The 72,089-nt window shown below is 36.5% G+C and overlaps 1 protein-coding gene across 3 annotated transcripts; it reads left to right on the top strand.

Moving 5' to 3' along the window:
* The first annotated feature begins 23,326 nt into the window (after window positions 1–23,326).
* RNPC3 (RNA binding region (RNP1, RRM) containing 3) lies at window positions 23,327–51,389 on the top strand. Of its 3 annotated transcripts, XR_003510283.1 has the most exons (16): window positions 23,327–23,852; window positions 25,002–25,049; window positions 30,169–30,287; window positions 31,170–31,253; window positions 31,677–31,788; window positions 32,848–32,916; window positions 34,992–35,134; window positions 37,968–38,093; window positions 40,748–40,899; window positions 42,823–42,984; window positions 44,034–44,128; window positions 44,216–44,274; window positions 47,463–47,595; window positions 48,235–48,307; window positions 49,310–50,012; window positions 50,801–51,389. XR_003510283.1 is itself a non-coding variant. In XM_027536363.1 (15 exons), the coding sequence occupies exons 1-14, from the start codon at window positions 23,661–23,663 to the stop codon at window positions 48,292–48,294; spliced, it is 1,554 nt and encodes a 517-aa protein (XP_027392164.1). In that variant the 5' UTR covers window positions 23,327–23,660; the 3' UTR covers window positions 48,295–48,307; window positions 50,801–51,389. The 3 variants fall into 3 exon arrangements, 2 of the variants coding, with proteins under 2 accessions (XP_027392164.1, XP_027392163.1); XM_027536363.1 differs by lacking the exon at window positions 49,310–50,012; XM_027536362.1 differs by having other exon boundaries at window positions 49,310–51,389.
* Window positions 51,390–72,089: the final 20,700 nt, after the last annotated feature.

Here is a 72,089-nt window from a genome sequence, read left to right as displayed (position 1 = left end):
CATGGGTTGCTATTTTCTTCTCTAGGGACTTTTCCCCACCCAGGGATCGAATCTGTGTCTCCTACATTGGCAGGTGGATTCTTTACCAATGAGGCACCAGGGAAGCCCCAACAGAACATTACTCAGCCATAAAAGAGAATGAAATAATGCCATTTGCAGCTACTTTGGATGGACCTAGAGACTGTCATACTGAGTGAAGTCAAACACAGAAACACAAAAATCATATGACGTCAATTATACGTGAAATATTAAAATGGGTACAAATGAACTGATCTACAAAACAGAAATAGAGTTACAGATGTAGAAAGAAATCTTATGGTTATAAGGGTCAGGGAAAAATTAGGAGGTTGGGATTAACATATACATATACTATATATAAAACAGATAACTAATAAGGACCTACTGTATAGCAAAGGAAACTCTACTCAGTACTCTGTAATGACCTATATGAGAAAATAATCTAAAAATGTATATGCTTAACTGATTCACTTTGCTGTATATCTGAAACTAACACAACATTATAAATCAACTATACTCCAATAGAAATTTAAAAATAAAAAATAAGTTACTTAGGAAGTAAAAAACATTTTTAATTAAAAATGATTTCATATGAATTTGGAAGATGAATGGAGGTTGAGGAATGAATGGGAGCATCCACTTCACAGAGCTGTGGTAAGTAACAAACATGAAAAAGTGGGTAAAGAGCTTGGCCAGTGCCTTAAACATATTAATAGAGGAAGCACTCCAACAGTGAACACCAGTTAAGAATTTTAGGAAAGGATGACAATATCTATATTATGGTGAACACTTTTTGGATATAGGTTACCTTCAGCAAATCCTTTTGTTTGAATCTGTCTCCTTACCTGTAAATTGTGACTAGGAATATCTACATATGTTTGGTCACAAGGTTAATAATTTGATATTATGTGCAAAGCCCAAGCTCTAAGCTTTGGTTTTGAAATATTTCTGAATTACTGAAATAAAGAGGTGGAGAGAGCAAGCCTATAAAATCCCTTACAAAAAGTTTGGCAGTGAAATAAAGGAGTGAGTGTGATCAAGATACACAGAGCTAAGGGAGAGTGTTTCAAGACAGGAGAAATCAAGTATATATGTTTATTTTCAGAAGAGAAAGAAATAATGAAGAGTGATAAGATAAAGCTATGAAAAAAGAACTGATGATTAACTTATGAAACAATATTATTGAGGGAATGGGAGTAGATGGGCTCTAAAGCATGGGAAAGGCTTTATCTCAGTGATCTTTCCTGTGAGAGCTGAAATCTGGGAAAGTATTTTCATGGTGTGTCCCAGCTTGAGTATGTTTCCACCTTAAGCTTGAAGAATATTCACTGACCCTTACAAGTTTGAAAGTGAAGAACTAAAGAGCCTCTTGATGAAAGTGAAAGAGGAGAGTGAAAAAGCTGGCTTAAAGCTCAACATTCAGAAAACTAAAATCATGGCATCCAGTCCCATCACTTCATGGGAAATAGATGGGGAAACAGTGGCTGATTTTATTTTTGGGGGCTCCAAAATCACTGCAGATGGTGACAGCAGCCATGAAATTAAAAGATGCTTACTCCTTGGAAGGAGAGTTATGACCAACCTAGACAGCATATTCAAAAGCAGAGATATTACTTTGTCAACAAAGGTCCATCTAGTCAAGGCTCTAGTTTTCCAGTAGTCATGTATGGATGTGAGAGTTGGGCTATAAAAAAAGGAATTGATGCTTTTGAACTGTGGTGTTGGAGAAGACTCTTGAGAGTCCCTTGGACTGCAAGGAAATCCAACCAGCCCATCCTAAAGGAGATCAATCCTGGGCGTTCATTGGAAGGACTGATGTTGAAGTTGAAACTCCAATACTTTGGCCACCTGATGTGAAGAGCTGACTCATTTCAGAAGACCCTGATGCTGGGAAAGATTGAGGGCAGGAGGAGAAGGGGACAGCAGAAGATGAGATGGTTGGATGGCATCACTGACTCAGTGGATATAGGTTTGGGTAGACTCTGGCAGTTGGTGATGGATAGGGAGGCCTGGAGTGCTGTGGTTCATGGGGTCACAAAGAGTCAGACATGACTGAGCGACTGAAATGACTGAACCGACAGAACTGACAAGTTTGAATGTGATCATCATCATAATAATCACTTCCTTGCTTTTCTTGTTGTATAATAAAAATCATCCGTCCCCCCCCAAAATAAAAGAAATTTAGAAAGATATTTGACTGAATAAAAAAATGAGAGAAATATATTTACTTGAGTAATGCCTTATACAAACACCTTACCCCCAAATTATTGCTAGATTCCAGATATCCTTACACAATTAAGCCTCAGTAATTTGAATTCCCACTTCATATAAACACTGATTAGCACAAGGTATGTGCTTGTTCCTTTAGTACCCTGAATTAACATTTGAGCACTTTTAATTTTGGAAGTTGTGTAAAAGGAACATTTTTAAGGTATTTTTGGCAGGTGCTTTGCTAGCTTAACTGAATCTATTCATTAGTACAAGGGCACATTTTCCACTAGTTGAAGACCAACCATAAGGTAAAGCTTACTGAGTAAACATTTCTGTTTACTTGTCATGGCAAATTATTTGATTTACATTTGAACTAGTTTGCTATAGACAATAGATTTCCTTGATAAATTAATAAATAACACATAGAGGCCAAGGTACATGGCTGGTAATATGTTAAGGACAACATAACATTGAAAGGTTTTAAATAAAGTGAATAATAATATAATTCAGTTCAGTTCAGTCACTCAGTCGTGTCCAACTCTTTGGGACCCCAGAATTGCAGAATGCCAGGATCTCTGTCCATCACCAACTTCTGGAGTTCACTCAAACTCATGTTTATCGAGTCTGTGATGCCGTCCAGCCATCTCGTCCTCTATCGTCCCCTTTTCCTCCTGCCCCTAATCCCTCCCAGCATCAGTGTTTTTTCTAATGAGTCAACTCTTCGTATGAGGTGGCCAAAGCACTGAAGTTTCAGCTTTAGCATCAGTTCTTACAAGGAACACCCAGGACTGATCTCCTTTAGGATGGACTGGTTGGATCTCCTTGCAGTCCAAGGGACTCTGAAGAGTCTTCTCTAACATCACAGTTCAAAAGCATCAATTCTTCGATGCTCAGCTTTCTTCACAGTCCAACTCTCACATCCATACATGACCACAGGAAAAACCATAGCCTTAATTAGATGGACCTTTGTTGGCAAAGTAATGTCTCTGCTTTTTAAAATGCTATCTAGGTTGGTCATAACTTTCCTTCCAAGGAGTAAGCGCCTTTTAATTTCATGGCTGCAGTCACCATCTGCAGTGATTTTGGAGCCCAGAAAAATAGTCTGACAGTGTTTCCACTGTTTCCCCATCTATTTCCCATGAAGTGATGGGGCCACATGCCATGATCTCAGTTTTCTGAATATTGAGCTTTAAGCCAAATTTTTCACTCTCCTCTTTCACTTTCATCAAGAGGTTTTTTAGTTCCTCCTCATTTTCAGCCATAAGGGTGGTGTCATCTGCATATCTGAGGTTACTGATATTTCTCCCAGCAATCTTGATTCCAGCTTGTGCTTCTTCCAGCCCAGCGTTTCTCATAATGTACTCTGCATAAGTTAAATAAGCAGGGTCACAATATACAGCCTTGACATATTCCTTTTCCTATTTGGAACCAGTCCGTTGTATCATGTCCAGTTCTAACTGTTGCTTCCTGACCTGCATACAGGTTTCTCAAGAGGCAGGTCAGGTGGTCTGGTGTTTCCATCTCTTTCAGAATTTTCCACAGTTTATTGTGATCCACACAGTTAAAGGCTTTGCCATAGTCAATAAAGCAGAAATAGATGTTTTTCTGGAACTCTCTTGCTTTATTGATGATCCAGCAGATGTTGGCAATTCTGGTTTCTCTGCCTTTTCTAAATCCAGCTTGAACATCTGGAAGTTCACGGTTCGCGTATTGCTGAAGCTGGCTTGGAGAATTTTGAGCATTACTTTACTAGCATGTCAGATGATCATACTTACCTTATCACTTTTGCTATTCTGGATAAGTAAGTTGTCTGCAAAACACTTCACTCTGACTTTTTTGATCTCCACTCCCACTCTCTAACCCTTATACCTACTTTGAAGACATTAATCCTATTGTTGCTGTTGTTTTAGTCACATTAATCCTATTGTTGCTGTTGTTTTAGTCACTAAGTCATCCTACTCTTTGGGACTTCATGGACTGTAGCCCACCAGGCTTGTCTGTCCATGGTATGACCCAGGCAAGAATACTGGAGCAGGTTGCCATTTCCTTCTCCAGGGGATCTTCCTGTCCAAGAATCAAACTCGCATCTCCAGCATTGGCAGGTGATTCTTTACCACTGAGACACTAGGGAAGCCTCAAAATTAATCTTATGTCAGCCTTATTAAAAAATGCAAGCAGGCAATAAGTGGCATGTCATATGTTTCTCCCCTGCTGCCACTCCCCTTCTCTTCTCCTCTGCTTCTGTCTTCTCCCCTCTTCTCTTTGGTAGCCTCTAAGCCCAGGGACTTGTGAACACTACTCTGGAGAGGTATGTTTGACATTAATACCTTACACAGGAGGGAATGAACACATGACAACTGGCCTAGTCAGGCAAGTGCAATAACAGCACCAAACTCTTAAGACCCGTCCTAGACAAGAGAGTGCAGAGGGTAAGATTTCTAATTTCTTACTCAATGCATAAGCACACTAACACGTATATTTTGTAATTTTTAAAAATACGTAAAACATTAAGCCATCTAATTGGAATAACTCAGATGACTATGATATGCATTTTTATGATACACATTTCAAATATAGCATTACCAATGGCACAAATAAAACAGAAATTTATTCTCACACAAGTTAAGGGCCCATGCTGGTGTGGCAGTTGTGCTACACAAATTAATCACAGAGTCAGCTTCCTTCTATCCTGTGTCCACCTATGTGTTCATAGAAGATTCACTACCATCTATACAAAAGTAAAAAGGAAAGAGGGAAGGAAAGATATTTCCTTTTTCTTTAAGGGTATTATTTACAGGAGGTGGAGAGTAGGTCTGTTTATATGCCACTGTCCAGTACATAAATATATCTAGCTTTGAGGGAGACTGGAAAACTTCTTTTCCAGTCTAACTGATGTATCATTATTATAAGGGGAAAGAAAATGGATGAGGGGCATTAATAAATAGCAGTGTTGACCACAAATCTAAATTTTAGCTTAATAATTATTATATACATATATAATTTTATATATGTGATTTATATTATTTATATATAATTATTCTATTACATATATGTAAAAAATTAGGAACTGTAGCCTAATTTTCATTTTCACAGTGGTCAAAGTTTAAGTAATCCAAGTCTATGCCCCAAACACTAATGCCGAAAAGCTGAAGTTGAACGGTTCTATGATGACATACAAGACCCTCCAGAATTAACACCAAAAAAAGACATCCTTGTCATCATAGGGGACTGGAATGCAAGTGTTGGAAGTCAAGAGATACCTGGAATAAGCAGGCAAGTTTGGCCTTGGAGTACAAAATGAAGCAGGGCAAAGGCTAACAGTTTTGCCAAGAGAACGCAATGGTCATAGCAAACACCCTCTTCTAACAACACAAGAGATGACTCTACACAGGGACATCACCAGATGGTCAATGCCAAAATCAGATTGATTATATTCTTTGCAGCTGAAGTTGGAGAAACACTATGCAGTCAGCAAAATAAAGCCTGGGACCTGACTGTGGCTCAGATCATGAATTTCTTACTGCAAAATTCAGACTTAACCTGAAGAAAGTAGGGAAAACCACTAGACTATTCAACTATGACCTAAATCAAATCCCTTAAGATTATACACTGGAAGTGACAAATAGATTAAAAGGATTAAATATCATAGACAGAGTCACTGAAGAATTATGAATGAAGGTCGGTAACATTGTACAGGAGGTAGTGATCAAGACCATCCTCCCCTCCAAAAAATAAAAAAGGCAAAATGGTTGTCTGAGGAGGCCTTACAAACAGCTAAGAAAAGAAGAGAGGCTTAAGGCAAAGGAAAAAAGGAAAGATTTATCCATCTGAATGCAGAGTTCCAGAGAACAGCAAGGAGAGATAAGAAAGCCTTCCTCAGTGATCAGTGCAAAGGAACAGAGGAAAACAATAGAATGGGAAAGAAAACTAGAGATAACCAGGGAAATTTTCATGCAAAGATGGGCACAATAAAGGACAGAAATGATATGGACCTAACAGAAGCAGAAGATATTAGGAAAAGGTGGCAAGGATACATAGAAGAACTATACAAAAAAGATTGTAATGACTCAGATAACCATGATGATGTGATCACTCATCTAAAGCCAGACATCCTTGAATGGGAACTCAAGTGTGCCTTAGGAAGCACCACTACAAACAAAACTATTGGAGGTGATGGAATTCCAGTTGAGCTATTTCAAATCCTAAAAGATGAAGCTGTGAAAGTGCTGCACTCAATATGTCAGCAAATTTGAAAAAACACAGCAGTGGCTACAGGACTGGAGAAGGTCAGTTTTCATTCCAGTCCCAAAGAAAGACAATGCCAAAGAATGTTCAAACTATCAGACAATTGCACTCATCTCACTCTAGCCAAGTAAGGCTCAAAATTCTCCAAGCAACGCTTCAACAGTACATGAACCAAGAACTTCCAGATGTGGTGTTGAAGAAAGGACATCTATTTTAGGTGTTAGTTCTAAAAGGTCTATAGGTCTTCATAGAATCATTCAACTTCAGCTTCTTCAGCATTACTGTTTTGGGCATAGACTTGGATTACCATGATATTGAATGGTTTGCCTTGGAAATGAACAGAGATCATTCTATCGTTTTTCAGATTGCATCCAAGTACTGCATTTTGGACTCTTTTGTTGACTATGATGGCTACTCCATTTCTTCTAAGGGATTCCTGCCCACAGTAGTAGATATAATGGCCATCTGAGTTAAATTCACCCATTCCAGTCCATTTTAGTTTGCTGACTTCTAAAATGTTGACGTTCACTCTTGCCATCTCCTGTTTGACCACTTGCAATTTGCCTTGATTCATGGATCTAACATTCCAGGTTCCTAGTTAATATTGCTCTTTATAACATCAGACCTTGCTTCTATCACCAGTCACATCCACATCTGGGTGTTGTTTTGCTTTGGCTCCATTCCTTCATTCTTTCTGGAGTTATTTCTCCACTGATCTCCAGTAGCATAGGTGAAAAGGAAAGATACACCCATTTGAATGCAGAGTTCCAAAGAATAGAAAGGAGAGATAAGAAAGCCTTCCTCAATGATCAATGCAAAGAAATAGAGGAAAACAATAGAATGGGAAATACTAGAGACCTCTTCAAAAAATTAGAGATACCAACAGAATATTTCATGCAAAGGTGTGCTCAATAAAGGATAGAAATGGTATGGACCTAACAGAAGTAGAAGATTATAAGAAGAGGTGGCAAGAATACACAGAAGAACTGTACAAAAAAGATCTTCACAACCAAGATAATGATGATTTTGTGATCACTCACCTAGAGCCAGACATCCTGGAATGTGAAGTCAAGTAGGCCTTAGAAAGCATCTCTACGAACAAAGCTAGTGGAGGTGATGGAATTCCAGTTGAGCTATTTCAAATCCTGAAAGATGATGCTGTGAAAGTGCTGCATTCAATATGCCAGCAAATTGGGAAAACTCAGCAGTGGCCGCAGGACTGGATAAGGTCATTTTCATTCCAATCCCAAAGAAAGGCAATGCCAAAGAATGCTCAAACTACTGCACAATTGCACTCATCTCACACGCTAGTAAAGTAATGTTCAAAATTCTTCAAGCCAGGCTTCAGCAATATGTGAACTGTGAACTTCCAGATGTTCAAGCTGTATTTAGAAAAGGCAAGGAACCAGAGATCAAATTGCCAACATCCGCTGGATCATCGAAAAAGCAAGAGAGTTCCAGAAAAACATCTATTTCTGCTTTATTGACTATGCCAAAGCCTTTGACTGTGTGGATCACAATAAACCGTGGAAAATTCTGAAAGAGATAGGAATACTAGACCACCTGACCTGCCTCTTGAGAAACCTGTATGCAGGTCAGGAAGCAACAGTTAGAACTGAACATGGAACAATAGACTGGTTCCAAATAGGAAAAGGAGTATATCATGGCTGTATACTGTCACCCTGCTTATTAAACTTCTATGCAGAGTACATCATGAGAATGTTGGGCTGGAAGAAGCACAAGTTGGAATCAAGATTTCCAGGAGAAATATCAATAACCTCAGATATACAGATGAGACCACCCTTATGGCAGAAAGCGAAGAAAAACTAAAAAGCCTCTTGATGAAAGTGAAAGAGGAAAGTGAAAAAGCTGGCTTAAAGCTCAACATTCAGAAAACTAATATCATGGTATCTAGTCCCACCACTTCATGGCAAATAGATGTGGAAACAGTGGCTGACTTTATTTTTGGGGGCTCCAAAATCACTGCAGATGGTGACTGCAGCAATGAAATTAAAAGATGCTTAATCTTTGAAAGGAGAGTTATGACCAATCTAGATAGCATATTAAAAAGCAGAGACATTACTTGTCAACAAAGGTATGTCTAGTCAAGGCTATGGTTTTTCCAGTAGTCATGTATGGATGTGAGAGTTGGACTATAAAGAAAGCTGAGCGCTGAAGAATTGATGCTTTTGAACTGTGGTGTTGGAGAAGACTCTTGAGAGTCTCTTGGACAGCAAGGAGATCAAACTAGTCCATCCTAAAGGAGATTAGTCCTGGGTGTCCATTAGAAGGGCTGATTTTGAAGCTGAAACTCCAGTACTTTGGCCACCTGATGTGAAGAGCTAATTCATTTCAAAATACCCTAATGCTGGGATAGATAGAGGGCAGGAGAAGAATGGGACGACAGAGGATGAGATGGTTGGATGGCATCCCCTCCCGACTCAATGGACCTGAGTTTGGGTAAAGTCCGGGAGATGATGATGGACAGGGAGGCCTGGCGTGCTGCGGTTCATGGGGTTGCAACGAGTCAGACATGACTGAGCGAATGAACTGAACTGAGATGAACTAAGAGACCTTTTTAAACATTGTTTTTTAACAAACAATTTTAACAAAAATTTTAAGAAAAAATTATAAATATAGTAATAAGAGGTTGGTGGAATGATAGAAATGCTAAAATGAATTACTATATAAAAAGATGAGCTAGTCAGAGGGTAAAGTACACAATGAAATGAAGCAGAATAAAATATATGCAATTCTTCTTTTATGCTTAAACTTTCAGATTCCTTTCATCTCACCAACCTTACAAACACATATATGACATTTGCCCCAATTTTGTGCCCTCATTCTTCAGTCTGAGGTCTCAATACCAGCAACATTTGCCTTGTCTATGACAAGCTTGCCATCTAGTGACAATGACTTGTAACTACAGAATATGGGAATGTCGTTAGTGCATACAAACATGGATGTGCTTGTGTTTGTGCTTAGTCACTAGGCCCTGTCCAACTCTTTGTAGCCTGCCAGGATACTCTGCCTTTGGGGATTCTTCAGGAAGGAATATTCGAGTGGGTTGCCATGCCCTCCTCCAGGGCATCTTCCCAACCCAGGGATCAAACCCAGGTCTGACCCACATTACAGGCAGATTCTTTACCAACTGAGCCACTAGGGAAGCCCACAAACATGCATGCTTTACCTGAAAACAAACCATTCTTTTTTTTTTCCCCCAACGAATATTTATAGAGTTCATGTTATGAGTTGGAATGTGGAGAGACAATGGTTGGAAACAATTAATATGGCTCCTAAAAGTTTAGTGGGAAACAGATATCCAAATAATCACCAGTTAAATGCAAAAATAGCAAATATAATTACATCTCTAGCACCAAAACTCTGCCAGAATAATTCACTTAATACTTACAGCAATTCTAAGATAAAGACATTGTCTTCTTACAGATCAGAAAACTGAAGAAGAGAAGTAACTTTCCCTATGTCACAAAGCAGAGCAAGATTAGAAGACACAGACTGTTTCACTCTCAAATCTATGTTTTTAAATTGACTGTGAATGTAAAACTGAAACTGTGATATATGAAAGCAAGATAAAAATATGACTTGACAACATTCATTAATTCAATAAATATTTACCAACCTCCTACAATGTATCAGATACTATGTTTGGCCTGTAGATAAAGAAGCAAATAAAGACAAACATTCTAACCTCATGGAGCTTATATCATAAGCACATATATGCATGCACACACAAATACACATATAAGAATTAATATATAACTTTTAGGTTGTTATATGCCAAGAAATGAATAAGGCAAGTAAGTGATTACTACTACTACTACTACTAAGTCGCTTCAGTCATGTCCGACTCTGTGTGACCCCATACACAGCAGCCCACCAGGCTCCCCTGTCCCTGGGATTCTCCAGGCAAGAACACTGGAATGGGTTGCCATTTCCTTCTCCAATGCGTGAAAGTGAAAAGTGAAAGTGAAGTCGCTCAGTTGTGTCCAACTCTAGCGACACCATGGACTGCAGCCTACCAGGCTCCTCCGTCCATGGGATTTTCTGGGCAAAAGTACTGGAGTGGGGTGCCATTGCCTTCTCCGAAGTAAGTGATTAGTGATGTTTAAATGAAGTGGCATGCTACTTCCAGAGAGCACTGGCAAAGTCCTCTCTGAGGACAGGACATCTGAAAAGAGACTGAATAAATGTGAAGGATGTGTACATCTAAACCAAGAATGCTAGAAAGAGTGACAGCAAACACAAAGGCATTAGAAGGGAGCCCGTTTTTCCTTCGGTGCCTTCACCCCAATATCCCCAACCCCCACTGAAGCAAGAATGACTAAAGGCAAGTATTCAAGAAGAATAGTAGTGGGATATCAAATTACAGCAGTACCCAGAAAACCTTAAAGGGCGTAAGAACTTTATATTTTATTCCAAGTGTGATGGGAAATCAAACTTTTAAGGAGGGAAGTAACATGATCAAATTAATTTTTTTTTAAATTTCACATTAGTTAGTGTGAGGAAAGTAGACTTTAGAGTATATAAGGTAGAGGATAGTGCAAAATTCCAGGTAAGGGATATTGATGAAGAATCAAATCAAACTCACAAATAACCATAATTCAAAAAACTATAAATGTCATAACAGAAGGTACAAAGTACATAGGGAATAAAAGAAAAGGTCACATTTGAATGAGGATCAAGAAAACATGAATCAGAGTCAAGTAATGGAGGGACTCAAAGAATTAGGGCAAAAAAAGATTAATCTCTATTTTTTTTTTTCTCCATGCTTTCTTAACACAGCTTCCAGGTAGTCCTACAACAATTCTATTATTGCTGGTTTCTGACAATGTGATTAGTATATGTATTTTTAAGTTCTTGGAGTGTTGAGCACAGAAAATGTTGTTTGGAAATGATTAATAAATCTGCTCAAAGACCATTAAACTGTGGCACATCCATAGTCTGACAAAGTTATGTTTATTAATTTTCTGCAGTAAGAGATTGCACATCAGCAGAACTGGTGGAGAATTTCATCAGAATTAAGGAAGGAAAAACCAATATGCTCACTGGTATGGGGGCAAGGTGAAGTTTAAGTAAAATTTAAGTGAATAGTTCTTTGATAAGCTGAAAGCAAAGGATCAGGACTGGATTGAGAAATGGGCTTAAGGTCCTGTTTCCTTGGAAACTATGAAGTAAAAATGAATGCGGAATCATATCTGAGAACACATTATCTGACGCTTTACACTTGGGTAGGAAATTGAGGCTACTTCTCTGTATCAAAATAGCCACACAGTTCATTCCTCAGGAAGTATGGGGGTGTTCCCATCTCACTAAGGTGATTGCAAAAAAGCAAAGTTTCTTGTTGTCTATTATTTAAAGGAACAAAGTTTTTTCAGTGGTACATCACTGGAGTTAATTAACAAAGAGGTTTTTATCTATTTATTTTACAGTTTTTCACCCTCGTGCATAGCTTTTAACATTATTATCTCATTTATTAGAGAAAAAATTTTAAATGCGAATTTTGCCTAAAATGTTGAAGTTCAATTTAACAAAGCTCTTGAGAGTCCCTTGGACTGCAAGGAGATCCAACTAGTCCATTCTAAAGGAGATCAGTCCTGGGTGTTCATTGGAAGGACTGATGCTAAAGCTTAAACTCCAGTGCTTTGGCCACCTCATGCGAAGAGTTGACTCATTGGAAAAGACTCTGATGCTGGGAGGGATTGGGGGCAGGAGGAGAAGGGGACAACAGAGGATGAGATGGCTGGATGGCATCACTGACTCGATGGACATGAGTTTGAGTGAACTCTAGGAGTTGGTGATGGACAGGGAGGCCTAGCATGCTTCGATTCATGGAGTTGCAAAGAGTCGGACATGACTGAGTGACTGAACTGAACTGAACTGATGAAGCAGGCACATGCCTGTTTTGGGAATGAATGAATGAGAAGAGCACAGCAGTTTAGAGGTGAGTGGAGACATCTGCCATTTTCTCAGCCCACTTGTGAGCTAGTCATAAGAATGCTGAAACTTCCTAGAAAGTAACCGACATTTAAGCTAGCAAATCACTGTAAGAAATAGCTGGATTACTTGTGCATAGGGTCTATCCAACAGGGTCATTTGCTTGAATGAATGGCTCCAAGTGATTAGAAGCAGTAACTGAAGGGGACTCATAAGTAGTCAGCTAGAAGTGGAGTGGAGTGTTAGTTGCTCTTTGTGACCCAATGGACTGTAGCCCATCAGGCTCATCTATCCATGGAATTCTCCATACAAGAATACTAGAGTGGGTTACCATTCTCTTCTCAAGGGGATCTTCACAACCCAGGGATCAAATCCAGGTCTCTAGCATTGCAGGCAGATTCTTTACCTTCTGAGTCATCAGGGAACCATCAATATCATGAAGTTGTATGGCAGAGATCTTGCCCTTTAAAGGTCCACCAAAATGACCCATATAGTTAGAGGAAACCAAGAGCCAAGAAAGAACTACATCTTTTTCCAGGGGCTCTTAAAGCAGAAAGAGGTGAAGGAACGCTGAAAGAAAAGATTACCCTAGCTTCTTCACTACAGATTTCCACAGAGAAGGGTATATATAAACTTAGAACTGAGATTACTATTTTAACTAGACTGAATGATAAATAATAGTGTTTTTTTAAAATCAAAATGTAAAAAAAATAAATAAATAAAAAATAAAATAAAAATGTAGGAAACCTAAGGGACATGTCAGGGAATGCAGATCCAATAAAACATGTTTGAAGCTGTAAAATACATATATATTTGTTACCATGATTTACATCTTGAAGAAACTGCAGATAAAGTTTATTTAGAACTTACTTATGTCACTAAACTGGAATTATGGGAAATGTACATGTTGTGAACAGAGGTCAGTACCCACATATTCATAATACAAAGATAGATGATTATACAAGACAAAGGTTTTCCAAAAACAGATCACAAAATTATTTTTAAGTAATATTTTTATTCCACAGTACTTCCAGAGACTTGAACTCATTTATCTCAAAAGAGAAAAATTAAATCCATAAAGAGACTAGTAGAATTATATATGTGTAAGCAGATGACAAAGGAAGAGATGGTTGGATGGCATCACCAACTCGATGGACATGAGTTTGAGCAACCTCTGGGATTTGGTGATGGACAGGGAAGCCTGGTGTGCTGCAGTCTATGGGGTCCCAAAGAGTCGGACATGACTGAGCAACTGAACTGAACTGAAGGTTCATGTGCAGAAAGCTAGTTTACTTACTACTCAGCAAACTAAGCTGTAAAGTGACAGGTGTAAGTTGTTAGGTCACAAAGAAAAGCTTGATTTGGGTCTCAGAAACATATATAATTAATTAAAAAATATATATATGTAATTAGGTTAAGATGAACTCATGATGGTGGGGCCCTCATAATGGGATTATGCCCTTTTAAGAGTTATACCAGAACATTCACTCTATCTATCTCCCTCTCCCTCTCTCTTCTACCATGTGAGAACACAGCTAGAAGGCCAGCCAGGAAAAGAGTTGTCACAAAAACTTGACAATGCTGACACTGATTCTGGACTTTCAGCTTCCAAAACTGTAAGAAAGTAAATTTCTTTAGGTAACCCACTCAGTTTATGGTATCTTTTTTATGGCAGCCCAAGCTGCTGCTGCCAAGTCACTTCAGTTGTGTTTAACTCTGTGCGACCCCATAGACCGCAGCCCACCAGGCTCCCCCATCCCCGGGATTCTCCAGGCAAGAACACTGGAGTGGGTCTAATGTAAATTCTGAAAACAGAATTGCTAGATGAAAAGGTGTATTTATATTTTATTTAAGCAAAGGTTAAGGATTTACTCTTCTGAAAGCTATGACAAAATCTACCATCATATGCATGCCAACATAAGATTTCACAGCTGGTTAAAAGGCTTATTTTACCCAGAAGTAAATCTACACAGGCTATCCATGAGATCCACACATCATCATCTCTCAATAAGTAACACAGTATAACACTGACATTTTGTCTTGACCAGCATGATAATTTTGCAATGAATTCTTTAGCCTAGTTTCTTAAAGTCAGCATGCAAATCAATGAATATGTAACCCCTAGTTGCCAGCAGGATATATTTTAGTTTCTTGTGAGCAATATTAATTTACATATTACATTCAGTGACCACTAATCTACTTATAAAGCATACGTTGGACCATTCAACTTCAGCTTCTTCAGCATTATTGGTGGGGGCATAGACTGGGATTACTGTGATATTAATGTCCTTTTCATTATAGGGGACCAGAAAGCAAAAGTATGAAGTCAAGAAACACCTGGCTGCTGCTGCTAAGTCACTTCAGTCATGTCCGACTCTGCGCAACCCCATAGACGGCAGCCCACCAGGCTCCCCCGTCCCTGGGACTCTCCAGGCAAGAACACTGGAGTGGGTTGCCATTTCCTTCTCCAATGCATGAAAGTGACAAGTGAAAATGAAGTTGCTCAGTCGTGTCTGACCCTCAGAGACCCCATGGACTGCAGTCTTCCAGGCTTCTCCATCCATGGGATTTTCCAGGCTAGAGTATTGGAGTGGGGTGCCATTGCCTTCTCCAGAAACACCTGGAGTAACAGGCAAATTTGGCTTTTGAGAACAGAATGAAGCAGGGCAAAGGCTAATAGACTTTGCCAAGAGAACGCACTGGTCATAGCAAACACCTTTCCAAAAACACAAGAGAAGACTCTACACATAGACATTACCAGATGCTCAATACCGAAATCAGACTGATTATATTTTTTGCAGCCAAAGATGGAGAAGTTCTAAACAAGACTGGCAGCTGGCTGTGGCTCAGATCATGAACTCCTTAATGCCAAATTCGAACTTAATTGAAGAAAGTAGGGAAAACCACTAGACCATTCAGGTATGACCTAAATCAAATCCCTTATGATTATACAGTGGAAGAGAGAAATAGATTCAAGGGATTAGATATGATAGACAAAGTGCCTGAAGAACCATGCATGGAAGTTCATGACATTGTAAGGAGGCAGGGATCAAGACCATCCCCAAGAAAAAGAAATGCAAAAAGGCAAAATGGTCATCTGAGGAGGCCTTACAAATAGCTGAGAAAAGAAGAGAAGTGAAAGGCAAAGGAGAAAAGGAAAGATACACCCATTTGAATGCAGAGTTCCAAAGAATAGCAAGGAGAGATAAGAAAGCCTTCCTCAGTGATCAGTGCAAAGAAATAGAGGAAAACAACAGAAAAGAAAGACTAGGGATCTCTTCAAGAAAATTAGAGATACCAAGGGAACTTGTCATGCAAAGATGGGCACAATAAAGGACAGAAATGGTATGGACCTAACAGAAGCAGATTTTAAGAAGAGGTGGCAAGAATACACAGAAGAACTATAAACAAGATCTTCATGATCCAGATAATCACAATGGTATGATCACTGACCTAGAGCCAGACATCCTGGAATGTGAAGTTAAGTGGGCCTTAGGAAGCATCAGTGAGAACAAAGCTAGTGGAGGTGATAGAATTCCAGCTGAGCTATTTCAAATCTTAAAAGATGAAGTTGTGAAAGTGCTACACTCAATATGCCACCAAATTTGGAAAACTCAGCAGTAGCTATAGGAGTAGAAAAGGTCAGTTTTCATTCCAATCTCAAAGAAAGGCAATGCCAAACAATGTTCAAACTACTGCACAATTGCACTCATCTCACAGGCTAGTAAAGTAATGCTCAAAATTCTCCAAGCCAGGTTTCAACAGTACATGAACTTCAAACTTCCAGATGTTCAAGCTGGTTTAGAAAAGGCAGAGGAACCATATATCAAATTGGCAACATCTGTTGGATCATCAAAAAAGTAATAGAGTTCCAGAAAAACATCTACTTCTTTTATTGACTACACCAAAGTCTTTGACTGTGCGGATCACAACAGTGGAAAATTCTGAAAGGGATGGGAATACCAGACCACCTGACAGATTTCTTGAGAAATCTGTATGCAGGTCAGGAAGCAACAGTTAAAACTGGACATGGAACAACAGACTGGTTCTAAATCAGGAAAAGTGTACTTCAAGGCTGTATATTGTCACCCTACTTACTTAACTTACATGCAGAGTACATCATGATAAATGCTGGGCTGGAAGAAGCACAAGCTGGAATCAAGATTGCCAGGAGAAATATCAATAACCTCAGATATGCAGATAACACCACCCTTATGGCAGAAAGAGAAGAGAAACTGAAGAGCCTCTTGATGAAAGTGAAAAAGGAGAATGAAAAAGCTGGCTTAAAACTCAACATTCAGAAAACTAAGATCATGGCATCCGGTCCCATCACTTCATTGCAAATAGATGGGGAAACAGTGCAAACAGTGGCAGACTTTATTTTCTTGGGCTCCAAAATCACTGCAGATGGTGACTACAGCCATGAAATTAAAAGATGATTGCTCCTTGAAGAAAAGTTATGACCAACCTAGACAGCATATTAAAAAGCAGAGATGTTACTTTGCCAAAAAAGTCCATCCAGTCAAAGCTATGGTTTTTCCAGTAGTCATATATAGATGTGAAAGTTGGACTATAAAGAAAGCTGAGTACCAAAGAATTGATGCTTTTGAACTCTGGTGTTGGAGAAGACTCTTGAGAGTCCCTTGGACAACAAGGAGATCAAACCAGTCCATCCTAAAAGAAATCAGTTCTGGATATTCATTGGAAAGACTGATGTTGCAGCTGAAACTCCAATACTTTGGCTACTTGATGCGAAGAACTGACTCACTGGAAAAGACCCTGATGCTGGGAAAGATTGAAGGTGGAAGGAGAAGGGGATGACAGAGGATAAGATGGTTGGATGGCATCACCAACTTAATGGACATGAGTTTGAGTAAGCTCCAGGAGTTGGTGAGGGACAGTGAGGCCTGGCTACTGCAGTCCATAGGATCACAAAGAGTCGGACACAACTCAGAGACTGAACTGAAGGCATACATTAATGCTTAGGGGATACAGAGAACAATACAGCAATTACTATTTTCAAGCTTACTAGCAAGAGGGAAACCATACACACATTCAGTTAACTATAATAAAATGTATATATGATGATTTGAACCATAAAAATAAATTCTGCCTTAGGAAAAGGAGTCTTTGGTGGTGGTTGCATTAAACTACAGAGTTTTGGCATGGTTTATTACACAGCAGTAAACAACAAAACCATTGAAAAATCTGCTGCTGCTGCTGCTGCTGCTAAGTCGCTTCAGTTGTGTCCGACTCTGTGCGACCCCATAGATGGCAGCCCACCAGGCTCCCCCATCCCTGGGACTCTCCAGGCAAGAACACTGGAGTGGGTTGCTATTTCCTTCTCCAGTGCATGAAAGTGAAAGTGAAAATGAAGTCGATCAGTCGTGTCCGACTCTTAGAGACCCCATGGACTACAGCCTACCAGGCTCTTCCGTCCATGGGATTTTCCAGGCAAGAGTACTGGAGTGGAGTGCCATTGCCTTCTCCGTTGAAAAATCTAGTTTTCTGTATTTCAGCTGCTGCAACACAAAGGAGAACAGAAAGTGCAGAGATAGTGTTGATGGACAAGGAACAATATAGTGAAAATGTAACATGTGAACACATGAACAAAATTAGGAGCCAAAATGCAGATGTCTGTGGGAAAAATATTTTTGAAAGTTTTAGCTAGTATAAAGATCTTAGTCACGGGTCTGAAGAACTCAAGAACAGAGAGAAGGTTCATATGTCTATAGTACTGTGTGAAGGAGGGGGAAAAGAATAGATGAAGTTCGAAAAGTATTAAATACTACCCTGAAGAAGCCAGATCACATAAGCTCTTACAAATCAAAGGAAGAACTTTACCTTTTAGTCTAAGTGAGAGGAAAGGCCACTGGAGAGTTCCAAGGGCATAACAGAATCACTGTGGCTTTTGTAACAAAAACATATTGAGGAATGTATTATACATAATATTACACATGTACAATAAATTCTAAAATATAAAAATACATAAAATTGGGCATATGATTTATGAATGTATTTTCATACTTGAATAAATAAAAATAAAATTATATATTTATTATTGGGTTGGTCATAAAGTTTGGGTTTTTCTGTAACATCTTATGGAACATTTGAACAAACATTTTGTTCAACCCACTATATATTTATATTTTATAAAAATATATAATATCATTTATTTATAAATTAAAATATGTATTTATTTATATATTTTTAAAATATAAATATATATATTTATTACGAAGAATTCCAAGAAGGCAATGGCAACCCACTCTAATACTCTTGCCTGGAAACTCCCATGGACAGAGGAGCCTGGTAGGCTGCAGTCCATGGGGTGGCTAAGAGCAGGACACGACTGAGTGACTTCACTTTCACTTTTCACTTTCATGCATTGGAGAAGGAAATGGCAACCCACTCCAGTGTTCTTGCCTGGAGAATCGCAGGGTCGGGGGAGCTTGGTGGGCTGCTGTCTATGGGGTCACACAGAGTTGGACACGACTGAATCGACTTAGCAGCAGCAGCAGCAGCAGCAGTATGAAGAATTGGCTCATGTGACTATGGAGGCTGAAAAGTCCCATGATGTGTCATCTGCAAGCTGGAGATCCAGAAAAGCTGGTGGTGTAATTCAGCCTAGGTTTGAAAGCCAAAGAACCAAGGGGAATTGATGCTGCAGAACTCAGTCTGATTGTTGAAGATGAGATGTCTCATTATAATCAGTGAGGCATGATAAAGGGGATGATTCTTCTTTTCTCCACCTTCTGTAGTATTCTGGCCCTCAGTGGATTATATGATGCCCATTCATATTAGGGAAAGCAATCTACTTTACTGAGTTCACCAAGGCAAATGTTAATCTCATCTAGAAACACCCTCAGCTACATACCCATAAATAATGTTTCATCTGGGTACTTATGGTCAGTCAAACTGACACATAAAATGAGCTGTCACAGAGTATATTTTTAATGGTGAAAGAATAGGCTTTACTATGGAAAAAAAATTAGCCCTAAACTAACAGTGTATTTATTTAATAAAAATGAATAAAAGCTATGTCTTACTTATGCAAAATTTGGAGAGAGTCAAGCATCTTTGATATGGTGACCAGGTAGGTATTCTATGTAGTGTTTATCTCACAGCTCTTTGACCTTAATATGTAGCCCCCACAATCACTGCTTTCACATCTCTTCTTCTATAATATAGTTTGAAATTGACACATGTTGCTTTCATTAGCAGCCCACTGACCAGACTGAATTGTACAGTCCCACCTAACAAGGGAGTTGGAAAATGTAGAGAAATAATATGGAATAATTGCTGAGCCTTACTGAGTCTGCCCAGGTGGCAGTGCCTCTTAAAAATCAAAAGGTAGGACTTCCCAGGTGGCCCAGTGGCTAAGACTCTGCTCTCTCAATCCAGGGGGCATTTCCAGGTCAGGAAACTAGATCCAACACGCCACAACTAAGAACTTACTTGTTGCAACTAAGATCTTAAAAAAAAAAAAAAGAGGGATAATAGGCAACAAGGAAGCACTGAGGGATGTTGTGAAAAAATTACTAAAACAACAAGGGTACCATAAGCTGAGAAAAGTTTGGGAACCTCTGGGCTATAGCAAGAAAAGGAAATGAGAAAAGCACAACTCAAAGCAGACCACAGCCACTTCCACTTAAACATGAAAGAAATGAAAGCAAATTACATCTTCCTCCTATCCCTCAGGTCAAGCCTTATAAGAGGGGAGGGTAAAAATTGTGAATTTATTAGAGTTTGAAGTTGATATTTCAAACCAACTTGGACTGTTAGTAACCGAGGGTGACCAAGATATTATGAAATCCACCTGAGTTACTGTCAAGGGAAGGATAAGGTGTATTTAATTGAGTACCACTAAAAGCAATTAAGTATAGAGAAAATAAAATTCTGTCATGTTCTTATCTCACTGAGTTGTGACAGCTCAATTATAGTAAAGACAATTAAACTCATCTTAATGATTCATGTAGTTATTACTGACTATAAGAGGAAGTGGTAATACTAAAGTTAATCCATTCATGAATTCATTCATTGAACAAATATATACATATGCCTACCATATGCTAGGGCTTCCTTGGTGGCTCAGACAGTAAAGAGTCTGCCTGCAATACAGGAGACCCAGGTTCAATCCCTAAGTTGGAAAGATCCCCTGGAAAAGGAAATGGCACCCCACTTTGGTATTCTTGCCTAGAAAATCCCATGGACTGAGGAGCCTGGCAGGCTATAGTCCATGGGGTCACAGAGAGTCAGACATGACTGCTGACTAACACACACACACACACACCCCATATGCTAATTATATATGATAACTGTTAGAGATGCTGGAGAAAGCATGCAAAGATAGTGTTTAAAGCAGCATGCTCCAATCAGTTTGGGGTTCCCAGGTGACTGAGTAAAGAACTGGCCTGCCAAAGCAAGAGACGAAAGAGATGAAGGTTCAATCCCTGAGTTGCGAAGGTCCCCTGAAGGAAGAACTGGCAACCCACTCCAGTATTCTTGCCTGGAAAAACCCATAGACAGAGGAGCCCAGTGGGTTACAATCCACGGGGCTGTAAAGAGTTGGACACGACTTAGCAACTGAGCACACCAATCCATCTCTCTCTACCTTGGCTGTAGTTTTTTTTCTTTCTTTCTCACTCAAAGCACTTATTAATTCTCCAAAAGGAACCCATTTACTTACTTATCCACATGTTTCAGTCCGTCTTTACTACTAGAACATAAGTGCCAAGAGAGAAAGGATTGCTTTGTTCTTCCTCCTCTCAATTCTCAACACTGGCATTCCCCATGGATCAATACTGGTCCTGTTTCTCTCTACCTACACTCTTACACCTTGGATATAAATATTATATGTGCTGATGCTACATATGTACCCAGTGTTGCTGTTTCACCAGAATGCTACACATCTAATTGCTGCTGCTGCTGCTGCTAAGTCGCTTCAGTTGTGTCCGACTCTGTGTGACCCCATAGACAGCAGCCCACCAGGCTCCCCCGTCCCTGGGATTCTCCAGGCAAGAACACTGGAGTGGGTTGTCATTTCCTTCTCCAAAGCATGAAAGTGAAAAGTGAAAGTGAAGTCGCTCAGTCGTGTCCTACTCTTACCGACCCTATGGACTACAGTCCACCAGGCTCCTCCGTCCATGGGATTTTCTAGGCAAGAGTACTGGAGTGGGGTGCCATTGCTTTCTCTGACACATCCAACTACCTACTTTAAAAATGGATACTGAATAGGTTCTTTAAATTTAATGTTTTCCTTCCTCCCCTACAGTTCCTAAACTAGCTGCAATTTAGGAACTCTACTCATCCTCAGTAAATGACATCATCATTCACCTAGATGGTTTGGGACTTAAGCCAAAACCCCCAACTTTATGTATAACTACTCTTTTTCATCTGCAAATCTATTAATTCTACTTCCAAAATATATCCCAATTTCTGTTTGTTTTCTCCATATCTACTGTTACCAAGGGCTTCCCTGTTGGTTCAGTGATAAAGAATCCATCTGCCAATGAAGGAGAGGTGGGTTCCATCCCTGGGTTGGGAAGATCCTCTGGAGAATGAAATAGCAACCCACTCCAGTATTATTGCCTGGGAAATCCCATGGACAGAGGAGCCTGCTGGGTTATATCCATGGGGTTGCAAGAGTTGGACATGACTTAGCGACTAAACAACAACTGTTACCATACTATTTCTAACAGTGTCTTTTGCCTAGGCTGCTGCAGTAGCCCAATTAGTCTTCCTGCTTCTACTCCATTTTTCATATTGCAACTAGAGAAATTTTCATATCTAAAATGTAATCATTACATACATATTTACACAGGGCTCTACTAAAAAATTGTGTCGGTTTCCAATTGCTTTTCAGATAATCAAGACTCCGAACTAACCCACAGGACCCTCATGGTCTGGCTCTCCATACATGACATTTTGTGGATGGGTTCGTCACGGTTTCTCTAGTTTTTATTCGTTTTTCCCTTCCCAGCTCCCCAATCCGTTTTCCATAGAAGCCAAACTTTGGTATACTATTTATTGCTATATAGTTATCATCTGATCGAGTAGCAAATTAAAAACAGCAGTAAGAGGCACCTTAGACCTCCAGACTGTAGTAGCTGCACCTAAAATACCTCTACCTAGAATTCTCAAGGCCCTCACTGAATGGAATCAGTAAAACATCTCAGCTTCACTCCATTCAGAAACAGAGCAGAATAGTCTAAAGTCCAGTCTTACTAGCAGGGTCAAATTCCAGCTCTCTCATTTACTAGCTGTGTGATTTACACCTCCTTGTACACAACAGAGTCTTCAACTGTAAACTAGGGACTGATGTTAGGGTGTCTCTCCCTGCATGCCAGTCCTGTCCAACTATGTGCGACCCTAAGGACTGTAACCTGAGAAGATCCTCTGTCCTCATGGGAGAATCCCATGGAATACTGGAGAGGGTTGCCATTTCCTCCTCCAGGGGGATCTTCCCGACCCAGGGATCCAACCTGTGTCTCCTGCATTGGCAGGCGGATTCTTTTACCACTAAGCCCCAGAGGCCGCTAGTTTCATGAAAGGGAACAATGGCCATACCTTATCAGGCTGCTGTGTCCCATGATTCAACAAAACAAAACACTGTTTGTGTCTCAATTTTTTCATCCTTAAAACTGAGTTAGCCTGGCTATGCGAAGGCTGCTGAGCCGAAAAACAAACAAACTTGCAACCGTCAGGTATTACCATCCCAATGCCGTGGACAAACACCCTGTATTTGTCAGCCAATCACAAGCACTTGGAAATCTGCCAGGATTAGAAACCTAACCAGCGTCTTTCGGGACCGTCCCGGTGCCACGCCCAGACCGGCGCGCCGCTCGCACATGCGCAGCAGTAAGTCCTTCTGCCCTTGGGGTTACTTCCTCCTTGAAAAAGGAGGCTGAAGTCCATCGTACTTTAACATATTTTAATCCTCACACCTCTCTCGGGGGAATTTTAGTTTTAAACATCATCAGCAGCTACCTGGAATTTGAATCAGTTTGGTTTCCCATCACTGGAACTTCCCCTTTCAATCTAAGGAACTTGTCTCCGAAAAGTTGTCATCAGTCTGTATTGCAGGTCTCGCGAGAAGGCGACCGTCTCTCGCGTTATTTCCTTGTTTCCAGAATCCTTAGCGCGGAGTGGAAGAAGACTCTTTTAGCTCCGCTTCTTTTGATGACTGCGGTTTCCTCAGCGGCTTCCCAGGTGCTGAGTCTGTGTGAGAAATGGCGGCCCCAGAACAGCCGCTTCCGATGTCCAGAGGATGCCAGAATTCTGCTTCGCTTTCTCCCCCGCGGGGCGACCGAACCCTTCTAGTGAGGCACCTGCCAGCCGAGCTTACCGCTGAGGAGAAAGAAGACTTGCTGAAGTATTTCGGGGCGCAGTCCGTGCGCGTCCTATCCGATAAGGGGCGCCTGGTAAGACCGCGCGAACCCCTAGTTTCCGGGGAAGGTCCTAGGCCGGTGACGTGGGGAAGGGAAGTTCTGACAGAAGGAAAAAGAAGAGTGGGGAACATGCGCTGGTGGAGTGGAGGCTTCCTCTTCCCCTTCCCAGTCTTTCTTCTTTCATATCAAAATATCTTTCGTCCCAAATCAAGTTTTAATTGGCTTGTGCCTCGATTAGTCGCCGCGCTGCGGAAAAGGGCGATTGAGAAAGGCGAAGCAGAAAGAATGAAAAGTAACCTTTATTATATTCCGTTTCTCACCCACCCTGGGAATCTCGAAACTCCTCGGAATTTAGAAATATTTCTCTTAAACTCAAGAGTACTCCCAAAAATATGTAACAAAGGGATACTTAAAAATCTTGGTTTGCTTATAAGCCAGCGTTAAGATATTCATCAAAATAGAGGAGAAACTACAGAAATCGGCAACTTGAGTAAGCTAATTACAGGATTTCTACTAGATTTTTGAGGAAGATGTTCTTCATAAAAATTGTACAGCGTAGTCTTTCAGGGAGTGATAATTTAAAACTATTAAAAGTCCAACCCAGGAATGTACAAAATTACTTTATTTTCCATTATACCCGAAGATGTTTTACATGATTGCTCTTCATTAAAATAGTGACGGTGATGTTATTAAGTTTCTGCCAGATGATCTATGACGGGACAGGACATCGATAGTTGTCTCCCTAGGTGATTTTAATATGCAGCCAAGGTTGTGAATTGAGTTAAAAGAAAGACCCATTTAAACTTTGCATTTGGCTATATAGTGAAAAGTTTAGATCTTTGGATGCGTTACACATGGAACATATTTTATGATTTTGGATAGTTTAAGAATGGACCTCCCTGGATAGTAGAGGTTTTTAAACTTAAGGATTGTTGAAGTACATGAAAATATATTTAAAACATGCTGTGTGTGTGCACTTGCAAGGCTTTCATTTCAAAGAAGTCTGATCCTAAACTGATTTAAAAACTGTCCTGAAATTCGTAATCAGTTAAATGATCTCGATTTCCTGCCTTTTCTGTGATTTTATTAGTGTCAAATCACTGTCAGCTGGTAAAATATCAGATGTCCTTATGAGAAATTGAAATTATATTTTAAATAATTTGTACCTTAATTGTTTTTCAGAAACATACAGCTTTTGCAACTTTCCCTAATGAAAAAACAGCTGTAAAGGTATGACTCCTTCTTTTGTGTTACTTATTACCAACTTTCTATTATCCAGGCATAGTTAAAAAATGAAACATTAGGCTAAACTATAATTTTTAAAAGCAAAGTGAAGTAAGTGAAAGTCGCTCAGTCCTTTCCTTTCCTACTCTTTGCGACCCCGTGGCCTATACAGTCCATGGAATTCTCCAGGCCAGAATACTGGAGTGGGCAGCCTTTTCCTTCTTTGGAGGATTTTCCCAACCCAGGGATCGAACCCAGCGTCTCCTGCATTGCAGGCGGATTCTTTACCAACTGAGCTACCAGGGAAGCCCTTTCAAAAGCAAAAAGGTTTGTATTTCCAGAATTTGCCTCATTGGCTACATTTGGCTTGTCAGTTGGCAGATTTTGCCCAAAGTGTAGATATTTGGGCATAAGACTATTATGAGTTGACCAAAAGGTTCATTGGGGTTTTTCCTTATGATGTTATGGAATAGATTAACAGGAACATGAATAAAAATTGAATTGTAACCTTTTGTATAATTAAAAATGACAAGCTTTGAAGGATGAAAACATCCTTTAGACATAAAAATTGTAAGGCAAGATGCTTTAAGCATTAAATAGAGAATGTATATTTAAAAAATCCTGGGGGATCATTTGCAAAGGTGACCTTTGAGGTAGACCTTTAATGATTTGTTGGATCTTGAGACGAAAACAAAGGGAAATGGGCTTTCCATGTTTTGAGACCACTAAAGAAGACTGTGGAGCATGGAAAGCTCTAAGTGAAGCAAAAGCTGAGGGTTGAAATAGGACTTGGAAAGTAGGTTGAGTCTAAATTTGGGTTGAGGGGAGGGAGGGATTGAATTTTGTTTAGTAGTTATTCTTAAGGTACTTGATAAATTTAAGCTGACCAGTAATATAGTCAGCTCTATGAAAGATATCTTGTAGAGTTCATGTAATGGATTAGATAGGGAAAAAGATTAGACGTAGAAAAATCAAAAGGAAAACCTAGACAAGAGAACTGTTACAGTGGCCAAGGCAGGAGAAAAGATCTGAGTAAGGAAGTAAGAAGACAAAAGAAGAAGTAGATATACATTGGGTAGAGATTGTGTTTGTAGGTCCTGTGATCCCTGTAGATATGGTTGAGAGAGAGGGAACACTTGAAGATTTTCAGACTGAGTTCTTGGGTTATTACTTTAGCTGATATGAGGGGCAGGACTCAGTGTTTTCAAAGGTATGTAATGAATTCGTATGTTATCTATTAACTGTGAGGAGTCGGTGGGCTACTTCTGTGGAAATATTTTAAAAAGCAATGAAAAATATGGGTCTAGAGTGGAGGTAGGCTTAAAAATGGAATTTCTTCAACAAAGTGAATGAATATGGCTGGCCAAAGGAAGAAGAACCAGCAAAGAAGACAGGGAGGGAGGGAGAAGTTAAAGAGGAAGTAGAACTAGAAAACAAATTCTCATGGATGCAAAGAGAAGAGAGTTTTAAGAAGACAAGATCCTCTAATGACACAAGGTGAAGAATTAACAGTCTAATAGTAAAGTACTTTTTATTGGGAAACTGTAGAAATGACCAAATTCTTAATAAGGGGAAAGGACACTTTAAATTGTAGTGTATCCATACACTGGACTACAACCCTCAGAAAATGAAGTCAAATGAATATGTATTGATCAGAAATGTAACCCAGATAGATTCATAAACAAAGTTGGGAAATACATATTATGTAACCTTGGAGTTCTTGAAAACTAGTACTATGTATGTTAGTGTATGCCTAGAACAAAATGTAGCAGAGCTATATACCAAATAATAAATGTTTTTCTCCCAGGGTGGAATTACAGAAGACTTTCACATTGTATATATTAAAATATAGGAAAACATTTTTTTCAAAAAAGATCTTTTGAAATACAGTTTTAAAATATTGTTGGTAAAATATGGTAATGAACCACATTGTTTTAGAGTCAAGATTAACTTGTAGGAGAGGACATGGAGCCCATCATTATCTTTGGGAAATACTTGTATCGAAAAGAAGGAATGAGAAGATGGTAGCAGTGATAGAGTTTTTAGGCTATAGTGCACCTGATTAATAGTTTTTTAAAACAAAGGGAGAGAGATGTTTATAGTAAGTTGCTGAGAAAGCTATGAGGACTAGTTAACATTAAAAATTAAAAGCTATAACTTTGAAGAGAACGTGTAACACATTTTGAGAGGAAGAAACTTGAAGTAATTCAGCTGTATTTCAGATAATCAGAGGTTCGTTGACAGTGAAGAGGTCTAGATTGAATTAAGGACTTGAAAATTATTAAAACATTTAGAAACTTGGTTTGTATAATGGAGTCAAATAAGAATGCATAAAGATGGTAAAATAAAATTATAGTCCCAGTTAAGCCCTAAAGTTCCATTTGTTCAAAAAATACACGGTACCTGCTATGTGCTGGATGCTCCTTTAAATCTTGGGATCTATTAGTAAGTCAAATGCAGGTTTATGCCATCATATGAACCCATGTTCTTGAATGGAGAGACAGACCATAAATAATAAACTTAATAAGTTATTTAGTATTTTAGAAAATGAAGGATCAGGAGTGCTGGGTTGAGAAGGTTAAGCTACAGTTAAGGTAGTTAGGGTTATGTTTTCAAATATTTTGAAAGAAGTAAAGGAAGTTAGCTAAGGAAATAATATGGGGAAAGTGAATTCCAGTAAGGGGAATAAGCAAAATGCACTAGCTTGTGATCAAGGCATAAAAAATGGGGGGAGAAACTGAATTTGAGGTCAGAGAACTTAGAGAGGGCCATGACATGTGCATTCTAAGTACATTAGATTTTGCTGAATAAAATTGGGTGCCATTGTAGTACTGTGAGCAAAAGAGCATCATAATTTGACTTATATTTAGAAACTATGAGGACTAGTTGGGAGAAGGCAATGGCAGCCCACTCCTTTACTCTTGCCTGGAAAATCCCATGGACGGAGGAGCCTGGTAGGCTGCAGTAGAGTTGGACATGACTGAGTGACTTCACTATCACTTTTCACTTTCATGCATTGGAGAAGGAAATGGCAACCTACTCCAGTATTCTTGCCTGGAGAGTCCCAGGGACAGGGAAGCCTGGTGGGCTGCCGTGTATAGGGTCGCACAGAGTCAGACACGACTGAAGCGACTTAGCAGCAGCAGCAGAGGACTAATTAACATTAAAATTGAAAGCTATAACTTTGAAGAGAATGTGTGACACATTTTGAGAGGAAGAAACTTAAACTCAACACTTTGTGTTGAGAATAGATGGAAGGCAGGGAAGAGTAGAAACAGGAAAATGTGTTAAAAGATTAAACTGCTAGTTCAGTCCAAAGATGGTGGTTTCTTGGACCATGGTGGTAGCAGTGGAGATGGTAAGGAGTAGTTAGATTTTAGATTAATTTGGAGGTAGAAGCAAATAGCAATTTTTGATGGCTTGGTTATGCAACATGGGAAAGAGGTGTTAAGGGTTATTGCAAGATTTTTGACATGAGTAAATGAAAGAAGGGAGTTGCCATTGAAAGTTTCCAGATGGGAAACATTTGAGGTGAGGGTGGGGAGAGAAGATTCAATTCCTGGAGTGTTAATTTTAAAATGTTTAAAATTAAGAGAAGCTATCCAGTAGTTTGGAAATATGTTCCTTGACTTAAGGACAGAGATTTTGACTGAAATTATAAGTTGGGAAATTATCAGCGTAGAGACAGTCTTTAAATTTAGGGTACTGGATTAGATCCAAATATAGATCTCTGGAGTATACCAACATTAAGAGTTCAAGACAGCATAAATAAACCAAAGTGATTGAGGAGTAAAACACAATAACGTGGAAGAAAACTGTAGGGAAGTTATAATGTCTAGGGAAGTTATAATGTCTAGACTCCAAGTGAAGAACATGTATAAAAAAAAGAGTGATTGTGTTAAATACTATAAAATGAAGATTGAGAGTTGACCATTGGTGTGGCAGTACAGAATTTGTTTGTGACAGGCAGTGTCAGTGGACTGATTAAGGCATAAACCTGATTGGAGTGAGTTTGAAACTGGATGGGAGAGGAATTTTAGATAGAGGGCATAGATGTTCCTCGAGGAGCTTTACTGTAAGAGTAATTTAAGGGGAGGGAGGGGGAAGGGGGGAATAGTGGTAAGTGGGATCTATTAATGAGGAAAAAATACTTTGTAGGATGGGAGAAATCAGATTGTGTTTGTATGCTGTTGGGGACAATCCCGTAGAGGACAGAAAATTAGCAATGTAGGTAGGAACACACCCTGTACAGTTCCAGAAAGAAGAAGAGGGGCTGGGATTTAGTGTACAAGTGAAGTGAAGTGAAGTTGCTCAGTCGCGTCTGACTCTGTGATCCCATGGAATGTAGCCTAGTAGGCTCCTCCATCCATGGAATTTTCCAGGCAAGAGTACTGGCGTGGATTGCCATTTCCTTCGCCAGGGGATCTTCCTGATTCAGGGATTGAACCCAGGTCTCTCACATTGCAGACAGTCACTTTACTGTCTGAGCTACCAGGGAAGCATATACAACAAGTCAACTAGATTTAAATAAGAACATAGATCGTTGATATGTGATAACAGATAGAAGGTAGAATATGTGGATTCAGAAGATGGTAGATGAGAAATTATGGTTTGGAATCCGAAATTCTCATTTTGTAGCTTCAGTTTTCTTAAAGTAGGAAGCGATATCCAAGGCTAAAAGAATGGGACAGGACTATCATGAAGTTAAGGAAGAAGGAAATAGTGCAAAATATTATCTTAGAGATTGGTAGAAAAAAATGAACTGAGAATGTAGTATGTAACTGGTTGGCTTCATTAGAGGTTGCCCTCGGATTTGTGATTGTGATTGTGAATTTAAAGTGAGACCAGCCCAGTTCATTATGTTTGTTTTTCTAAACATTTTCTGCTGCATTAGCACAGGAAAAGTTGGATTTAACCAGATCTTAGTTTTGCTAAGCGATTGGAAGTGATTGCCTAATGAGTAATGAAGGCTTGGCAGCCTGACATTAGAAATGGGTGAAAAATAGCCAAGGAAATGTTATCAGCATTAACAAAAAAAGTGTATAAATTACTTTATATGTGGTCTGTAACAGATAACTTAGGTACAGTTATTAATTATTTTACTCTTTTGTTCTTCCAACTGAAGGCATTGACAAGACTTCATCAACTGAAACTTTTGGGTCATACTTTAGTTGTTGAATTTGCAAAAGAGCAAGATCGAGTTCATTCACCATGTCCCTCTTTGGGCACTGAAAAAAAGAAAAGGTATGTAGATAGGTTTTCCTAGCCTTTTAAAAGTTTATTATTATTTTTTTAATTTATTAAAAAATTTTTTTAAATTACTAATTTTTTTAAAGAGTTGTATCGCTCTTGGATTATTTTCAGACTAACAAGTAAATAATCTGAAACAGTAAATGATTGTATCTCTCTACTAAATCTAGTACTTGAAAGCAATACATTTGTTTGTTCCTAATTATGCATTCGTAACCTGAGTATTGATTTAATATTAGGACTTAACCAGTGTGAAATGAAAAGAGAGTAGGTGAAAGCGTTCAACTATTAAGTGGAGGGAAGGTAACTAGTATAAAGTCCTAATATATAGCAAGGTATCATTAATAGGCACAGCCTTGATTCCTAGCTGTAATTCTTTGTAGCTATATAACCTTTATAAATTGCTTTACACCAGTGGTTCTCATAGTACAGTCCCTGCACCAGCTGCATCATCTAGAATCTTGACTGAAGGAAAGATTGTTCGTCCTTAACCTAGTCGTACTGAATCAGAAATTTGGGTTGTTGGGGGTGGTGAGGAGGATGGGCCCCAGCTGTCTGATTTTTAAGAAACCCTTGCTGATGGACATTAAAGACATTTGTGTGCCACTATTTTATACCTGTGAACTTCAATTTTGGTGGGTGAGGGCTGTCAGTAAGATTCATCATACCATCTTCGTGTCATTGCTATGAAGAATAAATGAAAACGTGGCTTGCCTTATATCTGGAATTAGTTTTCTTTTTCATTGGTATTTACTTAATAGCTGAAAATTGTACTTTCGCAGCTATTTTTATAATGCTGTGTTTGAAAAGATAGTGTCATTTTTGTCATTCTGTTTCTTCTATAGATAACATCAATTTTGATTCCATATTTCTTAGGTCTGATGATCCTGTGGAAGATGATAAAGAAAAGAAAGAACTTGATTGTTTAACCATAGAAAATGGAATTGCACCAAACCATGGGTTAGCATTTTTGTTTGTATTTCATTGTGTCTTTTGCTTTTATTTTGGATAGGTAGGTTTGTGTGTGGGGTTATGTGTGTGTGTGTGTGTTGTCAAGATATTTTTAAAGGATATTTTAGTATATATAATGAAGATTTTTAGTGTGTTGATTAAACATATAGAGCATTAAGAGTTTGTCACTGAATTTGGTTCCATTAAAATGTTCAAAGTTGTAAGATAAGCTCTGAAAAGAAATGCTATATTCTATAATACAGAGAGAAGGCAACTTGCTGTTTAAATGTAATCATTTAGATCTTTTAGGAACAGAGTACTCTTAGATTTACTGAATCATTTGAGCAATTTGTATGTTATTAGGTTACCTAAAATAAGTTATTGATATGAATCTTACTAAAACACAATAAGCATTTTAAGTATTTTTTTTAGGCTGACTTTTCCTCTAAATTCATGCCTCAAGTATATGTACCCACCACCTTCAAGTACAATCCTAGCAAATATAGTAAATGCTTTGGCAAGTGTGCCGAAGTTCTATGTGCAGGTAAGTAGAATAAACATTTCTCAAAGTAAATACTTTCTCATACTTTTTAAAAAATAGTTGTATTAATCAGACTAATTCCTATAAGGGTGATAATATTACAGAATTTTAAAGATGCCTTAGATTGGGCTGTTATAGCTAAGTACCATGATCTGGGCGGTTTTTAAATAATAGAAAATTATTTTTCACAGTCTGGAGGTTGGAAGTTGTATATCAGTGTGCCGGTAGAGTCAGGTTCTGGTGAGGGCCCTCTTCTGGGTGGAAGATGGCCATTTTCTCTTTGTAACCTCATGTAACTGAAAGAGCGTGAGAGAGCTCTCAGTTGTGCTTTTTATAAGGTACACTAATCCCATTTATGGGAGTTCTACCCTTATGACCTAATAACTTCCCCAAAGCCTCATGTCTTAATACCATACCATTACATGTTAGGATTTAACATATGAATTTTTGAGAGGGACATAAACATTCAGTCCATTGCAGAAAGTATTGAAAAAATAACTACATTCAAGTAAGGGTTTTTATAAACTATAGTGTAAAAATACTATGTTTAGTATTAATACTAATAAGCATAAGCTAATTTGGGAAATGTAATTTCTGGTAATTCTTCATTACTTTAGCATATGCTTTTTCCTTTCTTAGAGGAAAAGATGTAGAGGATCCCTCAATAAATGCTTAGAAATATTGACAATAAAAGATACTTTTAAGTACAAAATATAGATGATGATTTTCTTTATTTTTCTCTATGTTTCATAATTCGCAATAATCAAGGAAAAAAACACTTTAGTAAATTTCACATTGTAAGAATATGACATTTTTAATAATGAGAATAATGGTATTTTGTACAATTGATAAATATTTTAGGAAGGTTGATCTTCTAAGATATACCAGTGCCTGAGATATACCAGTTTAGCCCTTTCCTGGTATTATAAAGGCAAGAGGTGATCCTTCCTTTGCACTAAATTAATCACTAGTATTATTGCAGAGTTTTTAAGTACACTATCAGATGTGAGTTGAATCATGATTTTTCTATTTGATTTCACATGTTTTATCCCTTTTATTAAGGTGCTTCATCTTATGAATAAAATGAATTTGCCCACACCTTTTGGACCAATTACTACCCGGCCTCCCATGGTAAGAAAGCTTTTGGAATTTTCAACATTCAAAATTTCGCTTCTTGTGGTGAGATTATTGAGGCTAAATTTTACAAATGTTGTGCCAGTGATCTCTAACGTGTATTGAAAATGAAGAACAAATACAAAGTTAACGTAATAATAGTCCTGTGGAGAACTGAAAGTGGGAAAAAGCCAGAACTTTTTTTTTTTTTTAATTTTTTCTTACTTGGCCATGCTGTGCAGCATGTGGTATCTTAGTTCTTTGATCAGAAATTGAACCTATGACTCCTGCAGTGGAATCGTGGAATCCTAACCACTGAACAGCCAGTGAATTCCCCAGAATATTAAAGTAATGTTTTTGGTAATAGAGGCCATCATTTCTCTTAGGGTTATTCAGTCCTTTGATCTAGAACATTGTGCTATCCTACAAAATAGTAACATTTAACAAGCTGAATTGCCTAAAATTTCCATTTTTCTGGTTTTATTGCTAGTAAGTTACATTTGCAGAAAAACGGTTGATAATTTTTTTTATTAGAATTTACTATGCAAATCTATCGATACTTTTGTTGGTAGGTTATGTCTGCTCTTCAGTAATTTTAGTAGTTTTATTATTTTGCTGTAATACTCAGTACTTCATTGTTGGTTTTTTTTTTTTTTTAATTAATTGGAGTATAGTTTACAGTGTTGTATTTCAGGTGTGCAGTCACACCTAAATCAGTTATATTAATACATATAGGTATGCTGCTAAGTCACTTCAGTCGTGTCTGACTCTGTGTGACCCCATAGACGGCAGCCCACCAGGCTTCCCTGTCCCTGGGATTCTCCAGGCAAGAACACTGAAGTGGGTTGCCATTTCCTTCTCTGATGCATGAAAGTGAAAAGTGAAAGTGAAGTCACTCAGTCGTATCCGACTTTTAGCGACCCCATGGACTGCAGCCTACCAGGCTCCTCCATCCATGGGATTTTCCAGGCAAGAGTACTGGAGTGGGGTGCCATTGCCTTCTCCGACATATACGTATAGCCACTCTTTTTTAGATTCTTTTCCCTATATAGACCATTGTAGATTATTGAGTGGTTTCCTATGCTATACAGTAGGTTCTTATGTATATTATGTATAGTAGTATGTATATGTCAATCCCAATCTCCCAATTTATCCCTCCCTCACTTCCCACCTGGTAATCATAAGTTTGTTCAGATTCATGAGTGATTCTTAAGTCATGTTGTAACTCTTTTATTTCTGTTTTCTAAATAAGTTCATTGTACCATTTTTTTAGATTCCATGTATAAGCAATATTATATGATATTTGTCTTTCTCTGACTTAACTTCATTTAGTAAGACAGTTTCTAGGTCATCTGTGTCACTGCAAGTGACATTGCTTCATTCTCTTTAATGGCTGAGTAATATTCCATTGTATATATGTCCCTTTAGTACTTTTTTAGATAACAGCAATGAGAAATTATTTTAGAAGGCTAACAAATTGAAAATTTGCTTTTGTATTGTGCATTGATTGCTTTTCTAATGTGTATATTAGCTTCATAATTTTTCTTTGTAACTCCAAAACCTCAATGCCTGGCATGTTGCGAGGATAATAGTTAAAATTACACTAGCTGCTGTTAACAAAGCTCAAATCTTAGTCACTTAACACAATTCAGATTATCTCTTGCTTGTGCCAGGTTCATTCCAAAAGTAGGGCAGAATGGTGTTCTTTCCTGAGTTACTAAAAAGATCCAAGTTAATCTGCACTATGTGCATTCCCTGGTTGGTGAGGATGTTACTGTGCAGCCTGCAGATAAAGAAACGAGAGAATTTTATGTGTGGGAAGTCTCTGTGCTTACCTTTTCATTGACTAAAACTCGGGTGAAATCTAACTGCAAGGGAAGTTTGGAAATTTAGTCCAGCTAGGTGCCAAGGCAGAAGAAACAAGTTTTGTGATCGACTAAAGTCTACTAAGGCAAGTGTTCCATCAATATATGTTGAATGTGTAAAAGAAAATCATGAGGAATAGAGAAATGTGAGAATCATGTACCTGAATGGAAATAGTTTTCTATTCATAAACATCATAGATTACCATAGTATTTTTTGTTTTTACTTAGTATGAGGACTATATGCCATTACATGCACCTCTTCCACCTACATCTCCTCAGCCACCAGAGGAACCTCCTTTGCCAGATGAGGATGAGGAATTATCTAGTAAAGAATCAGAATATGAAAGCAGTGATGATGAAGACCGTCAAAGGTATGTAATGTCAGATATTTGTGTAGATTCTAATAAACATAGAATATATGAATGAGATTCTCTTACTCTTCATAAATTTTGCATATAGTTCTTCCTAATTCAGGGTCTTTAGCATTTGTCCATTCCCAGCTCCCCATCATACTATAGATTAAGGCCTGAGACTAGAAATCAAGACCTAAGGAAAAATTTTTGCATGATGAGTAATTTTTTTGATTGATCATGGTATAAAGTTGATCATTGTTTTTTATTGATTCTGTATTTGAGAACTTGCCCACTTGTTACAGTTTATTTATAACTTCAACATCAGTAATTGCAGTGCTTTTACGGTCTTCTAGCAGACATGGGCATGTACGGAATGGTGAAAAATTTGAGTCATTTGATATGCACATCACTCATGAGGTAGAACAAAGTGACATTCTGTCTTCTTGTTTCAGCTTATACTATAAATAAGGGTCTTTTTCGCCATGCTTTTCACATTTTTGTGCTGTTTGTTGTTGGTTTTGCTGTTTAAAATGCCCCCAAGTGTAGTGTTGAAGTGCTGTCTAGGGTTTCCAAAATCAAGAAGGCTGTGATGTGTTTTATGGAGAAAATTCTGTGTGTTAGATAAACTTTGTTCAGGCCTGAGTTATAGTGCTGTTGACTATGAGTTCAGTGTTATTGAATCAAAAATATATATTAAATAAGATGTTCTTAAAAGTAAACAAACATAAAACGAGGTGTGTAATGATCAGTTGATGAAATGTGAGCACGTGCTTGCAGGAACCTAATCCAGAATTTCCTTTAGGGACAGTGATTGATTATTCACTAATTCAGTGTTTGCGAAGGCTTTACAGAACAAAGTTAGGTTGTATTTCTGTTTTGTCAGTTTACTTCCCTGGAATTTATTTACTTCAAAGTAATTTCTAGAGCAACTTTATAGAATTTTATACAAGAATATTCACAATAAAATTACTGCAAACGAATTATTCTTTTATTGGTTGTTCTTGACGATCTACATATATTTTATTTAAAGCTTCTGGCAAAGAGCAATAAGTTGTTAATAATGTTCAGCAAAGCCTAAAATAGAAATTGCTAAACATTTTCTGTAAAGAGCCAGAGTTCTGTTGTAGTGGGAAAGCACCAGTGGATGATACCTAAATGAATGGATGTTGCTATCTTCCAATAAAACTTTCTATTTAAAAATGAACAGACAATGACTAGATTTGGTCCTTTGGCTGTGTTTTGTCAACCCTAGCCTTGAAGACCTGTATAGGCAAATGGTGAGAATCATAGATACACACAGAAGCCACCAGATACAGAGGGAGTGTTTTAACAGGAGTCAGAATCCAAGCAGAGAATCTAGGCACCGTATACAAGTAATCAGCAGCAATTTGACTGTTATTGAAGCAACATCCACTTGTATAGTGTGGCTCCTTATACATTCTCTTTCTAGGGAGAGAGTTAAAAGTCAAAGCTTAGGTGGGGTTAAAACTACCAAAATGGGAGTTAATAGATCATCTGTCTTGAATAGAAATATTTTTAAGGCTGGCAGCTTTTGATAGACTAATTTGTTGCTAAATAAAGAACAAGAAGTATTACAGTGGATTAATTAACCTCTGTAAATTTTATTTTCTTTATGAAAACAATGATAATAATGAGAAATGTTTTATAGGCTGGCCACAACTGTTTTCGTTTTATTTGAATTTCTATTTAGGGATGTAGTGAGGAAGTCTGCAACTAATTCATCTCAAGTCATGAGAACAAAGCCTTTGAATGAACTAAGCTCTGGTTTCATGCTTCTCTGTTATCTTTTGGAAATATTATAAAACATGCTACTATATATTTATCAGCAAATATTTATTGATTACATAAAATATGCCTTGCACTGTTGTAGAGGCTTAGTATACTTTTGGAGAGCAATTTATGAATATAGATATATGTTTCATATAACTGGATTTATTCATAAAATTTTTGTTAAACCATGGTTTTTAAGAGGCTTTAAAAATTTGTAGCATATGTTTTCATTTTTTTCTTGCTTATGGAAAAAGGGTTTAATACTTATTTTAACTCTTCTTAACTACATTTTATTGTGCTTGTTTTCAAATTTCACAAATTTAACTCTGGAGAAGTAGAGCTGTGACTAATGGTTTTGAACTTGCTTTGTGGAAACATTGTATCTGATCCTGTGGAAGAGCCAATAAAGACTAGAGAAGATCTATTCTAAATATTCATAATCATAATGGAGATAAGTTATATACAAAGTATCAGTTGTCGCCCTTTGGTTGATTAAGCTACTTTAGAGTATAATATTTGAAAACTGTGTTTTCAGGAACAGTGTAAGTTATCTTGTTTATATAAGGATGCTTTCCAACAATTATGCACAAAATATTTTAAAATTAAGTGTTTAAGTCTAGGTTTTCTTTAATAATTAGAATATTAATCAAAATAATTTTACTGTGTTTGTAAGATCTGTTGACTATCTGTCAAGGCAAGAGCAGTAAAGTTACATAGATTTTATTTAGTGTATCTTGTTTAACTTTTTGACACAAAGTTCAGTCATTTATTTGGGGAACTAATAATTTTCGTAATAAAACATATCTTTAAAACTTGACAAGTTGCAATTAAGTAAATTCCCAGTTCCTTCAGGCTAAGATGAAAATTGATCAAGGAGATTCATAACTTGAGCTTTTGTCAAATGAATTATATCTTAAATTATGACTTAGAAATTCTACTTAAGCCATACAAATCATTTTATAATTTATAAGCTCAAATAAAAATTTAAGCTTAACAAAAACAGTGGTAAATAACTGGGCTTTTACATAAATCTTTTTTACTCTTCTTTCCGCTAATGTAGAATGACCAAACTAATGGAACTGGCAAATCTTCAGCCCAAAAGACCAAAACCAATAAAGCAGCGCCATGTAAGAAAAAAGAGAAAAATAAAGGATATGTTGAATATACCATCATCTGCTTCACACAGGTAGTTTTGTTTTAGATTATACGATAAGAGTTCTTTATATAATTTGTTTAATTGCTTCACTGAAATCATTTCTCATTCTGACTTCTATCAGTGCATTTCGTTTACCAATGATTTCTTATTTGCCAAATTCACAAGTATCCCTAATTTTCTCAAAGTTGACCAGCATTTGATACTATTGACTATGCCAGGTTTCAAAACTGTCCACCTTTAATTTTTTTGTTTCTCATATTTAACTCCGTCTCTTCCTCTTTTTCTTCCTACTTTTTTCTTTTATGACTTTCACTGACTCCCTTACTTGCTTTTTAAGTATTGGATTCCATATATTCCTGTCTGTAGTCATTTTCTATTCATATATTTTTACTTCTTGTTAATATCATTAATTTTTATGATTCACCAGTTGTAACTGATAGATTCCAAATCTCCATCTCTAGATTTAAACTCCTGAGTTTTATTTCCAGTTTCCTGTTTGTATACTCAGTGTCTTGTATGCACTTAAGGTAGTATTCAAAGCAAAATTAATGTACTTTCATTATGTCTTTCTCTTCCTGTACTGACAGTTTTGATAATGGCATCACCAGTGTGCTTATATGAAAGTTTGTTAGTTTTTCCTAACTTCACTACCTGATATCAAACATTTTTTTGCTTCAGAGTACCCTCGCAGGTAAAAGTTCACATGGCTTAGCACACAGGACCCACCTTTAAATATTTATTAAATGTGTGATAAGTTCTATGCTAAATATTGTGGGGTTTGGAGCATGCTTCCAAAGCTCAGTGCTGTCTTTTCAAACAGTGAGTTAATAGTCTTATGGGCAGGTAAAACATACGCACAGATGACTGTTGTATTATCAATTATAATATTAAATGATATAACAAGATGTAACTGAGAATGAAAGATTGTGAGAAAGGAGAAGTCACAGCCAGTTAAGAAATCTGGAAAGACTTTAAGACAGAGGAGACAATTTGAGCTGGGCTTGAAGGACGAGAGGCAAAAATGAGTCAGGGAAGAGAGATGCAGTTTGAATAAAATAGTACATTTCCAGAGGTAAGGCAGTTTGGTGCGTAGGAATAGAAATGATGAAAGGGAAAGCTAGAAGGATGTGGAGATACCTGCCTTAAATGTTATGTAATGATATTTGAATACATTGAAGGAGCTGTTTTAATACATTAAAAAATTAAAAATTTCTCTCAGATTTTATCATCTTATAGTAAGCTTTCAGGAAATATACTGATGTGGGGTGATGATCAGGGCAATGCATATGAAAGAATTTTATTAGATATAAATTAACTTCCCAGTATGTCTTAAACTTTGTGTTAGAATAGAGAAATTGCCAATGTAATAGTGTTTATTACTGTGTATTTTGTTTGAAATATATTATCCCTTTTGACTGATTATCTGACATTTTGCATTAACAAATTTTTTTTTTTGAAATTATGGTAGAAATTATTAGCCTGTTTGCCATGGATTTCTGTGTACTTAAATATCTTAATCAATGAAAATTGCCATTAATTGCAGTTTTAATTCTGTTCAGCTTTTCTACAAGGTAAATTTCCTTTGAACTTGTAAGTAACTTCATAAATTGAGAAAAGTTTGTTAAAATGATGTTTTTACATTTTTCAAGGAATGGGTCTTTAATCTTTGGATTTTTTAGAATTATTTTCTCATGTTAAGTGTACATAATATGATGCATATTTCCCACCTATGTATGTTTTGACACCACAGTCCCGTGCTTTTAATCCCTATAACAGCACCAAACAATTAAAAACTAATATAGTTGACCCTTAAACAACATGGGTTTTAACTGTGTGGGTCCACTTGTATGCAGATTTTTTCAGTAAATACTACAGTACTACATGATCTGAGATTGGTTAAGTCCATGGATATGGATCCATGAATACAGAGGAACCATGGATATGGAAGGCTGACGAAGTTACATACATACAGGTTTTTGACTGCTGGGGTCAGGGCCCTTAACTTCTTGAGTTGTTCAAAGGTCAGCTGTAATGTGAACCAATTAAATTTTCCAGTGACTACATTAAAAGGTGAAATTAATTTTAATAATGTATTTTATTTAACCAGTTATACCTGAACTGTTATTTCAAAATACAATTAATATAAAACATTGAAATGTTTTACATTTCTTTTTTTCCACACAAAGTTGTCAAACTCTGGTGTATATTTTGTACTTAGAACATAAGTACAGATTAGAACATAAGCAAGATTTCAAGTGCTTATTAGCCACATGTGGCTTATGGCTACTCCATTGGCCAGCATAGATTTATTATATGTAGTATATAGAATACAGTGCATAAAATGCTTACATTACACACAGAATGAACTTTTTTGCATATTGGCCAATATCCTGACGTTTAGAATCAGTAGTCCTAAAGTTCTATCTCTTGTCATTTACTGACTGACTTTATGCAATTATTTAACATCCTTTAACCTCAAACTCCTTACCTGTCTAAACTGAGAATTTAATAATATCCATATGAGAATAGTTGTTAGGATTTTTGAAGCATTAAATGTAAGTTACTTTGTTCAGTGCCTCTAGTGTGTTTTATTAGCTTTTTAAATTTAAAGTTAATATGAAATTATGTTTTTCTCAAAATTTTGTTTGCAATTACAAAGTAATGCTATCATTGTTTATAAACAGCAGTTTACATCCAGTGTTGTTACCTTCGGATGTATTTGACCAACCACAACCTGTAGGTAATAAAAAAATTGAATTCCATATATCTACTGACATGCAAGCTGCATTTAAGAAAGATTTAGAAAAGCAACAGAATTGTGAAGAAGAAAATAGTGGTAAGCATATTCTAGTTCTTTAACATGCTATGTAAAAATTTTTCTCAGTCAGTTTTTTGTATTAGAATTAAATTTTATATGCTTCTGTTTTTAGTATTTGTGAGTATATTTAAAATGTGCAATTAGATCTTCCTTAGTGTCATGGAATACTATTCATTTTAAACTTTTTAAGTAAAACTAAAATTGGTGCTAAATGTGTTACCTTTTATTAGTAATGAACTCTAGGGTGAAATTTAGTCTGGTTTTTCCTGATGTTTACTTACCCCAAAAATATAAATGTTTCTTGTATTGAATTATTTTTCATTGCTTACTAAATGTGTGATGCTCTGTGGTTTTATTAGTACAGTTGAATTACTGGTTAGGAAAACAAGCTGTGAAATCTTTAGTAGATTTCATGTAATTTTTTTTTAATCCAAAAGACACGGAAGGTTGTTAAACAAAATACCATTCTTTAGTTTAAAGATAATATACTGATATTACAGATTTCTTTCCTGCTTATTTTAAACATTATTTTGATATTATACTACAATGGCATTTCTTTATTCTTTTAATTTTTAAATTTTAGAAATAATACCAACCTATAGAAAATATAATCAGAACAGAAGCCTGTGAAATTTTAAAAAGTTAACACCTCAAACCCCACTTTTCCCTATTTGACTTCTTAGAGATAAGCATTGTTAGTAATTTGATATGAAGATAGTCCTTCCAGATCTCATCCTATGCTTGTGTATAAACATTTTATTTTCTCTTTTTTTTTTTTTTTTAATAATCATCATAGGTTACTTTTTGAGGCTGCATTACACTCCATGATAGAGTTATGTCAATATTTCAATCAAACTCTAATGATTGAAGTTGAGGTTTTCATTTTATTATTACAGAAATTCTGATATGTACATTTTTGTACATATATCTTTAAAAGCCCTTGTATGAATATAGGGTAGAGTTCTAGTAAGTATTGCAGATGTACTGAATGAATAACTAGTTTTAAGTCTTGTCTCTCTGATGGTAGTGAGAACACGTTGCCTTTACAGATAACTCTTTTTTTTTTTCTTTCAGTGTCTGTATTTGATGGCTAGTGACCCTTTGATGCAAATTTCTATTTTTTAAGCATAATTTACTCAAAGACTTAGACCTTATTGAGGGGTGTGGCAGTCATCCCATTCTGCATCACTGTAGAGTAATGGTGAATAAACAATGAAAACAGTTCTAAAGGCTCTTTTCTTCCTGATGCCTTCAGGCCATAAAAGATCTCTTGGAACAGTAGTTTTTCTACATTAGGAGACTTTTAAGATCCTAAATGTGGCATGCAAATGTGGGATGTTTGCATCATTTTCATAGCTTTGTTAAGGTTTTGTTTGCCTTTTTAGGTAGTATAACTGGGAATTTTTATACTGCATGTTTAATCCTGTTCTTCCCAACCCTCTACCCCAAATCAGTTTAACTTTCACTGAAGCTAAAATTCATGTTTTCTGAATGAAATTCATTATATTGCTATGTTGTGAATTTAAAATTTATAATGATTTTAATTTTCTTAATTGAGTAAGTGTGCAAATACATATTTTTCTTGACTTCTTGTAGGACCACCAGTATTGACCTTTGTGTTTTTTTTTTTTTTTTTGGTGGGGAGAAGTATAATGGATGGATTTTTTTTTTTTTAGTATCCTCAAATGGAAGTGTCTTATTTTATGATTTTCATGTTATAGTGACAGAGTTGAATAGTCATGATAGAAACCATATGGCCTGCAAAACCTAAAATATTTACTGTTTGAACCTTTATAGAAAAAGTTTGCTCACCCGTTTCAAAGTGTTGAGAAAAACACCAAAGAGGTTTAGTGCTAGAAGATACCTTAAAAATTAAAAATGGAAAAGAAAAACTATTTTGAAGGGAAGATTTTTAATGGCTAATGTCAATGTTAACTCTAGATTTACCTGCTACTGAAGCTGATGCATCTAATATAGGATTTGGAAAAATCTTTCCCCAACCAAATTTGAACATCACAGAGGAGATTAAAGATGACTCTGATGAAATGCCATCAGAATGTATTTCTAGAAGGGAGTTGGAAAAGGGCAGAATTTCTCGAGAAGGTAATTGCATGAAATAAACCAGAACTTACTATTTTACATTTCTTTGGCCCTTCAGAAGCAAAATAAATCTCTTCATGTTATTTACCTTAACTAAAGCATGTACTTCAAGACATATCTTCAGTTAAATGTTTTTAATCATTACTTTTGGTTTTTAGTGCTCATACTTTTATAGGGAAGAAACTATCAAAGTATCGCTCAATACAATGTTCCCAAAGTATATTTGTTTGGAAGAATGTTTTCATTTTTGAGACTTTTATATGACATCTTAAGTCAGTGTGACCAACAGTTTGGAATTCTGTATTCAAGATACAGTTGATAGACCATCACAATACTGTGTCTGAGATGTATGCAAAGCAGTTGTTTGTCTAAAAATATAGTTTTAACTCTTTCGTAATTAAAAGCTTGTGTTTATGAATTTTATATCCTAATATGATAGTTTTTTTTACTTCTAATGGATTTTTTCCTATTTTAGTATATCTTAAAATATTTAGGGGTTTTAGATTGACATGTGACACATAATATTTTCATAATAATTGGAAACTGACTCAAATAGCATTTTTGCTTAAACATCTAGTTGTCAGGAACACATTTCAGAGACTGAATAGAAATAGCTAAATAGAGATTCAGAGCCCACAGTTTGTCTGAAATACTTGATAATTACATTTTGAGTAATTTATTTTACATTTGACTATACTGGTTTCTGGTACTTAGGGAGATTGACTTTAATCAGAAAATAACACAGATGTTTGATAGCATCTTTATTTGCTTCAGTCTTTCAAATAAATTAAAATTAAGCTTTAATAAAAATATTTTGTGGATACATTTTAGTAATTTTAGATGCCTGATATTTTTTAACATCACTTTAGATTCTTAATGGGTATTTTTATACCATTAGTAACATTGTCATTAATTTCTATGATTTTAACATTTTCTTAATGCTTATTTTGTCTATTTAGCAGTTATATTTGATTTCTGTTAAAGTTTTTCTTCAAAAAATTGATGAAGCTGTCTTAATTTTGTATCCTTGTCTTGCTTTGTTTTTATGTAAGAAATGGAAACACTTTCAGTTTTTAGAAGTTACGAACCTGGTGAACCAAACTGTAGAATTTATGTAAAGAATTTAGCTAAACATGTTCAGGAAAAGGTAAGTTGAAATTTATAAATTGGTTTTATTATTTTGCATGTTTTCCCCTGGTTTTCCTTATTAGTCTTTTCTTTGTTGAAATTCTAGGACCTTAAATTTATTTTTGGAAGATATGTTGACTTTTCATCAGAAACCCAACGGATAATGTAAGTGGCATGTATATTCTCAAATTTTGTTTTGTTTTTAATCTGTTAGAAATTAACCCTTTTTAAATATCATTTTCCCTTTAGTGATTAAAATTATATGAAGAAATTGTTCATACCTATTGCATAATTAATCTTTTAGACATCTAGATCAGGATTCAGCAAATTTCTTTTTAAATGAACAGTAAAAATTTAATATTTTTATATTAAAATATTACAGTGTCTGTTGCAACTACTCAGTTTTGTCTTTGTAGCATGAAAGCAGCTGTAAACAATACATAAATGAATATTAATGACTGAGTTCCAGTAAAACATTTATAGAAACAGGCTTCATCATAAATTCTAGACTTCTTTCCTAACCCTAAAGCAGTGGTCCTCAAACTTTAACCTGTCTAAGAGTTTAGTAAAACCATTTCCTTGGCTCATCCTAGAAAGTTTGGTTTTCTAAACTGAGATAGGATGGATGAATTGGTGTTTCTAAAAAGCCTGTGGATAATGCCACAGCTGCTGGTCCAAAGATTAGATTTTGAAAACTAGTGTTTTAATGACTAAACCAGCAGTATATGGTACTAAAGCCAAGTGTTTTAGATTCTTCCTGTAGTGGCAGCTTCTCTCTCAGTTGGAAAGACTTCCATTTTATGAGTGCAAAAGAGAAGGATATGATTGTAAATGATTTAAAAGGTAATGTTTGAAGTTAGAATTTCATTCTTTGAAATTTTATAATTAGTTAAGTCTAAAATATGTATGACCTTGGCCATATAAATTGGAAGTAAAAATTAGAAAATGTAAGGAGGGAGACTCTTGAATGGAAGTTAGATAGAAAGTGACTAATTAATGTAAAATTAATATTTTAAAATCTTAACCCGGGCAATATACTTCTTTATATAAGCATGCACTGTATTTTAAAAATGTCCATTTATACTCATTAGTGGCAGATACCTCTTTTTATTGGGATACCAAAAGTTTATTTTGCTGGACGTGCAAAATGGTAACCCTTGTTCCTGTTGTTGCTTTTGTATAAGTGGGAAAAATTTTAAAATATATACATTTGTGTGTGTGTGTATGTAAATGTATGTATGTCACACACAAATGTATTGTGTTATTGTGTGTGCCGAAAAACATCTATTTCTGCTTTATTGACTATGCCAAAGCCTTTGACTGTGTGGATCACAATAAACTTTGGAAAATTCTGGAAGAGATGGGAATACCAGACCACCTGATCTGCCTCTTGAGAAATTTGTATGCAGGTCAGGAAGCAACAGTTAGAACTGGACATGGAACAACAGACTGGTTCCAAATTGGAAAAGGAGTACGTCAAGGCTGTATATTGTCACCCTGCTTCTTTAACTTCAGTGCAGAGTACATCATGAGAAACGCTGGACTGGAAGAAGCACAAGCTGGAATCAAGATTGCCGGGAGAAATATCAATAACCTCAGATATGCAGATGACATCACCCTTATGGCAGAAAGTGAAGAGGAATTAAAAAGCCTCTTGATGAAAGTGAAAGTGGAGAGTGAAAAAGTTGGCTTAAAGCTCAACATTCAGAAAACGAAGATCATGGCATCCGGTCCCACCACTTCATGGGAAATAGATGGGGGAACAGTGGAAACAGTGTCAGACTTTATTTTTGGGGGCTCCAAAATCACTGCAGATGGTGACTGCAGCCATGAAATTAAAAGACGCTTACTCCTTGGAAGGAAAATTATGGCCAACCTAGATAGCATATTCAAAAGCAGAGACATTACTTTGCCAACAGAGGTTCGTCTAGTCAAGGCTATGGTTTTTCCTGTGGTCATGTATGGATGTGAGAGTTGGACTGTGAAGAAGGCTGAGTGCCAAAGAATTGATGCTTTTGAACTGCGGTATTGGAGAAGACTCTTGAGAGTCCCTTGGACTGCAAGGAGATCCAACCAGTCCATTCTGAAGGAGATCAGCCCTGGGATTTCTTTGGAAGGAATGATGCTAAAGCTGAAACTCCAGTACTTTGGCCACCTCATGACAAGAGTTGACTCATTGGAAAAGACTCTGATGCTGGGAGGGATTGAGGGCAGGAGAAGGGGATGACAGAGGATGAGATGGCTAGATGGCATCACTGACTCGATGGACGTGAGTCTGAGTGAACTCCGGGAATTGGTGATGGACAGGGAGGCCTGGCGTGCTGCGATTCATGGGGTCGCAAAGAGTCAGACATGACTGAGTGACTGATCTGATCTGATACATATATATATATATATATGTATGTATATATATGTATATGCGCATGTGTGTGTGTATATATATATGTGTGTGTGTGTATGTACACACCATGTTTATGCATCCTTTCTATTTCCAGTATTGCCTCCCATTAGCATTTGAGAGGAAAAATAATTCTGTATTGAGAAACTGTACACATCAAAATGATAAATTAATAATTGTTTCCTGTGGGACTAGTCTTGTGAATTTTTTAGAAAAAAATTTAACTGCACATTTTGATTCTTAAAATTTCTTTATATGCTTTTGCTAGTCTCATAGACTAAATGCTAGGCAGTATTTTAGTTGTAAATTATAGTCTGTTTTTTAAGTAGTTTATAGTTTCCTCCCCTGAAATATGGACAGGAGAATACACTGTGGAATAATAGAGTAACTTGGAATGCAAAATCTGGTTTGTATTTTTGGCCCTAACTTTAGCTATCGGTATAACACTGAAGAATTCACTCAATCTCTGTACACATTGTCTGTAAAATGGTAATTTTTGACTAGGTGATCGATAAGGTCCCTTTCTCTTCTGAAATTCCATGTTACTTTTCTATAGTTTCTGTCAACCCTTTTATTCTTGGTTGTATAGTTGTTTTTGTCACTTGAGTAAACAGTATTAAATTGGCTGCATAAAACTTTTAAAAAAGAGAGATGAAAGAAAAACTTACTTACTTTTATAGTTGCAAGTATATATGATTTTTTAAAATCATATATACTTTTATGATAGTTAAAAAATGATAAGAACATCATCAAACTTATATTACCTACTTATGAAAACAATTTTAAAACAGAATATAAAATATAATTTTAGAATGCCTAAATAATGTGCTAATCAGATAGTAGAGTCATTTTTATTCTGAAATAGCAGAATTTTAACTTAACACATTCTCATTCACTTTATCAGAATTCTTTGACATTCTTTAAGTCAAAACATTATTTCTTCCTTGACTTCTAGGTTTGATATACGCTTGATGAAAGAAGGTCGCATGAAAGGACAAGCTTTCATTGGCCTTCCAAATGAAAAAGCAGCGGCAAAAGCGTTAAAGGAAGCTAATGGATATGTTCTTTTTGGAAAACCTATGGTGGTTGTATCCTTCAAATTAGTTGGTTCCAGATTGAGTTTATAGCAGTAAGGGTATAGTTGAAACTAATTTTTATATTATGCTTTGGAAATCTCAACAGCTTGCATTCCAGCTTTGAATATTCAGTTATAATATTTATAATACAAACATTTGAGTCAGATGACAATGTTATTTAGATTTTTATTGGAAAATAAGCATAATGAGGCTATTAAAATCCAGCCAAGTCTAAACATTTTATTTAATACTTAAAATATATATACTTGCTAAACCAAAGATAGTACAGTATCATTTTATTGTATTGTAATTCATATTTATGTTTAAGAATTTTAATAACAATATATCATTGATTAGCCATCGTGCTTTCTGCAGTTAATGCAATTTCAAACTAGAAATTAGTGGGATAAATGAAGGAGCAGAGGTATAGGTGTAAAAAATGACTATAAAAGAAAGGGAAAATTTTTTACTTCTCCCCCAGGTCATAGACAAGTAGGAGGCAGTCAAGAAATACTGACGAATGACTTGAGTAGGAAGACAAATAGAGAAATTAAAAACTCTGCTCCTACCCTACATTAGGATGTTCTTGATAATTCTTTAGAAAAGATTCCTTTCATGTTTGTGAAGTTAACCTTAATTTTTAAATATTAGCAATTTGCTCGATCTGCTAGACCAAAACAAGATTCTAAAGAAGGAAAAAGAAAGTGTTAAAAATTAGTTAAAGGTAAGTGTGGCGATAACATACTAAAAGGACAAGACTTTCTTGAGAGAAAATTAAGAAAGGATAACAGCCTGAGTAATGTTTTTAAAGGATGCATCACTCTGACTGTCTAACTATGCTGTTAATTTTCATTAAACTTCACAATTATGCAATAAAGTTCATTTGTATGTAAAAAATTAAATTTGGAGAGAATGAATTTTATAAGAGCAATGTATCTTTATTATTCTTAATTTACTTTCTTTTCTTAGAAAAAAAGAGTACTTCTTAAATTTTAACGTGTATTATAATCACCTAGAGAACCTGATAAAACACAGATTATGGGGTTTCCTCTAACCCCTACACAGAATTTCTGATTCAGTAGGTCTGCAAGGGTGTTTGGCTTTGGGTAATCAATTTTCCTAGTTTTCCGGTGAATAAGAGATTTTCTAGGATACTGGACTTTTTAATGCTAACACTGGGAAGATGTCTGCCAAGTCAGGACAAATTGGTTACCCTTGGTGGGACCTGAGAATTTGCATTGCTAATTACTAATTGTCCTCCTCACAGAAATATGTCCATATTTTTTGGAATGAAGTATTTCAGCTTTAAAATAAGTAATTTTAATTCATAATTAAATAATTTCATAATTAAAAAGTGGTAAAATGAAGCACTTTATGTTAATGTTGATTTAAGAAAGATGAGTGGAACTATATTCATTTTGTTTTAAATCTTTCTGCTTTAGAATAATGAAGAACATGAATAAATGGGCCAAAATTATTGATGGTTAAGCTGAAAAAATTATATAAAGAAAGTTTTGCTAATGTTTATTCCTTTTGGGAAGCACCTTGAATATTTGAATTTTGTAATAAAGTATCTATACTGATATAGTCAGACAGATGTCTTACAAATACTTTAGAAGAACAGATGAAAATAAACCATTTTCTATGTGTTTAAAAAAAATTACTTGTAAATTTAACATGAAATATGAGAAAAAAAATTAAACTACATTCTGCTGTTCTTCTTTAGAAGCATCCCTGCGTAAATACTGCTGTAATACTGTCATACAAAGTGTATCCTTTCTTGTCGTATCCTTTTGGGGCAGTGTTTTTTTATTTTCATAGAAGTGTTTTGTCTCTCCCCAACCCACTGATCCAGCTTATGCAATAATTTTTCTTTTTAACAATGTACTGAAATTAAGTATTTCTAAATTATCTGTGTTGATTGAATAGATCTTTTATGTGGTTTTTAGATTTGTTGCTGAATTTTCTGTGCTATCCTTTAGGTTATATAGTTTTTCCAGAGAAAGTTAGTGAATCAGGTCAACTTATTTACGTGGAGAATGGATACATTTGTTTTAACACAGATTTTATTCTTGCTTCTTCTATTTATGTATTTTCTAATTCAGTAACATAAATGCTTTCTCTTTCATGATACATGTGGTTTAGGCATTCTGTATAACCTATTATAAAATTTGGGGAAAAGGGTTTTTCCCCCCTATAAAAAGTACATGTGTTGAAATTTTAAATAACTGAATTTCAGTGTGAATTCCAAATAAGAGTAGCAGACATCTGAGGTTTTATTATTGAAATCTCCTTTGAGATAGCAACTAGAAGTATCTTTTTTCCCTTTCTTTTTCGAAACAAAAGGGTTAAGAAAAGAGTAACAGAGAGGAGAAGACATAAAGTTGACTCAGGGTAGCACAATAAGTGGAAAGAAACAGTTCTGGAAGGTATGTAAGTGGTTTCCAGACCTGTTGATAATCAGAACTGCCCAAATAGTGGTTCTCAATTTTGGCTGCATATTAGAATGACTTGCAGAACTTAAAAAAACTAAAGAAAAATAATAAAGTAAAAAGGGTTTCTTCCCAGAGTTTTGTTTTAATTGGCCTGGATTTCTGCATGGATATCAATATTTTCAAACCTCACAGAGTATTGGTTCTAATGTGCAACCAAGATTGAGAACCACTGAGGAAGGATTTTTATATGTTAAGATTCCTGGACTCTATCCTAGAACTGATAGATAAGAATCTCTGGAATCAGGACCAAGAATCTAATTTTCCCTTATTCTAAGGACTGACCAATTTGAATACTGCTTTGTTAGATTAAACTGATTACATGGATCCAAGATATCACCCTAGCCATCTAAACTTTTCTTAGTAGGAAAATACAGCATTGGAGTCTTTACATCCCTTTTCTTACTAATCCTACTAATAGTAGGATTTTCTTACTAAATCCTACTAATAGTACAATGAAAACAATGCAAAATTCTGTTAATCATTATCATTCAAAGATACAAAAAGCAGGAGATACTGAAATTGCTGTTGCTTTTTTCTCTTGACACAGTAAATATTTGATTTTTTAATGTTATAAATCAGTTTACGTGCTGTTAGATAATTAAAATTTTGTTGCACTGACATGATTCACTAATTTTCCAAATATAAATGTTCTAGCTTTTAGTTATTTTAGAACTAGTGAACTGTTCAATAATCATTTTTAATGAATTTTTATGGTGTTTTAGGTTCCTTTTATCTCTCAAGTACTTTCCACCTTTGTGGAGATGAAATTGACCACCTGGACTATGGAACTGTGCGTAATAGCTTTTAAAGTGTATTTAAAAATTAAATCTATATGCATTTAAATCAGTTTATTAGAGATCTATCACATGTATTTTAATCATCTTCCTCATATAATAAATTATTTTCTTTCCAATTAAAATAATGATCTTAATTTTTCTTTGTTATTTATATGTTGAGGAAAGTATAATTTGATAATTACATAAATTTTTTATCAAGTAATTTTATAATACTAAATATAAATTTTCTTTTATGGTTACAAATATTGCCCTTTTTCATTCTTACTTGTATACTGATGCACTTAATACTTTTTTTTTAATAGTAATCTTATTTTTTGTAGTTATTCTCAGAGTAGTTTTACTTGGTTGAGTTTTGATGATTTTGATGTTGTTGTTTTGATTTTGTTTTTTCTCTTAAGTGGTGGGGGATTTTTCACAGGTTAGGGAATTTGTATACTTGCCCTAACAGGTTTTCATTGTTGTGTCTCCCAGTGTATCAGAATGTCACTCAATAAATTTTTCCTATATAAAATTATTCTGTTCCCTTAGTAAAATTAATTTCAGCTGTATGTTAAGTAGGAAACATTGATATGTTTTATTGAATTTGTTCTGATTGATACTCTTCTGTGAGTATGTAGTAACAGTTTTACCTTAGAGCCACTTAGATCTTTGTTGGAATGATATTGTGTATCACAGCTTCTTCCCTTTTACTCATAGCTTTGTGAAGTAAGGTAAGTGAAAAGTTTAAAGGTAGGAAATAGAAGAATGGGATTTGAACCCTGGAACAATCTAATATTTAGATGTCAAGTGGTAAGAAAATGTAACTAAGAGTAGGTAAACCCAAATGAAAAAAGAAGCCCAGCTAGGAAGGAGTGATTAAATATGTTAGGTCTGTTGATGATGTAAGAAAGATGAGTTCCAAAGACAACTGTTAAGGAGTCTTGCTTTCTGAGGGAATAGTGAAATGGGTTGTTAATACAGGGGGATATAGTATCAAGAAGGTTTTGTTTTTATTTGCTAAAGATTGAAAATATAGCCGATTTGTATGGTGAAATGTAGTAGAGAAAAAACAGAGACATGATACAGGAGTGAGAGGAATGTCACTGGAACCATAGTTATGGTGTATAAATAGAAGAGTTAGTTTTAAAGATGGGTGTGTAAACAGCTCATTAATAGCAGTGGAAGGAAGGACAGATTATAAAGATCTAGATATTTGCAGTTTGGTATAGCTAATGGGAGCATATAAAATTTTTGTTGTATTTTCTCAGTAAATAGTAAGCAAGGTCATAAAGTAGAGGGAAGAACTCTTGGGGAAAAATGGATTGAAGAAAGAAGATATAGATATTTAGGGAAGTGAGAAAAAAATGCTTAGAAGGATTGCTGGATATTACTTAAAAAGTGCCTACTTGAAGTCCATGGTTGTTAATTTAATTGAGATCAGTCAATGTGGTTTTGTGTTTTTCCCAATTTAGCCTTTGTACTGCTATTGAGTAGACACTCAGATTTTTAAAATTAGTATTTTCTCACATGAATATAACAAAAAGGGAGAAGGGGAAAAGTGTTGACATAATCAAAAGAATGATTATGAAGGATGGACATGGAAAGTAATTTGGTAATAAGCAAATTGAGAAAATGGAGTTTCAGGCACAATAGACAAATGGTATGATCCATTGAGATTGCAGTGTGGTTGAAGATGTGTTGTTATTTCTTAGAGGTAGGAAATTTGGGAGGTTGAAATAGAGTAAGGGACTGAGATTGAAAATATTAGAGCACAGTAATTAGTGACGTCTAGAATGTGAGTATGGTAGTTGAGTGAAAGTGAGGTTATGGAAAGAGATGAATTCAAGAAATTGAGAAACTTGGATTACAAAAGGATCTTATGTGTTATTTGAAATTATCATTAATTATGATAGGAGTAGTGAGCCAAAAGCTAAATTATTGCTTGGAATGTGTGAGTTTGTCAGGTCTATGACAGTCCACTCCAGTATTTGTGCCTGGAGAATCCCATGGACGGAGAAGCCTGCAGGGCTACAGTCCCTGTGGTTGCAAAGAGTTGGACACAACTGAGTGACTAACACAAACTCTATCAAAAAAGAATATTTTTAAAAATCAACCTAAATAAAATCCTGGAGTACCTATCCTCCTGTAGTGTTAAGAATTTCACTCTTAATAGTTCACTGAAAAATAGTGTATTAAAGTGGTTTTACAGGTGTAGGTTCAAAATTCAAATCTTGTGTCCATGCCTTAGTTTGCTTTATGACTTTTTCATTTTTTTTTGCATCTTCCATGGGAATAATAAAAATGCCTAATTTGGGATTGTTTTAAAGTTGATTAGATGGATATAAAGTACTTACGTCTGATTGTGTGTGTGTGTGTGTGTATATATATAGAGAGAGAGAGAGGGAGTCACATTTTCAATAAATATTAGCTCTCATAAAGCGGTAGTTGTGGTGGTTCTCAACTCGCCCTGATATTGAAGGTGATAAAAAATTCTGAGATTTTCAGTAAAACATCAGTCATCTTTCCACCTTAATTATCACTGAGATGCCCAGATTCTTCCTTGCCACACCAAGGGAGCAAGAGACTATTTGAAAAGTTTAGGATCTTTGGTGTCTAGAAATTATGGAGCTGGAGAAGTACTTACAGAGCAAGAGCCCAAATAGCTAGTGTGTCATTGGATTTTTCAGTTACTTTAAACAATAAGTACCTTTTTCCTTTTGCCAGAGAGATTTGGCACACTGGCCAAGTGTGGGTCAGACATGTCACCTCTGAGGCGAGAAGTGAAGTTTCATATAAACCATGTGAAATGAGAGTTGGGCTTGTTCTCTAAAGGAAAAGCATAGCATTGTAAAATCAGAAAAGAAACTTAGATATTAGGCAGCTAAAAACAAATGTTTTGCTACAATATACAGTATATAAAACTCTTTTTGCCATGTGATTGTTTTCCATTTATGCCTTTTACAAGGGCCTGGACTAGTGTAAAGCAAAGGAAATTCCTAGGGTGTAAAATTTAAGGAGGCATATACTTTCAAGTAGTGCAAGTGCTCCTCACTGTACCCTAGTCATTAACAGAATTAGCATAATCCTGATTAGGTAAATCACCACATAAAAAAAAAAAATGGTAGCATACAAGTTGGGCTTTCCTGGTGGTTTGTAGTAAAGAATCTGCCTGGCAATACAGGAGACGTGGGTTCGATCCCTGGGTCAGGAACAGCCCCTGGAGAAGGAAATGGCAACCCACTCCAGTATTCTTGCCTGGGAAATCCCATGGATAGAGGAGCCTGGCGGGCTACTGTCCAAGAGGTTGCAAAAGAGTTGGACACAACTTAGCAACTAGACAACAACAGCAAAACATACAAGTTGCTGGTTTAGATGATTTGGAAAGTATTTGCTGTGCAAGTGAAACTCCTTCAGAAACCAGTGTCTTGAGAGATTAAGTCTTTGAAATTTGAAAGGAAGTAAGACAAAGGAATCAATACCTATTAAAAGTACCTTTGTCTTTAAAGACATTGTACTGTTTATGTATAGTAGTTTGATCTTTAACACCCTATAAGAAGAGAACACTTCCCTTTGTGAGTAATGAAGTTTTTTGATAAACTTCAACTGTAAATTGATACTTTATTACATTTAATTGTTTTTACTAATACATGTAAAGCAAAAGATAGTGACTTCAGTAGGACTGTTCAGTAGAGATGACAGCTAAACTACATGTGTTAGGCACATAAGAGACAGAACTGATGATTCTCAGAAATAGAATTCCCACCCCCATGACTTAAGCTACTATATATTATACAGTGGAATTTCCTGAAAGCAAACTATAATAGAGATACAGCATTCACACAAAGGATAGTATAGGGAATTTTAATTAAACAACCCAAGACTCACCAAATACTGAAAAAGTACAAGGAAAGAGAGATTCTGTACCCACTGAGCTTAAGCTTTATTACCATGGGGAAGAACTGGGAGATCAATTAATTAATTATGATTTAATATACAAAGATTTAAAGGGATGATATTTTAAAATATGGGGAGGGAGGAGGGTTCAGGATGGGGAACACATGTATACCTGTGGCAGATTCATTTTGATATTTGGCAAAACTAATACAATTATGTAAAGTTTAAAAATAAAATTAAAAATAAAATATATGTGTATATTTATATGTATATCAGAAATCAGTAAAAGGGTATTTGACTACATAGGACATTTTTTTTTTACATTATGGTATGGCATCAATATACCATTTCTCTAGTACTTATATACCAAGATCTTTGAAAATTTAAGAATTCCAGAAGAACATATGAACAGTTGATTAATTTCTTTATCATGAATCTTTTCAGAGCTTAATATACATAAAATGTTATATATTATTTATGAAAACATTTAATATCTTTCTGTTGAAGAAAAATATGGAGGGGAAAGATTGAAATTTGGGTTGTTCTCTCTATATATATTGGATTTTTCTTTAAAAAAGATATTTGTATATTTTTCTAAATGTTAACATTATTAAATTTGGGTCTTGGGATATGGGATCTGTTACACTTTTTCACACTTTTCTGTATGACAAATATATCACCTCTTAAATGAAAAATAAAATAGTGAAACAGCTCTAATCCAGTGTTTCTTAGCCATTTTTTGTCCTTTTACTGCCATGAATTTTTAGACTTTTTTTTTTCCTAATCATCCTTATGAAATTTTAATACCACAGTATAATCTTGTCTCTTTTGGACTATTTGTGTATCTGTTCTTATGTTTTAAGAGTAAGGTTTTTCTTCCTGCACAACCCAGTGAACTAACCAGCAGTAGGATTTAGAAGATAATTATTCTTATTAGCAAACTAAGAATCTTAAATCATGCAATTCTCTGATCTTAGCTGAACAAAATCAGATATTGGTAACAAATATCTGAAAAAAATTCAAGTTTATAGATACTAAGTAATGCATTTCCATGTTATATGTATGGATCAAGATAGACTTTTTAAGAGAAATTAGGAAATACTTGAATGAAAATGAAAATACTACATCAGAATTAGGGAACTCCAGCTAAAAGGAGAGAATTTGGCATATTAGAAAAGAAGAAAAATAACAGATTTAACCTTCTACCATAAGGAACTGAAAAAGAATAAACAGAATGCAGAACAAGGAAATAATGAAAATAATTATAAATCAGTGAACTTGTAGACAGAAAAGAGTTGAAAATATTGGAAACAGAACTAGTTCCTGAGAAGATCAATTGAAAAAGTTCTAGCCTGAAGGCAAAGGAAAACCCCTCTTCCCTCTCAGGTTGTAAGAAAATGATACTGGAATATTTTTAGTAAATTTATTTCCATAAATATGACAACTTTGATGAAATGAGCTAACTTCCTGAAAGTATTAAATTAATTTGAGAAGCAGGTAACCTACTTCTCAACTCTGAATAACTCTGTACCTAATAAATTTACTTTGTAGTAAAAAGTTTCCCTGGAGGCCTGAAGGGCTTCACTTGTGAATTCTGCAAAACATTAAATGAAGAAACCAACAATACTGTACAACAAAACACTTCCAAATTCATGTTGAGATGCATGCATTACCTTGGTCATAAAAGAAAACTTTCTATTTCTTGTAAGTATAGATGCAAAAATCTGCAACAAAATATTAGCAAGTTGAATGAAGCCATATATAAAAAGGATTTAAATCATGACCAAGAGAACTTTATATTGGGAAAGGCAGTCTATCGAACCTTTTGAGATCAATAAATGTAAATTATCCTGTTGACAGACTAAAGAAGAAAACGCATATGATCATCTTAATAAATGAAAGAAAAGCATTTGACAAAGCTAAATATCCATTCTTGGTAAAAACTCAGTAAACTGGGAATGGAAAAGAGCTTCCTTAAGCTGAAAAGTGTCCACAAAGTCTCCCAATTGTTCTTCAAAGTGAAGTCACTCAGTCGTGTCCCATTCTTTGTGACCCCATGAACTGTAGTCTAACAGGCTCCTCCATCCATGGGACTTTGCAGGCAGATGTACTAGAGTGGGTTGCAATTTCCTTCTCCAGAGGATCTTCGTGACCCAGGGATCGAACCTGGTTCTCTTGCATTGTAGGCAGATGCTTTGCCGTCTGAGCCACAGAGAAGTCCTAAAGGCTAAATGTTTTTCCCAAAAGTAAGGCGAAACAAGTCAAGGAAGGCCCCACTCACTACTATTCAACATCTCACTGACAGCCAGTTCATAAAATGAGAAACAGAAGAGTATACATATTGGAAATTAAGAAATAAAAATATTCCTATACAGAGGTGATATGATTGTTCATGTAGAAAATCCCAAAGATTTAAAGACTCCAACAATTGAGTTAAACAAGATTGTAAGATTAAAAGTAAATATGTAGAAGTCAGTAAATAAACTAGCAATGAACTACTAAATCTTGAAAATTTTTTCTACAATTAACATTTGCAGTAGTACCAGAATTGAAATAATTAGGTATCAGTTCAGTTCAGTTCAGTCGCTCAGTCGTGTCCGACTCTTTCCGACCCCATGAATCGCAGCACCCCAGGCCTCCCTGTCCATCACCAACTCCGGAGTTCACTCAGACTCAGGTCCATCGAGTCAGTGATGCCACCCAGACATCTCATCCTCTATAGTCCCCTTCTCCTCCTGCCCCCAATCCCTCCCAGCATCAGGGTCTTTTCCAATGAGTCAACTCTTCGCATGAGGTGGCCAAAGTACTGGGAGTTTCAGCTTTAGCATCATTCCTTCCAAAGAAATCCCAGGGCTGATCTTCAGAAGGGACTGGTTGGATCTCCTTGCACTCCAAAGGACTCTGAAGAGTCTTCTCCAACACCACAATTCAAAAGCATCAATTCTTGGGCGCTCAGCTTTCTTCACAGTCCAACTCTCACATCCATACACGACCACTGGAAAAACCATAGCCTTGACTAGACGGACCTTTGTTGGCAAAGTAATGTCTCTGTTTTTCAATATGCTATTTAGGTTGGTCATAACTTTTCTTCCAAGGAGTAAGCGTCTTTTAATTTCATGGCTGCAATCACAACCTGCAGTGATTTTGGAGCCCCCAAAAATAAAGTCTGACACTGTTTCCCCATCTATTTCCCATGCAGTGATGGGACCAGAGCCATGATCTTCATTTTCTGAATGTTGAGTTTTAAGCCAACTTTTTCACTCTCCTCTTTCACCTTTGTCAAGAGGCTTTTGAGTTCCTCTTCACTTTCTGCCATAAGGGTGGTGTCATCTGCATATCTGAGGTTATTGATATTTCTCCCTGCAATCTTGATTCCAGCTTGTGCTTCTTCCAGCCCAGCATTTCTCATGATGTACTCTGCATAGAAGTTAAATAAGCAGGGTGACAATATACAGCCTTGACGTACTCCTTTTCCTATTTGGAACCAGTCTGTTGTTCCATGTCCAGTTCTAACTTGCTTTCTGACCTGCATATAGGTTTCTCAAGAGGCAGGTCAGGTGGTCTGGTATTCCCATCTCTTTCAGAATTTTCCACAGTTTATTGTGATCCACACAGTCAAAGGCTTTGGCATAGTCAGTGATCAGAAATAGATTTTTTTCTGGAGCTTTCTTGCTTTTTCGATGATCCAGTGGTTGTTGGCTCTTTGGTTTCTGATTCCTCTGCCTTTTCTAAAACCAGCTTGAGTATCTAAGTCTACCAAAATGTGTACTAGACACTTACGCCAAAGGCTCTTCCCCAAATTTTGATAAAAAATAAAGACCTAAGTAAACAGAGAACTATACTGTATACATGACCTGAAAGAGTCATGATTATTGTGATGTCACCTCAAATAGATTCATTTCAGATTGAAAATTGTAGCAGGATAATTTGTTGATATTGCTAAACTGACTTTCAGAGCTCTTTGGAAAAACAGCAACCAGAATGTCCAGCACAATTTAAAAAAACAAAACAATTATATGACTTGTTACATACTTCTAAGGTTTATTATAAACCTAGAATAGCAGTGTATTTGGCAGAAGGATAGATGCATAGATCACTGAAATAGAAAAGTCCACAAGTAGACCCACACGTGTATGGCACATTAATTTTTGACAAAAATGAGAAGACAGTTCAGTGGAGAGGATTGCTATTTAAATATAAGATGTTGGAATAATTGGACACCTATACCCCCCCCCCGCCCCGCCCCCCACACACACACAAAAGGGAAACCTTTAAAAAATTTCTCTAACACAAAATTTGAAATACAGACCAAAAGTTACAGGAAAAAATATCTGTGTGACATTGCTTACACAAGGAATTCCTGTATACAACACCAAAAGTTTTCTCCATTGAAAATAAAGATAAATTAGATGTCATCCAATAAAAATCTTATTCAGAAGATGCTATGAAAAATAAAGAGGCAGTCACACACTGGGGACAGTCTTTGGGGAGCATATATTTGACAAAAGAATATCCAGGATATATATAAATAACTAAAAATAAAAATGAACAGTAAATTTGTAAACACCAAAGATTTACAGATGACAAATAAGCACATGAAATGATGCTTCACATCATCATCCATTCAGTTCAGTCGTGTCCAACTCTGCAACCCCATGAACTGCAGCACACTAGGCCTCCTTGACCATCACCAGTTCCTGGAGTTTACCCAAACTCATGTCCATTGAGTTGGTGATGCCGTCCAACGATCTCATCCTCCGTCGTCCCCTTCTGCCCTCAGTCTTACCCAGCATCAGGGTCTTTTCCAGTGAGTCAGCTTTTTGCATCAAGTGGCCAAACTATTGGAGGTTCAGCTTCAACATCAGTCCTTCCAGTGAACACCCAGGACTGATCTCCTTTAGGATGGACTGGTTGGATCTCCTTGCAATCCAAGAGACTCTCAAAAGTCTTTTCCAACACCACAGTTCAAAAGCATCAATTCTTTGGCCCTCAGCTTTCTTATAGTCCAACACTCATATCCATACATGACTACTGGAAAAACCATAGCCTTGACTAGATGGACCTTTGTTGACAAAGTAATGTCTCTGTTTTTCACATGCTGTTTAGTTTGGTCATAACTTTTTTTCCAAGGAGTAAGCGTCCTTAAATTTCATGGCTGCAGTCACCATCTGCAGTGATTTTGGAACCTTCCAAAATAAAGTCTGCCACTGTTTCCCATCTATTTGTCATGAAGTGATGGGACCAGATGCCATGATCTTAGTTTTCTGAATGTTGAGCTTTAAGCCAACTTTTTCACTCTCCTCTTTCACCTTCATCAAGAGGCTCTTTAGTTCCTCTTTCTGCCAGAAGGGTGGTGTTATCTGCATACCTGAGGTTATTGATATTTCTCCTGGCAATCTTGATTCCAGCTTGTGCTTCTTCCAGCCCAGCGTTTCTCATGATGTACTCTGCATATAAGTTAAATAAGCATAGTGACAATATACAGCCTTGATGTACTCCTTTTCCTATTTGGAACCAGTCTGTTGTTCCATGTCCAGTTCTAACTGTTGCTTCCCGACCTGCATACATGTTTCTCAAGAGGCAGGTCAGGTGGTCTGGTATTCCCATCTCTTTCAGAATTTTCCACAGTTTATGGTGATCCACACAGTCAAAGGCTTTGGCATAGTCAATAAAGCAGGAATAGATGTTTTTCTGGAACTCTTACTTTTTTGATGATCCAACGGATGTTGGCAATTTGATCTATTTAGACAAATACAAAATACAACCACAATAAGATGGCATCACACACCTATTAGAGTGGCTTAAAATACACTCTGATAGTACTAAGATTAGTCAAGAATGTGGAGCAACTACAGCTTTCATACATTGCTAGTGAAATTACAAAATGGTACAACCTGTTTTACAAAACAGTTTGAGGAAGTTTGTAGTAATGTTAACATGTGACCTATCCACCACACTTCTGAGTATTTATCTAAGAACAACGAAAACTATGTTCACACAAAAATCTATACCTAAGAGTTTTCTGGGAAGATGATGGAGTAGGAAGTACCAGGAGTCCAACCTAACACCTAATATAGTTGCACCAGAGTCACTATTTTGGAATTCTGGAGTCTAGGGCTTGCAACTTCCAGACGAAGCCTTGGACAGTAAATTGTAGTTAATTTAGGCCAGTTTCAGCTCTTAGCATAGTAATAGCAACCAGTTTCCCAACCCCAACCATGTGGCAGGCATCCATATATGTATCCTGGAGCACCTTGCTGATAGGAGTCAAGGTGGGCAAAGAGAACACTGAACTCTTAAATATTGAGGGATCTATGCCATAATTGTTTATGCCACTTTTGATCACAGAGGTGCAGAGATTGGCAGTCATGGCTGTTATACCTCCCACGTTTGTAAGCCATATATCCTATCTCTACCACCCCCAGTGAAGTGACTTACAGGGGAATAATAAGCCAGGTCCCCCCTTTTTCCTTTCCTCTTTAGTTTTCCCACTTTGGAGAGTCAGACATGCTTAAAGACTAGGACATTCCAAAAAACTGCACATATGGGGAAGATTAGAAATTGACCACTAAACCCAGGGAAAGGGTAAAATATATGAGAAGACTTTGATTTTACAATTCAGGTTGATCCTTAACACAGATACAGCATGCAATAATTTAAAAACCAAAAACAATAACCAATGAGCAAACTGTAGAAGGGGGAGAATCTGAACTCCAGAGTTAACATAATGTAAAATCAAGTGACTAGTTTTCAACAAAAGAAAAATTTACAAGGCATACAAAGGAACAGGAAAATTTGAGTGATTCAAAGGAAAATAATGTATGGAAACTGTTCCTGAAGAAGATCTGATGGTAGATATACTAAGCAAAGAGTAAAATAACTGTTCTAAAGATGCCCAAGAGACTAACAGAAGATGTGGAGGAAGTAAAAGCAAAGCAATTTATGAATAAATGGCAATATCAATAGATAGGAAACCTAAAAATCAAATATTTTTGGAGCTGAAAAGTACAATAACTGAAACAGAGAATTCACTAGAGGAATGCCCAGGAGATTTGAGTATGCAGAAGAAAGAATCAGTGTACACCAGACAAAAAATATAGGACAATGAAAATTATCAAATTTGAGGAACAATCCAAAGATTGAAGAAAAATGAACATAGGCTAAGTGTCCTGTGGAAAGCCATCAAGCAGGCCAGCAGGCACACTGAATCACAGGAGAGACAGAAAGAGAATAATTGAGGAAGTAATAGCTGAAAACAAATCTGATGAAAGTTATGAATATAAATATCCAAGAAGTTCAGTGAATTCCAAGTAAAACTGACTCAAAAGTCCATATCAAGACATAATAAAATTGCATAAGACAGAGAAGTGAATACCCACATAAAAGGGATTCTCAAAAATTATCAGAAGATTTTCCATCAGGAACTTGGGAGGCCAAAAGAAGTGGGCTGATATGAAGTGCTAAAAGAAGAAAAATTCAACTAGGAATTTCCTATCTGGCAAGACCATTTTGTTTGTTTTTTTCTCTTCAAAAGTGAAGGAGATATTGACATTCCTACATAAAGCTCAGAGAGTTTACCACTGGACTTTCCTTGCAAGAAATGCTCATGAAAATCTTGCAAGGGTCAAATGAAAGGACACTAGATCATAACTAAAGTCATATGGAGAAATGCAGAGCATAATAAAGAGAAATATAGGAACAATTATAAAAGCTAATATTGTAAAAGTGTTCAGTTACTACATTTGTTATCTACAGGATTTAATAGACTAATACATTGAATAGACAATGTTTAGTCAATACGTTTGTTTTATTGTAATTGTGGTCTGTAAATCTACATGTTGTTTTCTACTTCATTTAAGGGACTAATGAATTTAAAATAGTTGTTTATGTTTAGGGGCACACAGTGTATAAAGATTTAATTCAGGGAACCTCAATGACTGAAGACTGGAAACAGAAGTGTAAAGACATTTTTTGTATGTTATTGAAGCTAAGCTAGTATAAAATGAATTAGAATTTATAACTAGTATGTTAAGTGTAAACTCCATGGTAACCACAAGGAAAAGAGCTATAGAATACACACATAAAAAAATGAAGAAGTATTTAAACCCTTTACTACCAAAAAATGTCAACGTAAAAGACACTGTGGTGCTGGAGTGGTGGCAGTGTGGCACTGAGCGAATTTGAAGAGATACCCCACATCCAAGGGCAAAGGGGAAACCCCAGCAAGATGGTAGGAGGGGTGAAATCACATTTAGACTCTAACCCCATACCTGCCAAAGATGCTCAGAGGGATCAAACATGCTTTGTGTGCACCAGAACACAGAGACTGAGACAGAACAGTCTTTGAGTATCTCCTGAGGAGACACATCACAGAAAAATAACCAGTCTGATCACATGGACCACAGCCTTGTCTAAATAAAACTATGAGCCATGCCATTCAGGGCCACCCAAGATGGATGGGACATGGTGGAGAGTTCTGATAAAATGTGGTCCACTGGAGAAGGGAATGGCATACCACTTCAGTACTCTTGCCTTGAGAACTCTATGAACAGTATGAAAAGGCAAAAAGCAAGGACACTGAAAGATGAACTCCCCAGGACAGTAGGTGCCCAATATGCTACTGGAGATCAGTGGAGATATAACTCCAGAAGGAATGAAGAGATGGAGCCAAAGCAAAAACAACTCCCAGTTGTTGATGTGGCTGGTGATGGAAGTAAAGTCTGATGCTATAAAGAGCAATATTGCATAGGAACCTGGAACGTTAGGTCCATGAATCAAGGCAAATTGGAAGTGATCAATCAGGAGATGGCAAGAGTGAACATTGGCATTTTAGGAATCAGCAAACTAAAATGGACTGGAATGGGTGAACTTATCTCAGATGACCATTATATCTACTACTGTCAGCAAGAATCCCTTAAAAGAAATGGAGTAGCCATAGTTAGCACGAGTCCAAATGCAGTACTTGGATGCAGTCTCAAAAAATACAAAAGGATTTCTGTTCATTTCCAAGGCAAACCATTAAATATCACAGTAATCCAAGTCTATGTCCCGACAAGTAATGCTGAAGAAGCTGAAGTTGAATGTTTCTATGAAGACCTACAAGACCTTTTAGAACTAACACCCAAAAAAGATGTCCCCTTCATTACAGGGGAGTGGATGCAAAAGCAGGAAGTCAAGAATTCCCTGGATTAACAGGCAAATTTGGTCTTGGAGTACAGAATGAAGCAGGGCAAAGGCTAATAGAGTTCTTCGAAGAGAATGCACTGGTCATAGCAAACACCCTCTTCCAACCACACAAGAGAAGACTCTACACATGGACATCACCAAGTGGTCAATAGTGAAATCAGATTGGTTATATTATTTGCAGCATTGGAGAAGGAAACAGCAACCCACTCCAGTGTTCTTGCCTGGAGAATCCCAGGGACGGGGGAGCTTGGTGGGTTGCCATCTATGGGGTCGCACAGAGCCGGACACGACTGAAGTGACTTAGCAGCAGCAGCAGCAGCATGCAGACGCTCTATACAGTCAGCAAAAACAAGACTAGCAGTTGACCGTGCCTCAGATCATGAACTCATTATTACCAAATTCAGACTTAAATTGAGGACAGTGGGGAAAACTGCTAGACTATTCAGGTATGACCTAAATCAAATTGCTTAAAATTATACAGTGGAAGTGACAAATAGATTCAAGGAATTAGATCTGATAGACAGAGAGCCTGAAGAGCTATGGGTGGAGGTTTGTGATATTGTACAGGATACAGGGATCAAGACCATCCTCAAGAAAAATAAATACAAAAAAGCAAAAGGCTATCTGAGGAGGCCTTACAAATAGCTGTGAAAAGAAGAGAAGTGAAAAGGAAAGATACACCCATTTGAATGCAGAGTTCCAAAGAATAGCAAGGAGAGATAAGAAAGCCTTCCTCAGTGATCAATGCAAAGAAATAGAGAAAGACAATAGAATGGGAAAGACTAGAGATCTCTTCAAGAAAATTAGAGATACTAAGGGAACTCTTCATGCAAATATGGGCACAATAAAGGACAGAAATGGTATGGACCTAACAGAAGCAGAAGATATTAAGAAGAGGTGACAAGAATACATGGAAGAAGTATACAAAAATGGTCTTTATGACCCAGATAACCAAGATGGTTTTTTCACTCACCTAGAGCCAGACATCCTGGAATGTGAAGTCAAGTGGGCCTTAGGAAGCATCACTAGAAACAAAGCTAGTGGAGGTAATGGATTCCAGTTGAGCTGTTTCATATCCCAAAAGATGATGCTGCAGAAGTGCTGCACTCAATATGTCACCAAATTTGGAAAACTCAGCAGTGGCCAAAACTGGAAAAGGTCAGTTTTCATTCCAATCCCAGAGAAAGGCAATGCCAAAGAATGCTCAAACTACTGCACAATTGCACTCATCTCATGCTAGCAAAGTAATGCTCAAAATTCTCCAAGTCAGGCTTCAACAGTACGTCAATGGTGAATTTCAAGATGATCAAGCTAGATTTAGAAAAGGCAGAGGAACCTAGATCAAATTGCCAACATCTGTTGGATCATCAAAAAAGCAATAAAGTTCCAGAAAAGCATCTACTTCTGCTTTATTGACTATGCAAAAGCCTTTGATTGTGTGGATCACAATAAACTGTGGAATGTTCTTCCAGAGATTGGAATACCAGACCACCTGACCTGCCTCCTGAGAAATCTGTATGCAGGTCAAGAAGCAACAGTTAGAACTGGACATTGAACAACAGACAGGTTCCAAATCGGGAAAGGAGTATGTCAAGGCTGTATATTGTCACCCTGCTCATTTAACTTATATCCGGAGTACATCATGAGTAATGCTGGACTGGATGAAGCACAAGCTGGAATCAAGATTGCTGGAAGAAATATCAATAACCTCAGATATGCAGATGACACCACCCTTATGGCAAGAAAGTGAAGAACTAAGGAACCTCTTGGTGAAAGTGAAATAGGAGAGTGAAAAAGTTGGCTTAAAACTCAGCATTCAGAAAACTAAGATCGTGGCATCAGGTCCCATCACTTCATGGCAAATGGAGAAACGATGGAAACAGTGAGAGACTTTATTTTGGGGGGCTGCAAAATCACTGCAGATGATGACTGCAGCCATGAGATTAAAAGACGCTTGCTCCTTGGAAGAAATGTTATGACTAATCTAGACAGCAAATTAAAAAATAGAGACATTAGTTTTCCAACGAAGATCTGTCTAGTCAAAGCTATGGTTTTTTCAGGAGTCATGTATGGATGTGAAAGTTGGACTATAAAGAAAGCTGAGCACCGAACAATTGATGTGTTTGAACTGTGGTGTTGGAGAAGATCTTGAGAGTCCCTTGGACAGCATGGAGATCCAACCAGTCAATCCTAAAGGAAGTCAGTCCTGGGTGTTCATTGGAAGGACTGATGCTGAAGGTGAAACTCCAATTCTTAGGCCTCTTGATGTAAAGAACTGCTGCTGCTGCTAAGTCACTTCAGTTGTGTCTGACTCTGTGTGACCCCATAGATGGCAGCCCACCAGGCTTCCCCGTCCCTGGGATTCTCCAGTCAAGAACACTGGAGTGGGTTGCCATTTCCTTCTCCAATGCATGAAAGTGAAAAGTGAAAGTGAAGTCACTCAGTCGTGTCCGACTCCTATCGACCGCGTATACTGCAGCCTACCAGGCTCCTCCATCCATGGGATTTTCCAGGCAAGAGTACGGGACTGGGTTGCCATTGCCTTCTCTGGATGTAAAGACCCTGATGCTGGAAAAGATTGAAGGTTGGAGGAGAAGGGGATAGCAAAGGATGAGATAGTTGGATGGCATCACCCACTCAATGGACATGAGTTTGAGCAAACTCCAGGAGTTGGTGATGGACAGGGAAGCCTAGTGTGCTGCAGTCCATGCAGTCACAAAGAGTTGGACACAACTGAGCGACTGACCTAAACTGAAAAGTCACTAAAGGAATTAATGAGCTGCCCCCCACCTTAAAACAACAACTATGAGGCATATAGTAAGCAAGCAAAATAATAGTCTCTTTAAAGTATAAATGAATTAAACTCTCCCAGCAAAACACCAAGATTGAGAAAATGGATTTAAACACTGGAATCCACTGTGTACTCTAACTACAACAGTCACTTCAGATCCAAAGGCCAAATAGTTTGAAATTTTGAAAATAATACTCCATGCAAATAATAAGCAAAAAAGTTCAGGTGTGGCTGTATTAAAATAGACATATACAAAATAGACAAAGTCTAAAAAGTTGGAAGAAACAAAAACATTAATACAAATTTCAATAGAGAAAAATGATATAATAATTATTTACATGCCTACTGACAGATTGTCAAAATATATGAATCAAAAACTGACAGTTGAAAGAGAATAATAGATAATTCTACAATAATAGTTGGAAACTCCTGGGCTCTGGTAATGATAATGTGTAGTTCAGTTAAACAGAAGTAAGGAAATAAATGACTAAGTAACTCCCTGCCTAATAGCCATATACAGAACACCATAGCCAACAATAGCATACATGTTTATCTCAAGTGTCCATGGAACATTTTCCAGAATAGACCATATGTCTGGCCACAGATTAAGTTTCAATAGATTTGTAAAAAGATGTATAAAGTATCTTCTCCAACCACAATGGGATAATGTTAGAAATAAATAAAGGAGGAAAACTGGAAAATCCACACTATTGTTGAAATTAAACAGTACACTGTTGAACAACTAGTGGGTCAAAGAAATTACATGGGAAATTAGGAAGTACTTAGAAACAAAAACAGAAACGCAACATGCCAAAACTATTGTTCATCGCTAAGCTGTGTCCAACTCTTTGTGACCCTATGAACTGCAGCACAACAGGCTTCACTGTTCTTTGTTATCTCCTGGAATTTGTGCAAACTCATGTCCATTGAGTCAGTGATGCCGTCCAACCATTTCATCCTCTGTCACCCCCTTCTTCTCTTGCCCTCAATCTTTCCCAGAATCAAAATCTTTTCCAGTGAATCAGCTCTTCTCATGAGGGAGCAAAATTACTGGAGCTTCAGCTTCAGCGTTAGTCCTTCCAATGAATATTCAAGGGTTGATTTCCTTTAAGATTGACTGGTTGCTTTGACCAAAACTATGGGATGTATCAAAAGTAGTGCTTAGAGGAGATTTTATAGTTAGAATCACTAACATTAAAAAACAAAGATTTCAAATCAATGAGTTAGCTTTATAACTTTAAAGGACTAGAAAAAGAAGAACAAACTAAACCCAACGTAGGAACATAATAAAAATTAGAGTGGAGATAAGTGAAATAAGGAATTTAAAAAATCGAGAAAATCAATAGAACCAAAAGTTGATTGCTCAAAAACAAAATTGACAAACCTATACCTATAGTGATAAAGGAAAAAAAAAAAAATCACTAAAATCTGAAATGAAATTGGAGACATTCTACATTACAGATTCTATAGAAATAAAAAGGACTGTAAAAGTACTGTAATAATTCTCCACTAATGAAATATATAACTAGATAAAATGGACAAATTCCTAGAAACACAAACTTACTAAAGACTAAACTGCAAAGAAATAGAAATTCTGAATAGACCTGTAACTAGGACAGAGATTGAATCAGTGATCACAAATCTCCCAACAAAGATAAGCCTTGAGCCTTATGGCTTCACTATTGATTTCTGGCAAGCATTTAAGGAATAATTCAAACTGATTTTTCTTAAACTTTTCACAGAAATTGAAGAGGAAGGAAAGGTTCCTGATTGATTCCATGAGACCAATATTACCCTAATATCAAATAAAGAGAAAGACACTTCAAATAAAGAAGACTGCAGGCCAATATCCCTTTGGTTCAACACTGATGCAAAACTCCTTAAAAGGAGCATATTAAAAAGATTTTACATCATGACCATAAGGGATCTATACTGGAATATAAGGATGGTTCAGCATTGAAAGTCTATCAAACCTAACAGAATGAAGGACAAAAACTACACTATCATCTTAATTGACAGAAAATAATTTGACATAATTCAATATACTTTCATGATAAAAGCATTCAACGAACTGGGAACAGAGGAAACTACCTCAGTATAATAATATTCTTAAATGAAAAACTCATAGCATCATACTCCATGGCAATAGACTTTGAAAGCATTTCCACTAAGAACCAAAACAAGTCAAGGAAGCCCACTGTTGCCACTTTTGTTCAACGTAGTGCTGAAAGTTGTACCCAGAGCAATCTGGCAAGAAAAGAATAAAAAGGATTCAAAGTGAAAAGGAAGAAGTAAATTATGTCTGTTCACAGATGATCTTTTTTTTTTTCAGCTTTAGGGAGATATAGTTGACATATAAAATTCTAAAAGTATACAACACAGTGATTTAACATGTATACACTGGAAAAGAATATCCACATTGATTTATTTCACACATCCATCATACCACATATTTTTGTTTCATTTTCTATTTTAATGAGAACATTTAAGTACTACTCTTTTGCTGCTGCTGCTGCTAAGTTGCTTCAGTCGTGTCTGACTCTGTGCAACCCCAGAGACAGCAGCCCACCAGGCTCCCCCATCCCTGGGATTCTCCAGGCAAGAACACTGGAGTGGGTTGCCATTTCCTTCTCCAACTACTCTCTTAGCAAATTTTAATTATAGATTACATTGTTACCAACTATAGTCATTATACATCATGTCCTTAGTCCTTATTCATTTTATAACAAAGTCTGTAACCTTTACCAACCTTGCTCTACTTCCCACCACCCAGCCCCTGGCAGCCACTTTCCTACTCTCTGGATATGAGCTTAACTTTTTTTTTTTAAATAGAAATGATACCATGCAGTATTTGGTTGTCTTCTGTCTGGTTTCTTTAATGCCTCCAAGCTCATTCACACACAGTGAAATATTATGCATAAGTGTATGTATTCATGTGTGTGTGTGCATACATATATACGTATATCATATTTTCTTGATCCATTGATTTGTTGATGGCCCTGTAGGTTCTCTTGCAATGAACATAGTAGTACAGATACCTCTTCTAAATAATGTTTTTTTTGTTTTTTGTTTTACTTTGAATATATACTAAAAAGTGGAATTAGTGGATCATATAGTAGATAGATTTTAATTTTTTGAGGAATTCTCATGCTGTTCTTTATAGTGACTACCAGTTTACATTTCCACCTGCAGAGTATAAGCCTTCTCTTTTGTTCACATTCTTGCTGGCGTTTCTTATCTCTTTCCTTTTTGATGATAGTCATACAAACAGGTGTAAGGTGGGTGATCTCATTGTGATTTTGGTTTGCATTTTTCTGTTGATTGGTTATGTTGAACGTCTTTTCATGTACCTGTTGCACATTGTATGTCTTATTTGGAAAAAAAAAATCTGTTCCAGTCCTTTGCCTATTTTGAAATTGTTTCTTTTTTTCTATTGAATTGTAGATACGATCATATTTAGAAAACCCTGAAGATCCCCCCACACACACACACAAAATCAACATACAAAAATCAGTTGCATTTCTATACATGAATAATGAACAATATGAAAAGGACTGATCAATCTGTACATGGAAACAATTCAGTTTACAATAGCATGAAAGTAAGACCAGAAACTATAAAACTCCTAGAAGAAAACATAGGCAAAACACTCTCTGACATAAACCACAGCAGGATCCTCTATGACCCACCTCCCAGAGTAGTGGAAATAAAAGCAAAAATAAACAAATGGGACCTAATCAAACTTAAAAGCTTTTGCACAACGAAGGAAACTATAAGCAAGGTGAAAAGACAGCCTTCAGAATGGGAGAAAATAATAGCAAATGAAGCAACTGACAAAGAATTAATCTCAAAAATATACAAGCAACTCCTGCAGCTCAATTCCAGAAAAATAAACGGCCCAATCAAAAAATGGGCCAAAGAACTAAACAGACACTTGTCCAAAGAAGACATACAGATGGCTAACAAACACATGAAAAGATGTTCAACATCACTCATTATCAGAGAAATGCAAATCAAAACCACAATGAGGTACCATCTCACGCAGGTCAGAATGGCTGCTACCCAAAAGTCTACAAGCAGTACATGCTGGAGAGGGTGTGGAGAAAAGGGAACCCTCTTACACTGTTGGTGGGATGCAAACTAGTACAGCCACTATGGAGAACAGTGTGGAGATTCCTTAAAAAAACTGGAAATAGAACTGCCATATGACCCAGCAATCCCACTGCTGGGCATACACACCGAGGAAACCAGAATTGAAAGAGACGTGTACCCCAATGTTCACTGTAGCACTGTTTATAACAGCTAGGACATGGAAGCAACCTAGATGTCTATCAGCAGATGAATGGATAAGAAAGCTGTGGTACATATACACAATGGAGTATTACTCAGCCATTAAAAAGAATACACTTGAATCAGTTCTAATGAGGTGGATGAAACTGGAGCCTATTATACAGAGTGAAGTAAGCCAGAAGGAAAAACACCAATACAGTATACTAATGCATATATATGGAATTTAAAAAGATGATAATGATAACCCTATATGCGAGACAGCAAAAGAGACACAGATGTATAGAACAGTCTTTTGGACTCTGGGAGAAGGCAAGGGTGAGATGATTTGAAAGAATAGCATTGAAACATGTATATTATCATATGTGAAACAGATTGCCAGTCCAAGTTCAATGCATGAGACAGGGTGTTCAAGGTGCACTGGTGCACTGAGATGACCCAGAGGGATGGGATGGGGAGGGAGGTGGGTGGGGTTTCAGGATGGGGAACACATGTACATCCATGGCTAATTCATGTCAATGTATGGCAAAACCACTACAATATTGTAAAGTAATTAGCCTTCAATTAAAATAAATAAATTTAAAAAATAGCATGAAAGTGAATAAAATGCTTAGGAATTAATGAAGAAGATGAAAGACTTGTATAGTAATAACTATAAAACATTGCTGATAGAAATAAATAAATGGAAACAAATCCCATATTTATGGATTGGAAGATCTAATGGTGTTGAAATATAAATTCTATGGAAAGAGATCTACAGACTCAATGCAGTTCTTATCAAAATCCCCAATTTTTTTTTTTTTTTTTTTTTAGCAATAAGAAAATTCATTCTAAAATCTATATGGAATTTTAAGGGACCCCAAATGGCCAAAACAGTCTTTTGAAGAACAAAGCTGTAATACTCACACTTCCTGATGTCAAAACCTACTACAAACCTAAAATGTGATAATGTCATAAAAACAAACATATAAACCAATGAAATAAAATAGCCCAGAAATGAATGAATGTGTTATACGTATGGTGAAATGTTTTTTGACTAGGTTTCTAAGACCTTTTAAAGAGTCTTTTTAACAAATG

The sequence above is a fragment of the Bos indicus x Bos taurus genome, chromosome 3 (assembly GCF_003369695.1).
Source record: "Bos indicus x Bos taurus breed Angus x Brahman F1 hybrid chromosome 3, Bos_hybrid_MaternalHap_v2.0, whole genome shotgun sequence".
Taxonomy (NCBI): domain Eukaryota; kingdom Metazoa; phylum Chordata; class Mammalia; order Artiodactyla; family Bovidae; genus Bos; species Bos indicus x Bos taurus.
This window is presented reverse-complemented; position numbering and strand designations above follow the sequence as displayed.

Bases quoted from the DNA above. Each gene is read 5' to 3' on its own strand.
- RNPC3 (XM_027536363.1), top strand. From the start codon at position 23,661: ATGGCGGCCCCAGAACAGCCGCTTCCGATGTCCAGAGGATGCCAGAAT. The intron at 31,789-32,847 runs GTAAGTAGAATA...CCTTTTATTAAG, and splicing joins TGCCGAAGTTCTATGTGCAG to GTGCTTCATCTTATGAATAA. The intron at 38,094-40,747 runs GTAGTTTTGTTT...GTTTATAAACAG, and splicing joins CCATCATCTGCTTCACACAG to CAGTTTACATCCAGTGTTGT.